Consider the following 72089-nt stretch of genomic DNA (forward strand, 5'->3'; position numbering starts at 1 on the left):
TTAGCAAAAGTCATCCTAAAATCTCCTTTAAGCCTCAGATGAAATTACTTTTGCACGGGGCAGAAGCAAGGGGTGGGTGGGAAGGGGTGCAGAAGAATCTGGGTGACAAGTGAAAACAACTTGCGTAAAGCTTTGTTTATCCTGCAGAGCTGAAGAGAATCTAATTTGTCAAGGTCCTGTGCAACAACAGAGAACCTATACAGCAATTTAAGTGAAGACTATGAGTAAAATGAATGTGGTAGCATATACTGTGGAAATTAACATGAAGGCATTCTTCAGACTTTCAAACAATAAAACATCCAGATCCCAAAATTCTATGTGAGAGAAGTTACTTAGTTTATATTTCCCATTTCAGTTTTGCAATTACAAGCTGATCTGAAATTATGGTTGCTTAATATATTATAACATACTGCTGTAACATGTAAATGTCTATATGTAAATATGTAATTTCATTTCTTTTACAAGAAATTAATCAGTAGGAAAAAAATTTACAAAAAAATCTGTCAGTGTTTGACAAAAAGCTCATCTGTAACTGAGACCACCTACATTTGTCAATTCAAGTTACTAAACCTTCAACAGAGAAGTATCTTAAACATTTTGATCTTGTAGCAACAAAACCAAAAAGTTGAAGTGTCAGAGTATTACAGTGCATTTTTCCTGTTCAGTTACCCAGACATTCTACAAAAACTAAATACAGTCTGCAAATGCAGTCAGAAGATCAGACTTAAGTGTATATTCTTTCACAAAAAGCCTTTCTCCTGTTGGGACTGCTAGGTTCTATAAGAACCTCTATGCTTGTCTTGGAAAAGTAACAACTTCAGGTTCTTCCCATCTGTACATAAGAATATCCCAAATAAACCAAGGCCACTGATTTCTTGCTAAACTGAATTTCTTATTCCTTAGGATCTTTAAATGACAAATGCTAACAAAGTAGAAATATAAAATGCAACCCACCTTCACACCTACATTCAAGTGGCAGAGCTCGCCACTTTTTATATTTTACACACCACCAGCAATCAAAATAATAATTTAGCAACAAACAGAACTGGAGCTGAAATGTATTTTGGAGTTGGCCTGGAAAGTATGCAAAGGGTGAAAACAAGAAACTTCCTGTTCATGTAACACATGAAAGTTTTTTCCAAGCAGAGCTCCAAGATCACCATTTCTAACCAATAAAACCCCCTGACTTTTACAATATAACTGTTTCTGTAATTATATATTACAGTATATAAACACATATAAAATAACTGCAAAGAGCATAATAAAAAAACCCTTTTATTGCAGATTTTTCCCTATCCTACTAGGAAAAAAAAAAAAAAATCACCAGTTACAGGAATTCCCTGAACAACTGGCACACTTTGAAGTTGCTATTGTTTTTATTTCAAAGACCACCACCTGTCACTGTAAAAATATTGGCTAATTGTAGCAAGAGAACATTGTACCAGCAGGTGTATTTACCTACTTCGATTCCAACTGTCAAGGGAAAAAAGAAGAGAATGAAAACACAGCAAATATTGTTAAATGCACAAACATCTAAAAATGTTTGCTGCCTGACGCAGCAGCTCCAACAATAATAACACTGGTCATAAAATCCTGAGATTCTGCCACACCTGCTCCACAGACATTTCAGTAATGTTCTTTTGCTGTAAATTTAATGGAACTTATGTGGAGGAATGACCAGACCCCGCCCCAGTGAGAACATTTCTAGTTCAGTGCTTAATATGTAACATACTACTTGTATATTGGAGCTAAAGTAAATTTAACTATCACTGATGTTACCTCACACAGACTACAGGTAACAGAACTGAAATCCTACATGTATTGTCTGTTTCAAAACAAGGATGAACAGAGTTTTTAATGAGTTACAACAGTCATGCAATAACCAAACCCAAACAACAAATGCTAAAAGAATTATTTCTAAGTTAAAAAGCTATCAGCACCACTGTTGTTTTCACCCTGCAAAGAGATAATAGATTCACTCCAGTTTATATAGTGTTACTTGTAGATTCCATCTGAAAGACCAACCTTGAATTCTCTGAAAATCTGAATTATTCCTGATTGAGGCAGTTACAGATGAAAGGACGTATGTCAGTGGCAACCTACAAATGTGAAATGACAGGGAAGTTTTCTTCAATAAGTACATACAAAACATTGTCAGGGTTCATATAGATTGTTTTATTAAAGAACAATTCAGTGGTATGCAAAAACATGGCATAGTTGGCTTTGTTAGTCAGACCACTGAGCTAAGATTCTTCTTCTGTCTACATTGGATGAAGTGATAATTTGGTAAGAAGTTTTAGAAATAGAAAAAAGCAGGCTAGCTAGAAGCTAATGAACTTAAACACAGTTGGACTTAAAAACCCCACAACTTACAGACAGGACGCATTCAACTGTACCACCAACTTGCAAATACTCATATTCTGTATTGGTTTTTGTTGCGTTTTTAGTAAAAAGGTTTTAGTAAAAGGTTGAGAGTAAAAACTTAAAAATACAAAATTCCCTGAAATCAGAAACAGTATTTTTTTTTTTTGCAACCGTAGCAGAGACTGTCATAGAATTTTTGCTTACTTTTGGCAAGGGTTTGTACTTGTGAAAAGCTTTCTTAAAAACACTCATGTGTCTGCTAAGCATAAGAGAACAGCACTACTACTAACAGCCATTAAAGAAATATTTCTAATACAGAATATTAAGCAAATATTTTTTAAATTCAGAATTCTGTCCATAACATTGGAATGGCACACGTATAAATATTATTATTTAATATACTGTCAAATTAACAATTTATTAAAATAGTTTACACAAACTAACCTTTTCATTTATGATAACTAATTCAGCATGACAAAGCAACCTACATTATTAAACCATATGTATTAGTGCATGTCTCTCATGGAGACAAGTTCACGTATAGATGAGCTGACTATGCAGTAAGTAACTTAAGGTACGCTGTTACAGAGTACTCATGATCTTTCAGCACGGGCACTCATAGCCTCTAGAGGCTTACACTAGCTAGCACAGTGTGGCATAAGCACACTAGAAGGCAAGCTATGGATGTTCCCAGCCTCTCTCAAAAATGAATCCTTGTGGATTCAGCTGCAGCAGTTTGAGACATTATCACTCAGCTGCCAGTACTGAACCATCCATGTTTACAATCCACTATGCTATCTCCAAAGCAACAATCATTAGGATTTTATTATCTATTTGTACTCGACTGCCTCAGTTATCTGAAGATACAGCAGCCATGGAAGAAGGGTTGTAGGCAGGACAGGTAGAAAAGTTTTCTTAAACTGCTGCAGATATATGCAGTAAGACCTTCTTTAATTGAAGCTTCTTGTGGCCTACAGTGAACTCTATGCTATGAGATGCTCTAAAGATCCAGTGACAGAAGTGAATCACCGACCAAATTATTTCACTGATGAAGTTCAACAGCGAGCCATTAAAGATGACTATTCTAGTTTGAAAGTTTTTCTCCAACTTTCAAAGATACCAACTCAGAACATAAGGCAACAATCATTCTAAAGCACAGTACACAAGCATCTAAACAACCTTACTTATAAATGACAGATTAAGGTGTGCTTTTATTACCCAATGATTTTATTCAAGCAGACAAAGAATAAAGTGTTTATGACAAGACATGCTCATTTTACTTGCTCGCCCCTTTTAACTTTTCCTAGCTCAAGTTTATCAAAGATTTGATCAAATGATCAGCAAGCCACCAAGTTAAGAAAATGATCAAACAGATCTTCAAATACCTCTGGAACAATCCTCAAGATGCTGAATTCTATTACAAACAAATCCTGGTATCTCTAGACACAGAAAGAGAAAGTGACAAACCCAGCTTTATCAGCTGTAGGTAACTGTCATGTTCTAGGTATGCGACTGCTCCTTTGCAGGGGTAGCTGTGCTACAGGAAAGGGCAAGTGCACAGCGTATTAGTGACAAGGAAATCACTGTGATTAAGATTCATAACTTAACTTCCACTACAAAAAAAGGTGACAGGAAGATTTCCACCTGTCTTCACATCCAGTTAGAGTCAACGCAATACTCCTTGAAGGCTTGTACTACCAGGGACATTTGGATGTCCTCTCTATTCAAATGTATTCCCAGCTGCTGTGAAACAAGTTAGAAAGGTCCGCAAGGAGATGGTCCTTAACTATGAAAGCTTTGAAATCTGCTCCGCTACTCTCCAAGCCCCTTTCCTTGCTTGTCAGCATTTGCATACAATTTTCCTTTCAAGAGAAAAGAAAACCTGGACTAAATCTGAGAAAGAGAATTAAATATTCTCAAAATAAGTCTCACATGTAGAGGCAGAGCCCCTCCTGCTCCCTGCCCTTTATTCCAGACTTCTGCCAAATATGTTTTTAAATAGCAAAGTGAAGCTTCAGCTCAATGTTTGCTATTCATCACTTCTGGCTACTTAGTTCTTATGAAAACAGACAGACTATAAGAGCCATTAAGACACTTGCTCTCTTCACATGCTTAAGACCACCTGTTCACTTTATGAGCTCTCTTTGAAAGGTTTTTTTCCAGTGACCAAAGCTCTACTTTTCACAAAAAGCAGGTGAGACTTGGCATTACTTGGAAGTAAATATACAACAGATAACTCTTTGTGGTATTTAGAACCACAGTTTGACTGTCAGGTTTGCAAAAGTTTAAAAATTGAGTTGGGATGTAAGGTAATGCCTACTAAATTCATGACTTAAGAGACCTCAGTAGTGAAGCACATCAATTTCAGCCATTTCACTTAGATGAAGATTTTTAAACAGAGATGAATTGCCTATGCTAACTGTGAAAGTGTCAGCACTAACTATAATTTTGCAACTATGTTCACTTCCCTCAAACTACAGAGAGTCAGTTTTTCAAACCTCGCTCTAGATTATAGTACCAGTCTACAATCATTTAGAAATAAGTTACCAAGATAATTACATTGGGAAACTACAGATTAAACTTAGCTGCACTACACAAAGCCATAATAAAGTAGAAGACATTAAAAATAGTGAAGTAGTAGCTGCACCATCAATATACCTTTTAATTGTTCACATGACAGTGAAAATAAACCACCATTTTAAAAAGTAACACCTGGGGAACCTCAACACTTCCCTCCTCTAAGTTTAGATGTTAACAGGACAACAAAAATTAAATGCAATCTACTACTTGCTCAGTTGGCTGACTTAGCAAAGGGCTAGAAACCATGAAGTGAAACTGAGTGAATCCTGGAATTTTATTACATGCAGCACCTAGGAAAGAAAGAAAAAGGAAAGTATAATTTGCTACATTTAGGATTAGTGTCTTTGTCATTGTACTTTACCATCTAAAGACCCAGTTACTAATTCTACTACAATGCTGTAATTATTCTTTTACAATCTGTTTAACCCAAGACATCTTGAAAGTATTTAATTTTTAAGTAAAAATACAGTGCTACTGACTGCTGTAGTGCAATTAATGCCCTGATAATACAATTCAAAACAGTAACGTAAGTTAGGAAAATATCTCTCTCTCTCAATCCTGATTAACTTAATGAGTTCCTCCAACACTAATCTCTTAAACACAGAACTATGGGAAATAAGAGTTCAAAGAACAGCAATAAGCAGTCTAACTAAATAAGCCATGTTGATTAGCAAATCGTATTTCTTACTGATCTAAGAGTTCACTAATGAGATGCCTGGCACAATGACTGATCTTGCATTGCTTTGAAGTTATGCTTAACGTTCACATTCTCCCTGCTTTATGCCATATCTAGGGTAGGCATAAGCTTTCTTTTTTAAAACCTTCAAATTAATCATACACAATCCAGGAAAACACATGAAGGTTGTAAATATTTTTGATTTTTACTAGGACTTGCATAAATTTTGTGAAAGTCTAAGACATCAAAATGCAGAGGAAAAATTAAAATATCTCAAGTCCACACTAGGACACAGTTGCCCTGCTAACCAGCATTTGATATTATGAATGGGCTGTATTGCTGCAGCGTTCAAAGAATAATTAAAGACTTCTGCTTTAAAAACCACCTTCTGTTTTGTACTTCTGTGACCTACTTAGGGTCAGCAAGCTTTGTTAAGCAAAATACATACCATAACTTCCAGTTGTATTGGCACATATAACAGCACCGAAGAAGTTTGGAGCATACTTCTGGATTCTGGAAATAACTTTCTGACAGGCTACTGTTGGATCTATTCCCATCCTCATATACTCCACAGCTTGATAACTAAGAAAAAAACAACCCCACACCCAGACAGTTAGCCATACTCAGGTTATACATTCTAAAATACCATTGAGAGACCTTGATTTCTTTGAATAATGGGAACACTTGATAAATAATCTTTAGCCAAACTTCATATGGGCAATTATTAGTCAAGTTCTATGTGAAAATTAGAAACAGGACCAGGACTGCAAGATGTCATCTATGCCACCTATCACTCTAAGGCAGAACCAAGTCTGGGATAATTCTCTGAGTAAGAAGGTAAGAAACAGATCAGTTAAAGAACTGCAAAGCAGCAATTAAACAGTTAGTGGCTTTTATTTTTCATTGCATGCTTAAGTTTGATATTAAAAGTTATTACTAGTTTTCAAAGAGGCCAACGTCAAGATAATTTTTTGAAGAAAATTGACCTCCAATATTCATTACTGATAAATTACTGATTTCAGTAGGGATTAAAAATCTTTTCAGCAAAAACTAAGCTTCTGAAAACCTCAAAATTGACACATTTTCTTTATTCCATGAATACGAAGGTACAATGGTTTGATCAAGACTTCGAGCCACTTTCAAATTTTTTGTATGCCAATTTAAAAAAAATTTCTCACTCTAAACGAAAGAGTAATCAAAATCAACTTCCTTTGTATCTACAGTATCATTAGACAAATGACTATATGGGCATTGCTTGAAATGAATCAGTTGCATTTCCAAAATGTCTTCAGAGGCAAAAAAACTCCAACTTTTGTTGTTGTGAAGATTAAAAAATAATACATAACACATAATACAACTTAGAGCAAACACTAGATTGTTTTGATGAAAGATGCATATACCGAGACCAACTCTTGTTACACTAAGACTCATCTACAGATAGCATTAACTACAGATGTTATCAAAGTACCACAGGAGAGAACTCTCCTTGCATTTTGAGACTCCCTATTATCTTTGATTTATTCTAACAATCAAATAGGTTCAAGTTATCTAAAGGTAACTATCTGACTATAAAGCTGTACTTCACAGAGGTCTCTTCACTAGTCAAAAAAATCAGTAAGATGTTACTATCTCAAAGAAGGAGGACAGAAAATATTAGCAATTTTGCCCTTTATTTGACACTTCCTTCACTTCTGGCAGGTCAATTCTATTATTTGTTTTCATGTGGGAGTATCTAAATAACGTGGAATTAGGAAAGATCTGTATCTACAAGGAACCTGTGATTAACCATCTAGTCCAAGTTGTTTTCTAAAACCCATTGGTGTCAACACAAAATGTTTTAAGCATTACAGCCAAATCCTTCAGGCTGCTGAAATGTAATGTAAGCATTTATTGATTAACATCATAGAGGAGCTCAACTTACTACTACTGTTGGTAGGATAATTCATGAAGTTGTCAATTGCCTTTTATTTCAAGACCGGCTTGGAACAGCTTGCAACTCATCGAGGACATTTGTAAATATGCAACAGCTAGCAGACATTCATAACTGCCAGAGTTTCAAAAAAGCACCTGAGTAATATGAAGGCCACTGCTATATACTCCTTCAAGTGTCAGTGCCCATTATGTTCAGCACGGACTTCCATAACTCATTCCTGCTGAGACCAACCCACAAGAATGACTGTCAAGACTCAGGCATGAAAACAGCCATATTTTACACAGGTTATGCAGCCATGATGACAGCACTAAAACACCTCTTCCAGTTTCAAATTAGATGCAATTACATAGGATTGTTACAGTGACACCTCCCCACCCTCCTGAGTAATCTGAGGCTCACCTCTCATCCTTTCTACAATTTATAACACTTATTTCCCACACAACAAAACACTTTGGAGGAGAAAGCTAATCAGTTCTGTTAAAAAGCATGCAGGTTGGGAATATACTCATTACCGGCTGCCTGTTTGCCCACAGCTTGGCAGTATTAAGGGATCTGTCATCAAGATATTTAAGAAGTCACTTCTTTTAAGACAGATCATAAGGATGACTTGATTCTGTTGTTCTTTCCCCTTCCTTTCCTTCCTTTACTCCCATTTGGGCAGCCAGTAAGTCATGCTGTCTTTTTAATCAATTACTTCATTTGCTGAGCTCACATTTTGCTAGAGAAAGCTAGCAAAGTCTGCCCTAAGGACAAACCTGGGTAAGAAGCGCATCATGATGTCACCATCCCCAGTAGCTGCAGCTCCTCCGGCCGTACTATCTGCATAGGATCCTGCTCCAGCTATCGGAGAATCTCCTACACGGCTGTAGTGAACAATGGAAAAAAACCCAAAAACTGGAAACTATAGAAAAATATAATTTATTACTTCCAGTGGGATTGTATTAATGTAATAGCTCTTGGCCTGATATTGGCAATTTCTTATGACTTGGGCACACTTTTAACTTTGCCAACCTTACTGCCTCCAGCTGTGTTAAGTGTTAAACCCACAGGAAAACAGAACAGGTAAAGAGGTCACTCCATTGCAGTCAGAAGTCTTGTCTTAAAACTACTGATAAAAGTGATCTGTGATAACCTGACTGACCTGAGGCTTAACCCACCTCCAATCACAACTGTTTGTTCTTATACTGAGTATAGTTAGGGCAGTAAGACTTAGCCAGTGGGCAACAGTAAGCAGCTGGGGACATTAGTATGTTAAATAACTTGTTGCTAAATCCAGAAGTTGTCTGACTCGGTTGACAGACAAGATTCCTAACAGGGCAGAAAAAAAATCTTAAAGACAAAATACAGGCCTGGGCCTCTGATTCAATGTACATTTCTTTGGAGACTGTGCACCTCTCCAAAATTTGTCTTATTTGTCTCTGGTGCCTTGCCTTACAAGTTGCCTCACAACTGTGCCAGTTATTTGTGTCTCTGTATAGTGAATTAAGCAAGCTGAAAAACAAGCATTCCCTCAAACAAACACAAATCATCTTGCAACTGAACCAGTTTCTCAGTATTAGGATTTATGGCAGTGCCCAGAAATAAGCAAGGCCATTCTGTGATCATCGCAGTCTAAAACATATAACCTTTAGATAAGCTTAACACAGGAAATGAGGTGGGGAAAAAAGCTTTTTTGTAAAACCAGAGATACTAACCCTGGAATTTTGTGGACTGCACCATTAGTAGATGTCCCAGAAGCAACGGTTCCGCTGCCACCAATTACAACCATACCTAAAATTTTCAACAGGGATGAAACATTCAGAAACACTCCTAACAAATTTATTAAATTGGTACTATGGTTATCAAACAGAACCACAATACCCAGACTATTCAAATTAATGATAGCCTGAAATACGGAAAAGCTGTTCACTGAAGTTATTTTTAAAACACATTTGGAAACTTTTTGCATGTATTATAGGAGCTCAAAAAGGAATCTAAAACTGTGAGTGCCACACTGTCCAGAGCTGTACGTTACTGCCGCACAAGCAGCCACTGTCTCCTGATATACACTTATGTTAACCAGTAGAGAACAAGTACCAGGTGTCACCACATCCTCCACCAGTACCATCAGAACAACAAAGTTTGCAAATTATAAATGGTGCTTGAGGGAGATGAAAAAAAAAGTCAGAATGATGAGCTTAAATTCCACAGAAGGTGAAATACTGCCTACCAAAGTAACAAGAATTACATGACAGGAAATCAAATGTGTGGATGAGCCTACCCCTTGCTAATTTTGTGCTGATAAGGAAGCCGCTGCCTCATACTAGAGAAGCTTAGATTGCCACTTGGAACAGGATTTGGGATCAGCTGCTTCTCCATAGAGCAAGACTTCACTTTAAGAGGGGGCAGAACTTGCTGCTGACATCAAACTCCAGTACAAAGTGAGAGCCAAGAAGCAGAATTCAAAGAGCTGAATTCTGGTTCTCTGACCTCACTAAGCAGTACCTCCTCTTCTCATAGAAAAGTCCCCTGACCAGTAGAAGCTAAAAGCATAGAGGCACTGACTCCACGGCCACCATTAGCCTCTGCAAAAAGACTGGAAGGGCATCAGTTCCTACCAACTTCCTAAATGCTTTCTGAATGATAACTCTTCTCAAAATGTTAGTCAAGGAAACACTTCATATATAAAGCAATGGGGTGGGAGAACTTGAAGTACAAATATAAGCACTATCATTTATTACAGAACAGCTTAGGACTACTTAATGATACATCAATTCCTGAATTGTATTTAGGAGATTCCCCTCTCATCCTGACACTCCACAATTTCTGAGTTTTCTAGCACATACAGAAGACTGTATACCCGAGTAAAGAAAGCTACCTACCAACTTAAGAATTTGGTAGGTTGCCCGACTTCTGTAGAACATTAATTGGTTATTAGTAGGGTGGACTGGAAGCAAAGAAGAAAGATTCACACTTGAAAGAACTTGTTAATTCTTGGTATTGCAAATACTGTCAGCCAAAAAGTTCCGAATTGCTAAACTGAAAAAAATCCAGACTAAACCAAAAAGTTTAAGTTTCAAGACTACAAAGTATAAAGCTTTGAAAGACATGAATCTGTAAGTGCTCCAGTCCTTTGTCTAATCTGCTCATTCATCAGCTTATAGGCTTAGCAATTAACAGTCCTCAATCAGTAAACTCTTAGAAGTTTTTGCGACTACTACTGCTAACCTGTTTTAAGCATAGTAGTCTGTAGAAGTTTATTGATTTAGTCAAAAGCCAGAATAGAAGAAAAATGAAAGCAGGCTTTATTTTGGAAGGTTAAGGACTGTTTGACAAACATTGCTTTTGGTTGGCAACGGGACTAATTGTTTACTCATTTCTTCCACCACTGCAAAGCCTTTTAAGTTGGTCTGATAGCTATAGGGGACACTTAACTTAGGTTAACCATAATCAAGATAAAAATAATTATTTTTAATCTTGATTAGTTTTCTAAGCATCCATAGCTGCCCAAGCAATTACGCCAAGGTATGAAGGAAAAGCAGTAGGGCAATGAACAAATAGCTAAGGGCAAAAAATGAAGCAAGTGGTTGTGCAGCCAGTGCACTGAAAAAAAACCCCCACCAAACCAAATCCTACTTTTGGGCACTCCATCCTAACACACAAGGAACAGAATCTTGAAACTATTATAAATAGGAAACAATGCCTATATGAAATACTTTTCTTTAAACTCAGCATAATTTAATCTGTACGGGAATGAGGGGAAAAAAACCAGATCAGTATCAAGAGTTACCAAAAGTTGTTACCAATAGTATCGTGATTTTGAACACTTCTTTGTGAGATGGTCTGCTCTTCTTTATAAGTTACTTTTTCAGGCTGTTTGTATGGTCCACAGGATTTTGAAGAGTCTGGTACCACATTCTGTAATAAGTTTGCGATTTTCATGAATAATATATTATGCTTTATTACAGACAGATTTAAAAATACTACAATCAATACCTATAATCTACTACACAGGTATCAGATGCCCAATACTTAAATTATACAGCTGTACTGAAATCCCACAAGTTGTTATGCTTAAAGAATAAAGACTAACTTCTGGTATTATATGGTAAAAAGTTTACCCTACTAGAAAGTTATGCTGTTCAAATTAAAGATTCTTCTTTGCTCAACTGAGTGGTTAAAAAAAAAAAAAAAAGCTCATTCTTCAGCAAAATTAAGAAAATTTTCAAGTTAAAAACGCAACCAGATGAACTGAGCTTGTTTTATTCATGTCAAGTCAAGATATTATTGTTGTCAGTATCATAGTCAAGATATCTTCCCAACTGAAAAACAGAATATGTATTGAATTAAAATGTTTCAGCAATGCAGCAGTTCATATCCAAGAAACAATGAAGACAGTGTACAAACATGTGGAAATCTGCAACACCAATCCCAAAACAAACAAACAAAAAAAACCCACAAATGAACCTCATCACAATAGGCAAGTTTAACAGACAGCTGCACTCATCTGATGCATTCACAGGTCTGCATAAAGCCTCTCAACTATTTAAGGACCTTAATTGCTACTGTAAGATTTTCTTTCAGAAATTTATACATGCATCAAAAAATGCACGCACTGCTTTGTTTAGTTGGAGAAGTCCTGTCCAAATTTAGAGCTAAAAAAAAGAATTCTCACTCCAAAATGCTACTGCAGCAAGGTCAAAACCAGCAGGATCTGAGGCAGACACATACCCCTCCCAAGTCTACCAAATGCTTGGTAATTCCAAGTTTGTTCTGTTTAATAAGCAGAACTTTTTTTCTCTTCATATGTAAAGCACAACTTCAATGTAAGCTGAAAGGAAGAGGCAATGCTGCATTACTGACTTTCTAAACCCACCCTTCACCACCACCACTGCACTGTACCTTCCAGTAGTTTGGCTGACAGTTTTGATTAAGCCACTCTGAATACACCGAAAGAGATTTTTGGGTAGTTAAATCTTCATATGGAAACCCCATTCTTACAGCAAACAGGGAGGCTTGAAAAGCAAAAACAAAACCAAAAATGTTAATTTATTCACATTTATATATATTTTATGGTAATACGTTCATGTAATGTTATCTAGAAATCAAGAAATTCTACATTCTCTATGGAGATGAGAAATATGTCTTCACGGAGCAGTATCAGCCATTATAATCATGTACAACTGCAGTAACAAGCTTTCCCTTTACTGGCAATATCAAATTTCCTCAATTCACTATAACTATGTTAACACATGTATGTTTTACCATTGGAAGAGAAACAAATTTAACTCTTTTAATCAGCTGGACACAAATAACCTGGAGCAAAAGTGGCCTGGGCTGTGTGTGTCACAGCAATATTTAAATAAATGATACAAATAATAGTATATTTTCCTTAAAAAGCTAATCTTTCATGAAATATAAGTAACATAGCGGCACAACATTTGCCACTAAAACACTGATACTTGGAGAAATCAATCCACCAGCTTACATCATATTACACTTCTTCCTTGCAGCTTTAAAAGTGACTGCTTCCCTGTTTTGAAAATTAATATAGTATGTGTCAAGGGAGCAAAAAAAATACCAACATAAGCAATGAAAGAATACTGCACTTCTAAGAATGACTTTATAGTTAGGGAAAGGGAAAAGAAAAAAGATCTTTCATCTTTTAGTTGTAGCTACCTTTGATATTACCTAGTAACAGACACTGTTGCTAGATTCAGATGCTTGAACAATTTATATTACCAATCCTTGATAATAATGTCACTATAATACACAGCTGAACGCGCTTCTCCAGTCCAAGAATTAAGAAAAGCCTTCAATTATTTCTGGACAGCTTTTCTGTGTTTTTCTTAAAAACTGACACAGTTAAAGTCTCATTGCACTCTGAACAAAAGAAAACTGACAGTTTCAATTAAACAGATATTTATTTTCCCATTTCTAGAACAAACAGGCAGTTTGGGTATTTTTATAATAAAATTGTGCTTGTGCATGTTTGTCGGTCATTCTTTCATGACTTTTGAAGTCTTATTTCTATTCCAGGAAGTAGAGTTGGTCATTTTTACTCTGAACTTTTCACTTGGATTATTGGTCTAAGTATTGCCAGGACAAAAAGGGGAAAGGTCAGGCACACTGTGATTATGAAACTTTCCTATCTATTGAAGACAAATCTGAAAATTTCTTGGTAGATGTTAACCAAAATTATTCTTCTTTTCCTCACTTGTAATCATTCTGCACAGAATGTCCCTCAACAGACTCAGTTCTACATTGGTATAATGGCCTTTATTGCCAGTTTTCTATGACTTTTGCTAAAGAAATTAGGCAATGAATGAAGAAAGTAGCTCTTTTAACACTGCAAGAACTGATCAGTGTTGTTATCTGTATCTATTCAACAGAAGCTACACCAACTCATTTTCATGTACACCACTGGCATTATAAACCTTAGCTGTAAAAACACACCAGCTTTGGTTATAGTCTGGCTTACATCTACAACAGCAAGAGTAAAAGAAGACAACAGGTTTGACTTGCATGAATTTTTTTTGTTCAAGACAGATTTTATGACCACCACACTGTCATCCTCTTCACTGAGTATGGCTCAAGCTTTCATCATAGCTTGTGATTTTAGCTAAAAACTGTTCACATATAAGTCACAGGATCAGCTTCCTCATGCAATACGATACAATGATTTCTTCACTTCCCCAATGTGAATTATTCTCAAAGCCTTTTTGCATGGGTTTTTTGGGGCAAAATAATGCAATTTACTGGGTGAAAATGATGCAACAATATGACTTCAGACTTTAAAGGTTATCATATTTTGTTCACTGGATAATTGTTTCAGTGTTCACAGCCTCTTACTCAGCTTTTCAGTTCCTGACCTAGAACCTGCTGATTCACACTATCAGACATTTTTATTTTTTATTTAGTAGTTTAGTTTGGTTTTTCTTTTCCCACACTGAAAATACTGAAAGGGAAATAATTTCAAAAAGAGATAAAAACCCAGGTACAGACATTCTTGAAAGTTGAAAGACTAGCAATTCTTTTAGTTTTATCAATAATCAGAGGCATGACTAATTTAAACATGTGCTGAAGGGACAACACAGCAGGGCATAAGCAACCCAGGATGCTTCTGGAGAGCATTGATGACAACTTCCTGACACAACTGACAGAAGTGCCAACAAGGAGAGCTGATCTGCTGGACCTCATACTTACAAAGAAAGGCTTGCTGGGGATGTGAACGTTGGAGGCAGCCTTCACCACACCATGATATGGTGCGGCTCAGGATCCTGAGAGGAGGGAGCAGAGCACAAAGCAAGATCACAAGCCTGGACTTCAGGAGAACAGAATTTGGCCTCTACAGGGATCTGCTTGAAAGAGTCCCATGAGACCTGGAGGGAAGAGGGGTCCGAGAAAGCTGGCTGATTATTCAAGGATCACCTTCTCCAAGATCAACAGCAGTCTATCCCAATGAGCATGAAGTCAGGCAGAAATCATGGTGACTGGGCGAAGTGCCCGAAGACCAGAGAAAAGCAACTGCCAGTCATGTCTTCAAAAAGGGCAAGAAGGAGGACCCAGGGAACTACAGGCCAGTCAGCCTCACATCGATCACTGAGAAGATGATGGAACAACTAATCCTGGAAACCATTTCCAAGCACATGAAGGACAACAAGGTGATTGGGAGTAGTCAGCATGGCTTCGCAAAAGAAAGTCATGCTTCATCTTCCTGCTAACCATCTATGATGAAACAACTGGCTCGGTAGGTGAGGGGAAAGCAATGGATATGGTCTACCTTGACTTCCATAAGCCTTCTGACATTGTCTCCCACAAGATCCTCATACAGAAGTTGATGAATTATTGGCTGGATGAGCAGTGATGTGGACTGAAAACTGGCTGAAGGGCTTAGCTCAGTGGGTGGTGATCAGTGGCATCAAGTCTAGTTGGAGCCAGTAATTAGCGGTGTACCACTGGGGTCAATACAGGGTCCAGTACTGTTCAATATCTGCATTAATGATCTGGATGATGGGGCAGAGTGTACGTACCCTCAGCAAATTTTGCAGATGATACAAAACTGGGAGGAGCGGTTGAAGTACCAGGAGGTTATGCTGGCATCCAGAGTGATCTCAACAGGCTGGAGAAATAGGCTGATAGGAACCTCATGCAGTTCAAGAAAGAGAATTGCAAAGTACTGCACCTGGGGAGAAACAATCCCATCCACCAGTACATGCTGGGGCCACCCAGTGGTAAAGCAGCTTGGCAGGAGAAGACCTGAGTCTGAGGGGCAGCAAGCTGAATGTCAGCCAACGATGCACCCTTGCAGCAAAGGTGGCCAACAGTGCAGGCGTGGATGCAGCACCGGGAGAAGTATTGCCAGCAGGTTAAGGGGAGGCAATCCTTCCCCTCTGCTCAGCACTGGGGAGGCCATACCTGGAGTACTGTGTCCAGTTCTGGGCTCCCCAGTACAAGAAAGACATAGACATACTGGAGCAAAGGGCCACAAAAATGATTAAAGGACTGGAGCATCTCTTTGATGAAGAAAGGCTGAGAGAGCTGGGACTGTTCAGCCTGGAGAAGAAAAGACTCAGGGGGATCTCATCAGTGTATAAAAATATCTGAAGAGAGGGTGCAAAGAAGATCAAGCCAGGCCCTTTTCAGTGGTGCTTAGTGACAGGACAGGAGGCAATGGGCACAAACAGAAACGCAGGAGGTTCCCTCTGACTGGCAGGAAACACTTCTACACTTTGAGGGTGATGGAGTTGCCCAGAGGTTGTGGAGTCTCCTTCCTCAGAGATATTCAAAAGCCATCTGGACATGGTCCTGGGCAACCAGCTCTATGTGGCCCTACTTGAGCTGAAGCATTGAACCAGAAGACCTCAAGTCCCTGCCAAGCTCAACCATTCCGTGATTCTGTAATACATCCTCTTCCTCAAGTTCTCTATGTACCAAAGGTTTTAAAATACCTAAACTTCAATTTTTGAGTCAAAGTAAACAGAACTGTGAAGACTATTCAGATGTCATGGTACTAACAGATTCCATCAATGTTTTTAACACTGAAAATGAAAATTTCATGTTACTTTCATTAAAACTTTATTGCCAGGAACAATGGACTGCTCACACATTTAAAAATGATCAACTAAACAAAATTAATGTGTGCCACAGCTTGCCTCCTCATTGGCATTGTCAACCACTCATAGAAATGAAATTTTAGGAGACAGGCAGACTTTTCTGGATTATATCACTAAATATATTCAAATAAAAGTGCAGTTTCATTACTGGGGCAAAAATAAGGAATAACCTCAGCAATTTGGCATCTTGAATAAAAAAAGCCTGCAGAGATTATATACATTTATATGAAAAGGTTTTACTATTCTAGCTAGCTTTGCTGGTGAAAATGTAAGTATTTTTATTTAGAAAATAAACTGTAATTTCTCTCACATGCTGATTTGAAGGTTCAAATGTGTTCTTCTGGAACTACAGCTGTATTTTCTCTTTATCAGTCTTCACCTGCTAAACACAACTATAGTTTCCTTTATCCACATTCCTATTTCCACAGAAAATACATTCCTTCACAAGAAATACTATTCTTTCTCAATTTCTCCACTGCTCTGATTCATTCACTAACATTTATCACCATATCCAATTTTTCACTCAGATATATCTTCAGCTTTCCTGTCTTTCTTTTGCCACTGCTGCTAGACACCTTCTGCTGAGAAAGTTCTCACTGACAGCAAGGACTCAGCATAACAGCCTTGTCCGCACAACTCCATTATGCAAAGAGCTATCTTCTTAGTCTGGGAAATATATTTTAAATCAGCACTTTAATTCTTCTGTTTCTCTATCTTCCTTATCTTTTCTGCTCATTTTACCAATCAAAAATTAAAAATATTTTGATAACTACCAATGATGGGGAAAGGAGTAGTATAAGCATTTCTTCCTCCTCTGTTTAACACCTGACCAATTTCTTTTTCAGCATCACCTGAGAAATCTCTTATCAAAGCCACCTGTAACCTAATCATGGCCAACTGCCCAAGTTAAATAGAATATGCAAATCTCTCTTCAGACCTTCTGTCAAACACTGTCTTCACCTCCCTCTATTGCCCTATTTTACTCCATCAGAAAACTGCTGTTGCACTTATTTCTCTATCATTCTGTACACATTAATTCCTTCAAGAATCTTTTATCTTTTCTTATCAATTTCAAAGCACTTGACTCACCCTTAATGCTCAGATGTCAATTTCCACCCTTATCTCCACATTTCTTTCTAAGCAGGCACATATATTTTAAAAGTCCTTAACTGTGAGCCAACTAACCTTCCACTCACTACTCGTATACCTCCCTGGAACGTACATCTCTTTTGAAACCAGTATTATTCTAACAGCAGTAGGTCATATTGTAAAAGCTCCACTATTCCTCCAGTTTGCTATTGCTCTTTTGTTGTGCCTAGGAATACAGCCCCTAATGTAATTTTTTTACATTCAAGTTCTCACTAATATTTTTAAACTATGAAACACAGTAATCATGCTCATAAAATAGTAACGGTAACTGTAGTGTTTACTAATCCTTTCATTCTTGAGAAAAAGTTACTCCATGGTTTTAAATGACATGTTTACATCTAACAGCTTCTACAGTGTCTTGTACCAAGTCCTCTTTGATACCTTTGATATCAGTGATATTAGCAAAGCCTTGGGATCACAAGTTAATATTTGCAGTTAAATTGGTGGAAAGACCATAAAAGTATTTTTCTTTTCATGTCCAAATAATGGACTAAAACCTAATTCACAGACACTTTTAGTAAGAGAGTAGACACTTCTGAATTATTTGACTAGATTCATTTGATTGTCAGGGAATCCTTCCACCTATATTACCAAGATTAATATATAGCAATTTTAACAGGAAGTTTTTTAAGAAGAGGGTATTACTTGGAAACAGTTAAAGGAATAATTACCTGACTCTCCCACTAATAATGTATGCTTAGTGTATTCAATGACCTTTCGTGCTACGCCAACTGCATTTTTTACATGTCTGAGATCCGCAACTGCCCCAACTTCCATAGTGTTGCTGGAAACAAGAAATATTTAAAACTTATTAAAAAATAAAAGAATAATTGTACATTTTTTTTAGCCAAAATCTGTTTTCATCTAAATTAGAAAGCTTGCTCCTTTAGCATATTGCTTTAGTTGTCCTATGCCATAGACAGATGGCATCACACTAGCAAGGAAAAGCTTCCTACATATATTGTTTCCTGCCACATGCATGGGGATGTTGCTCAAGTGACAGTAACTCCATCCACAGTAATATTTTCAGTAGAGTAACTATTTTGCTACATAAACTCGCAACATGAACTACACACTTGCAACTACTTTTTAATCAGGACAGCTTTAAATGGCAAATCAAATACAGAAGACAATTGCTCCAGAAGTGAAATATTTATGGAATGAATGTAACGGGAAAGCTTACAATGCTACAAGCTATGTATCTTGCAACTGCTATATCTAGAGCTGGATTACTACACTATATATATATAAAGATTCAATAACAAACATACTTAGCTACTCTTCCACCAATTAGGTAAGTATTTTTCCTAGTTCCACAAGTTAGCACATAAGCTGTCCCACAGTCAGCCCTAAACCAACAAGATCTCAGTAACAACGCTTACATTAAAGTGTGCTAAAAATTACAGGGATCATTCTTTTCTCCATGCAGTTTTCTTACCCATCCATAATCATTGCGTCCAGTGTTGTTTCGCCACTTTCATCTGGGCTTCCTCCATATCCCACACTCCCATCGCATTGGTCAATCTCACACTGACCACATCCTCTCTCAACCGCATCCAGCTCAGAACCTCCTGACTGTAATACTCTCCAAGCTGTAATCAACACAAATAAATAAATGTCACCAGTGAAAACTGTCTCCACTACTGCTTTAAAAAAATGTTTTAAAGATGGACATGATGAAGATACACTATATAAGTGAATTAAAAACAGTAAACTACAACTTAAAGCGAAATAAAGTCAAAATATATAAATATTCAAAAGAATATAAAGCATTACTTTTCCAAATACTGTTTAACTTGCACATCTGATTAGAATTTCTAACTCAGAAATGAAGCTTTTTTGCTGACTGGCAAGGTGTTATACTAACAATCATCACAACTTCTATATATTAAATAACCTCCTCTGCCCAGAACCAACCACTACTTTATCGCTGTTTATTTAAAGCCTTTGGGGGGGGGGGGGAGCAAAACTTTTATCTCAAAAAAAAAAAAAAAGTTAACAAGCAGTCCTCAAAAGCTTCATATGACACCACTAAGTGTCCAGCTGCAGAATAAAAAGATCTAAATCATACAGTAATCTAAAAGATGTAAACCTACATCAGTAACTACATAAGAACAAAAAGAAAGTGGAAACAGTGTACAAGAAATTAGTCTCCACATTCTCCTGTTCAATCCCTAGTCTTCCATTCTTTAGGACCTAGCTCACGGTGCAGTTTCGTAAGACAGTACAGACGTGCCAAATGACATGACTTGAATAAAGCGGGCCTGAAGGCTTTGCACATACGACATTGCACAAGGCTGAACCTCAGGCAAGATTTTCCAAGATGTCTGAGCTTGTTGCCATCGACAGTTGCAATCCTGCTTCTTCCTCCTTGTGCTGGCTCTGGTGCTCCATCATCTGCCAGACCCAGCACTGGGGAGGCAGCAGAAGCATACAGCCCAGCTCATTTTGGCAGAAGTAAACTATTACACTGTCTCAGCCATCTCAAGAAGCCTCACCTTCACAAATGCTGCATGTAACTGCATGAAACCGCCTGCAGCAAGGGAAAAATAAGACTTAATACCTAGCATCCAACTCCACATATGTGTGTCTTTATTATTAGCTTCAGTGTGAGTACTGCTCCAATTCCTATTACCTTTATTGCTGTGAGTAGCCTTAACACAAGCTTTCAAAAGCTGCAAAGCAAGGGCCTTGCAGTTTTCATGACTATATTTCACTCCCGAAACTATGCTAAAATAGCTTATGAGTCCTTTAAAATCAGTGCCCACAACTAATTTATGTTGCTACAGGAAAACCCGCTTTGACTGTCAATATCACATCACAAAACAACACAGAGCTCTAAAAATATTCAGAACTATCTAAATCTTTGGGGGCAAGAATGAATCTCAGAAGGGCACCATTAAAAACAAGTCACCGTTGCAAACAGCCACAAGAGTGTAAACCACATTACTGGTGAAAGAATATTTTTAATCTAGCTTTTCCACAACTCATAACCCCTCCTTTTTTTTTTTTTTTTTTTTTGTTTTTTTAAATGCATTTTTCCCAATCTTTAAAGTTAAACCATTTGTTTGCAGTCTCTCGGGCAACACCAGAGCTCAGTGACAGAGCACCATCAATGCAAGCGCAAGTTCAGGGGCTTGGCCCCTTCCCATGCAAGGCACCCTGGCACCCCGGGGCCCGGCCCGGGGCCGAGCTCCTCCAAAACCCGACGCAGGCTCCTTCCAAGCCCGCACTGAGGGCCTCCACAGGGCCTCCACGGAGCCTCCCGGCCGGCACCGGGGCTCGCCCTGACCCGTGAGGGGGGCAGAGCGGGCGGGAGGGAGCCCGAGCCCGAGCCCGAGCCCGGGCCCGCTCCCGCCAGAGCTGCTTAACCGAAGCAGGCTCACCGCCCGCTGCTTCCTGCCACGCATAAGCGCAGCCACACCTAAGAGACTTTTTTTTAAGCCAACACGAACACGCAGAGCCCCCCGCCAGCTCCGCAGCAGGAGGACGCAGCAGGAAGAGCACCGAGCGATCAGCGCCGCCCTGCCCCACCCGGCCCCCCGCCGGGGCACCTGTCTCTGCGGCCTTCCTAAACGCCCAGGTGTTGATGACTACAGGGAGGGCTGCGGCTGCGGCTGAGGCGGGGCCCGCCAGCTGCAGCACGACGAGCAAGAGAGGCGCGACCTGGCCCCGCCGCCAGCCCCCGCCGCGTCCCGCCGCCGCTGCCATCACCGCCCGGCCCGGCCCGGCCCGGCCCCCACCGCGCCGCCACCAACCAGGCGGCTGCGGCGGCGCATGCGCACGCGGCCCGGCCGCGGCGGAGCGATACGGCCGCTGGCGGGGGTAGAGCGGTGCGGAGGGTGCTGCTCACCCCTGTGGAGTGAGGCGGCCGGCTCTGGCGCGGCAGTTACAGTTGGCGTGGCGGTTACGCCGTCGCCAGAGCGCGGGGGCAGCCGTAGGCCTCTTGAGGAAGGTTTTTGTGGCGAGGAAAAGCCTAAGCGCCTCCCAGTAAACGCCAAGGCCCAGTGCATATTAAGATACAATTTATATTTGCTGTGTGGGTGTTAAAGCCAGCCTCCTTGCGTGGAGGTCCCAATCCCTCGGTGAAATTACCGCTGCTGGAGAGTCCGAGATGAGCTGTGGCGGTGGGGCCGTGGGGTGGGGGCCAGCCGAGCCCCTCAGCCCGGCTGGCCCGTGGGGGCACGCCGGGTGAAGCGTGTGCAGTCGCCATCTGTGCTCAGGAGATTGACATGCAGCATCTTTACGCGCCGCCTTGTTAACATGTATGTTTTTGTCCAAAGTGTCTTAATGGCACAAGGGAGTTCTGCGAAGGGTGCATTTTGGGATCTACTATAGCGAATAGCTTACGGATGAATTTGTAAAAAGCCTTGATTTATAGAAATCATAAAACACATAACAAGTAATTTCCTAATTCTGCCCCTGCCGTTCAAGCTTTTCATTATAAACCATTAGCAATAGTTTAAAGCCATTTGACATGTTGCCACAGTAGTCTGACTGTTTTCGGGTCTGTAGGCTGGCCTGCTGTCAGCGTAATGCACTGATTTGTGTTCAGGGTTTGTTACGTTCAAGCCGTCGCTGATCATCAACCAGCTATTATTTCTGAACAACATGAAAAAAGGTGGCTTCCGCTTCTGCCAGAAGTGGATATAAAATATACTTTTTTTTTTTTTTTTTTTTTTTTACTTTTTCCACTCATTCTCATTACTCCTTTTCAATATATGATGGGCCAAACTCAATTATACTTTACCAGCAATGTTGCTGGTCTTCTATTTGTAGTAAGAGGAGATATAAGAGGAGATACTTGGACCTCACGTGATAAGCTGAAGCCTGTAGGCATGCATAAATTGTAAGTGTACCCAAGCTGATTTAAAAAGTCTGAAGCAATATTATTTTTATTATAACAAAACGATCCACAGACTTTGGAATTAAATGGTTGTTACAAAAGAAACATATTATCGTTTATTACAGAAGTCACAAAATAATAAAATACAGTATTGGGTTTGCCTTTAGTAATAGCATGGCCTTGGTTTCAGCCAGTTCCCAAAAGCAAAACTACAAGTAGTCTAGAGAAACCTTTAGTCAGGTAAATACTGTTAGCTGGTTTATTTCTGATATTACTGTTCTTATTTCTGTCACGTATTTCTGTGTAAAGCTGTTAGGGAAGGGAGAAGGGCCAAAATATAGATCTGAATTAACGCTAGCTGGAGAAAAACAGAGGAAAATATTTTCAGGAAAGTAATTTAGTAATAAGTGAAAAGTAAAATATAATCAAACATGTTCCTAAAATTGATACACTGATGATATTTTTGAAATATTATTTTCTTTTAGCCAGATAAAATGGACCATTATGAAAGAAAAACACTTCGATATGGGTGTCATTCAAATAAAAGTATTGACTGTGATGGTTGCATTTGTAGGCTGAGCGTGCACAGCTGTGGAGAGAATATTTTGTATGACTTGAAACAGCATAACATTATGCTTTGAGGCCCATGTAGAAACTCGGTTGGTTTGATTTCTGTGGTATGCTTTCTAACTGGCATTCAAATGTGAATGACTTCCTGCTAGAAAAAAATGCAATAATGAATCCATGCTTTATTGTATACAATGTTATTTAGTATCATATATTTTTATGCTAAGTGTGAAAAAAACTCACAAAGCAAACGCTGCTCTCAGATACAGTGTGTAAAATCAACAGCAAGGTCGATAAAACTCTGATTTTACATGCTGAAAGCTGAGGAGAATTTGAGCAGTACCTGTCCAAGACTACTCTGCAAGACAGTTCTGCTACATCCATCCAGGCTTCTGATTTGCCTTTTATCACTGATATATTAAAACTGGTCTTTGAATTTAAATCTTGTTTGCATTTTCATAAAAATCAGCTGTTGTTTCATATCAGTTCTTCCCACATCAGCAGTGAAAATGCACCTTAATCTGTTTGTCCCCCAATACTTACTGTTATCTTAGAGACCGTAGGTAAGATAAATGGTGGACTTTTGTCTTTGCAGCTAAAAAGCAAATCCGTGTTTCCACAAATGGAATTTTTCTTCAAATGCATAATATTAAGAGAATATTCTGGAGAAAGACTTGTATGGACAAGGGATTACTGAGAGGATCTACAACAGACAACACTGTGACTGAATGGCACTGAGTAATTAATGAAAAACACAGGAGGAAATTCACCTCTTTCTCTGAGAGTGTCTATTCCTACAGTGGCCAAATTCTGACCTCAATTATATCTGTGTGACCTTGTCTAGCACCATCTGTTCAAAAATGCATGCCTAGCTCCTTTTTGCTGTCCCAAATTTTCTGAAAGTGTGCTTTGAAATCTAATTAAGTATTGTAGTTATATCTGTAATTTGTTTACATTTCTGTCTTTATTTCACTTACACTTTCTGATATTAACATACACAAACACACAAAAAGCAAATCTGAGAATAATTTTCTTAATAAAAATAATCAGCTGTTTGATTAGCATTTGCTATATAGGGAAACTTACTTCAGTGTGATTTTTTCTATGACACCTAGGATTTTAAATCCATCATGTTTCTAATTAAAATGCATTTTTAAATGACCCTGTGTTGTGGTTTTCAATTTTGAGTAGACTTGTGGAAGCACTGTACTCACAGTTTTTAAAATTCTTTTTTTTTTCTCTTTCCATCCCTTTCGTGGCTTCTTACGATACATGTGTTCTCTCATTCACTGAACAACACTGGAAAGGATAAAAAGATTTATTCATGGTGAATGTCTCCATCACCTTCCTCTTATATCTTCTAGGAAAGACCCTTATGCTCGCTCTCATGCTTGAGAAGAGCTATATATAAACATTTTCAAAGCTGCTTAGTTTTCCTGACCTGAATCCTCCATAAAACTCGGCATCAGTGTGAGGTCTGTCAAAATGTGTAGTGTTTAAATCACATGATTATCCAGACCTCTGCTTCCCATACCGTTCCCATTTTTTCATGTCTTCCCCAACAATCTTTTTTCATGTGTTACGTGTTCTCTTTTACTTGTACAGTAAGGTCTTTTGGGTATGGGCAGTCATTTCAGTTTAAGTTTGTACAGCATATAGCAACAGTGTGTCCTAGCTTAGCACTCCTTGATCCTTGACAATACGTTGATAAGCATTTATATATATTTAAGAAAAAATACAGATGCTAATTATAATAACCAAGCAGCTTTCAATAATAACTAAACAATAATAAATATTCATGTTTCCATTGCTAAAATTGCTTTTGTTACCACTTTTTTTAATCAGATTGCTGTTAGAGTAGCTTGCTTTCTTACTTTGTAACCTCAAAATAATTATTACATGTCACAGAATAATATGTTCTTACAGCATGTTGTAGCATTCTGTCTCAAAACAAGTTATGTGTAATGTGTTTCCTATTCGTAATTGCTATACTGGTCCACTGCAGTAATAAAGTTGTCATATGGAACATGTAATGGACCACTTTACATTGTTGGAACTGCTTTTTTTGCTACAACTCCTTGTAACTTTATGCTGTCTTCATAAATGTGATCCATGGCAATAATAAAGTTGTTGGAGAAATACAGCACGTTACTCTTTGCTTCCCCCAAGTCTGAAAGTTATCTTGACATTGTTAAATGAACATACTTAAAGTTTTCAATGTTGAAATGAAGGTAACTAGAAACTTGTATTATACAGATGTTACTTTAGAAATATGGCAACTTACAGCGTCAAATCTACTTCATGTGGTTTGGGTATGCCTACCAAGACTTTTAAACAGGATCCTCACTGAGTTATGATTATCTAAAACTAGAGGGCATATCGATACATGCAGCACTGTGATGTTTTCATGGTTAGAACATCCCAAAGCAATGAATAATTGCTTTGGGAGGTAATTTACAGTGTGTAAGCCCTGACTTTGAAAAGAAAATTGTGTGATGTCTGTGATAGTGCTCTGCCCAAATTGTTTTCTCTGCAGTCTTTGTTAGGACACACAAATGCCATTCTGTGTTTCTCCATGTGTAGTTAGTCTGTGCAAACCAAGCCCCTTGTTTTATTTTGGCTTCTGCGTCTTGAACTCAAGTCCTTCCACATAAAGCTTGCTGAGGTATCACAACCCCATAATGTTCAGTGTAGAGATGGTTGAAAAACTTTGAAAACAAGTATTAAGAATAGGGCTGAGAAGTGGTAAAGAGCTAGTTCCTACTCCATGATGTCTAAACTGGATGTATCCACAGCTCTGCAGCATTTCTAAACCACTGAAGAAGTGTACAAATCGGGTCAAAGTCATCTTGAGAATCTGTTTCAGCAACATACCAACCGTTCAATTACTGTTCTTTGCAAGTTCCACTGGACTCTGATACTAACCACAGGGGTTATTAAGTGGGAAATACATCTTTGTTGGCTTCAGACTGACAAACTAGAATCTCGAACAAAAACCCTCTTGATAGCATTTTACCAACTATATTTTAAGATGAAATGGCTGAGATACAAAGCACAGAAATACAAAGTTATGAGCTACCACTACATTTTTAAGTTCATTTTTGTGCCAGAAATTGACCTTCTGTACGGATTAAATCATAGGATATGATGCTTAGAGACAAGGGGGCAAGCCAACTGTTAAGCAGCAGGTGTGAGTCTGAATTTACTTACTTTGTGAGGATTTAGTCAGATTATTTGAGTCTCAGCCTTTCCTGGTCACACCAGTGCAACACCACAGAATGCAAAGGAGACTGTGTAGATTGAAACAACAGCAGAATTTTGCTTCAGATTTTGTGTTTTCATTCTATATGAATGTCTCGATTCTAGAAGCTTTTACTTGAGAGAAAGGAGTTGTTTCAGGCATTTGCTGTCATCTTTGATATTCACTTTTAGAATAATGTCATGAGTTAGACTCATCACATGCCCTAGATAAGTCTCAATAAAATATATCGCTTCCTATGTTTTCTTCTCTCCAGGGTTGTGATTTTACTGTTACTTTTTAGACAGACTTTAGAGTCACATTGAAAGGGGGGACTACATTGCTTTTGTAGCATAAATATGAATTCAGGTTGTGAATAAATAGTAGTTAAACTGATCTTCCAGGCACTTACTGCTGTGGATGGTCCCATTAGCTTCATTGGAGAAGTATCTAGTAAATGACTACTCCCTCGTCAGCAGAACTAGTTCACCTATGAGGCAATTGCCTGAAGCTCTGTGCCATGCAGGGACACAGCTAGCTAACTTAGGTAGTCATTTGAGAAAAAAGGCACACATATCTAACTTTCTGACCTGGGGTTCCCTTAGTCTGTAACAGCACATATAATGGTGTGCAAGACAGCAATTACTGAGTTCATTTACGATAGTCTGTGGTCATCTTTACATTGTCTTGACTTTCATAAAAACATTCATATACACCGTTCCAGAAAATCATTTTCTAAAATGTTAAACAAAACCACCACAGAGCTAAAATTGCTAAAATTGGTCCAATGTCTTTACTGTCTGTTCATTTTCCCAATAGCCTTCTAGCTACTCTTTATTAGAAGCAAATCTAGTTTTGCTCCAGAATTTGAAATTTGACAACCTTGTCAATCACTATAGCAATAACATCACTTAGACTTTACTTGAAGGAGCTGTAAGGCTTGATGAAAAGCTGAATAATGTCATACTAAAACTATGGTGTTACTGTACACACCTCCATCCAAACAGGTCTTAATTTTGAGCTACTCTGGTACCAGATGACTTTATTGTGACTCAATAAAAATGATTAAGCTTCTAAATAGAAATAATGCTTGTTGGATTGGGGTGTAAAGAGAATCTGCCAGAATTTTCACTTAAAATATATATGTGTGTAAATACGACACATTTCTTATTGAAGGGAACTATGTTAACAGCTTTCCCCCTATTTACCCAAACATATTTGTTGTATTATATATTCAACCATGTGTTCTTTGAGTTCATATGTATTAAGGACAGCTGTGTAGCTTGGGGGATATCTGTTGAGCTATAGTACAGATAACCATATGGTACCTGGTTCTGGAGAGTCAAATTCGTAATCACAAGCAATACAAATATGGGGGTGTCTCTTACTCTACTGGAATTACTCCATTAGCTTGTTTTAGTGAAATCTGTTTTAAGACTAATAGATGCTGCTTGGATTAACCCTTGTACTGTGTGGTGGGTTGACCCTGGCTGGACGCCAGGTGCCCACCAAAGCTGCTCTATCACTCCCCTCCTCAGCTGGACAGGGGAGAGAAAATATAATGAAAAGCTCGTGGGTCGAGATAAGGAGAGGGAGAGATCATTCATCAACTATCATGGGCAAAACAGACTTGACTTGGGGAAATTAATTTACTACCAATCAAATCAGAGTAGGATAATGAGAAATAAACCCAAATTGTTATAAAAACACCTTTCCCCCACCCATCTCTTCTTCCTGGGCTTAACTTTACTTCCCATTTTCTCTACCTCCTCCCCCTCAGTGGTGCAGGGGGACGGGGAATGGGGGCTGCGGTCAGTTCATCACACATCTCTGCTGCTTCTTCCTCCCCAGGGGGAGGACTCATCACACTCTTCCCCTGCTCCAGCATGGGGTCCCTCCCACAGGAGACAGTCATCCATGAACTTCTCCAACATGAGTCCTTCCCATGGGCTGCAGTTCTTTATGAACTGCTCCAGTGTGGGTCCTTCCCAGATACGTTATCCCAGAGGCACTGCCACTGTCACTGATGGCTCGGCCTTGCCCAGCAGTGGGTCTGACCTGGAGCTGGCTGACATTGGCTCTATCGGACACAGGGGAAGCCTCTAGAAGCTTCTCACAGAAGCCACCCCTGTAGCCCTCCCACCAAAACCTTGCCATGCAAACCCAATACATACTGATAATTCACTCACCAGAAAACACCCAGGATTTGCATGCTTATGTGGCTTCACATAATAGGACTAGTTTATCATGTCTGACTCCCCTATAAGCAGAATTACCAGAGATGTAGTGTGAAAAAACATAGTTTATGTTTACAAATGTATATTTAGAGGGTTTACCATATAACATTTCAAATACATGACAGTTTGCAGTAGAGTCATGGACCTAGCCTAGATCCACGAAACTATTTTAAGCTCCTGACTCATGCTTAGGTTCCCAAATGACCAACTCTGTGAAACTACAGATACAATAGGAGGTAGGAATCCAAAACCCTTTGCAAGTGTGGCCTGGCCTGTGGCTGGTTTCTGAACAACTGACTTAAATCTGATTTAAAATCTCAAGATGTTTCTTTGAAATATAATCCCCTGAACAGACAGCAGTGAAGTAATTGACATGGAGTTTAGGGACATGGTTTAGTGGTGGATAAGTAGAATCATTTAGTTTGGAAAAGACCTTTTCAGATCATTCAGTCCAACCATTAACCTAACACTACCAAATCTGCCACTAAACCAATTAAGGGTAGAGTAGCAATTTCATGTTTCCTGGCTTGGTGGCTGGGTTATTTTTAATGAAAGTAAAAACTAGGAATCCTTAAGGTTGGAAAGGACCTCTAAGATTGTCAGTCCAACCATCAACCCAGCACCACCATGCCTACTAAACCATGTCCCAAAGTGCCACATCTACTGGTTTTTTGAACACTTCCAGGGATGGTGACTCCACCACCTCTCTGAGCAGCCTGTTCCAATGCCTGACCGCTCTTTCCATGAAGAATTTTTTCCTAATATCCAACCTAAACCTCCCCTGGTGCAGCTTGAGCCCATTTCCTCTTGTCCTATCGCTAACTACTTGGGAGAAGAGACCAACACCCACCTCACTACAACCTCCTTTCAGGTAGTTGTAGAGAGTGATAAGGTCTCCCCTCAGCCTCCTCTTCTCCAGGCTAAACAACCACAGTTCCCTCAGCCACTCCTCATAAGGCCTGTGCTCCAGACCCTTCACCACCCTTGTTGCCCTTTTCTGAACACGAGCACCTCAATGTCTTTCTTGTAGTGAGGGGCCCAAAACTGGACACAGTATTCCAGGTGCGGCCTCACCAGTGCCGAGTACAGGGGGACAATCACCTCCCTGCTCCTGCTGGCCACACTATTCCTGATACAAGCCAGGATGCTGTTGGTCGTCTTGGCCACCTGGGCACACTGCTGGCTCATGTTCAGCCAGCTGTCTACCAACACTCCCAGGTCCTTTTCGGCCAGGCAGCTTTCCAGCCACTCTTCCCCAAGCCTGTAGCGTCGCATGGGGTTGTTGTGACCCAAGTGCAGGACCCGGCACTTGGCTTTGTTGAACCTCATACAATTGGCCTCAGCCCATCAGTCCAGCCTGTCCAGATCCCTCTGCAGGGCCATCCTACCCTCCAGCAGATCAACACTCCCACCCAATTTGGTAGTGTTAGGTTAACGGTTGGACTCAATGACCTTAAGGGTCTTTTCAAACCTGAATGATTCTATGATTCTAAACTGAAAAACCTCGACTTAAATCTAGAGCTATCTGGACAGACTGGCTCTACATCTGCATCTTCTGCTTTTGAGAGATGTGCAAAATGACCTGCAGCCCATGCCTCTTTCATGTCAGTAAGACCCACATGTAGGAATATTCACAGGACTCTATCCCCTGGTATCCACCAGTGCCTGCAGAGCTACAGAGCATCTCCAGGGAATACAAATGAAGACTTGAGATTTAGTGTGGCTGTGAGAGTCACTAAGGAAGAGCAGCACACATTAGACAAGACAGAGAGAATGAACAGAGCTATATAGAATGGGGCGTGGATGACTGAAGTACCTCCACCCTGCTTCTTAGGAGCCTAGTATTCTTCATTTCTACCTACCAAAGTCATCTTAAATGAACTTCTTTGAAATATTTTTTCTTTTCTATTATGCATATATATATTTCTTTTCTATGTCTATTTTAGACAATATAATCTCTTAAAAAATGTGTGTAACAATATTTTGTACACCATTAAAGAATTGCACGCAATGCTATTGAAAAAATAATAATGATAAAAGGGCATAATTAACTGATAAAGCATAGTTTCTTCAGAAAAAAAACACACATGACAACTAAAATGGTTTTGAAAATGTACCCATTTAATGTGTTATCATTAAAACACAAGTGACTGGGAATATGGCAGCAGGGAGGAGGGACAGGGAATCCTGAGGAGTTGCCCTTGCCCTGTGTTGTAGCAAACTGGACAAAATGTGACTGATTTTTCCATATAATTTATGTTGTTAATTTCTTTCTCAAATTGTAAGAATTTCCCATATACAGTGAATTTGAAATTTTGACTTAATCCATAAGTGACACATTATTTAATGATATTTTGTCCAAAAGGCCTATCACAGCAGATAGTATTTAAGATGAAAGTACTTACAGACTTTGAGAGAAAATATACCTTATTATTTGTTTAGAAATCTTTTCTAATATTTGTTAATTTCAGTAATCCTTGAATTGGAAATATGTTCATGGCTAAGTAATGTACCGCCTGGGAGCTACTTTAATCAGTAAAACCATTCTGGGAACAAAAACGGTTGCTGTCATCTGAGCTATGACTGAAACAGTGCCATCACTTTTTTCTAAAGCAATTTCTAAAATTGTGTATTATGTTTTATTCATTGTTCTTATCAGAGTTTGCTCCAATCAAACATGCATTCTAATAGTGTATAATTTCCTATCAGATGTATGAATTGGGTTTACTCTGAAAAAAAAAAAAGTGTACCGAATCAAGGATTGCATTATTTTCTAATACCAAAAATACCACCCAGAATACCATCCAGTGCTTTGTTAAAAATGGCTCCATCAATGTACAATAGTGATGGGCCTTTCCTTCAGGTGCTTACTCTGGCAAAGGATTCACCTCCTTTGAACAATGGCTGGTGTCAGTTCAGTTTATGATGTTTATCACCTCAGCAGTTCCAGCTTTCTTTCTTGTAATGTATGTATTCAAAGTTGAACTGTTACTATATTTATCATTCCATTTTTTCTATAATTTCTCCATAGTGATATGTGTACTGTGATACTGTTGTATGGTCCGTGACACATCTATTTCTACATAAGTATATAAAAATACATAGAAACTAGGTCTGTTCAGTGCTTTAAAATAAAATCTAGAATAGTAATCTGGTATTAAATAGATCAGATAATGTGAAATGAGTAAGTGTGTAGTTTTAAAAGTTTGGCATTTTTTTCTGCAATTTATTTTTTGTTCATTAAAAGATACTCCAACAAAAGTGTCTTCTTTGACTAGTATTCACTTCCAGAATTATACAAGCGTTAGTTATAAGCAATGCCTCTGCTTGTGTTTAAAGAACTTACATTCATTAACTTTGCACATATTAGGCTTTGAAGTAGCCAATACAGAGTCCTGCTAGTCTACAGACAGTATCAAACTATGACTCTGTCTACAGTGTATAAGAACTAGCAGATGAAAAAGCATGTTATTTTAGTGTCTCACTCATAAAAACAGGTTTTAGTCAAGGAGAAAACCAGATTACAAATAAATCCATGTAATAAACATAATACCCAGAAGCTGAAAAATATATCTAAAATTCCCTTGAAAAGCAGATGGGACATGGAACTTCCTCTCCATTCGACATTGTAAGATATGTGTGTGGACTTTCAAGCAGCATTTTTCATTGTTTAACTTGTGAAACATAAACAGCATCTGGTTTCATACACTGTATCTATTTGACTGCATTCTGATTATTTTATACTAACAAGAATGAACCCAACTGAGGAATTATACCGCTGAGAATGACCCTTGATCAGCAAATGACTTGGTAATTAGGTACACAGCTGGATCAGCTGCATTTGGCTCTGTTGTCCACTACTGTTCTAGAGAGCAATAAAGATTGTAAATATATATATGCATGCAAGCAAACAGACTTTGAAGCCAAAAAATTATAAAGTACAGGTTACCACTTAATTACACCCTAATGCCTGTATGTCTGCAGTTAAAATGAAGGACATCATTGCAAGGGGCTTCTACTTCCAGCTGATATTGAAGTATACTTTGCTTTTTACTGCTCCAGAAATGTGAAATCCTAGTTACAAACTCAACAATACTAGAAAAAAAAATGTGGGCTGACATATATACCATGAATAATTTACACTTGTTGTATGTTTATTAAGAATTGTATTTTTGTGTGGATGTATCCTTCTATATAGACACACGCACAAAATACGCCAACAGCTGTAGCTTTAAATTAGTCTGTCCATATAATGATCCAGAGTTTTCCAAACAGGCAATCCCTGTCATGTAATTAATTTTGTCATCTTTTGCTTAGGAACTGGATGTTTCCTGCAGGAAAAAACAGTGACAAACTGGTCCTTAAACTTCTCAGATCTTGACCTTTCCTGCTTGGTGGAAAGTGTTGGTGAGGAAGATGTCGTCTGAAACAACTCTGTTGACAGTCAGAGTGATTGAGTACATTCAAAAGTTTTCAGTACAGCACTGTCTTACATCTTCATAATCTCTGATCAACACATTTTCATCTTGTCTACTCTTGTCTGGCATTGCCATGTCCCATGTCAGTCCTTAAACTGCCTTGAGCATGACATAAAAGCTCATATGGTGGTTGTCAAGATATCACTTGCAATTTGTCACTCCAGGAGCTCCACCACAGATCTCTTATCCCCATACTCTATCTTAGAAACCATGGCAAATCTTTTGGTAGGCCAGCTTGTTGGGAGCAGAGTCCAAGTAAACAAGCACAGTCTGATGAGTGCTACATTTTTATCTAAGCAGAATTTGGACTGCCTCATCACTCTGAACAAATCAGATTTAATGTCACCTAGGCATAGGTGGTTTGACCACAAGCATGACAGACAGCACCAGATAAGGTTTCTATTCTTCCATGACATTGGTGGCAGCATATATGTATTTTACAGGGTAAAACTTAGGTCCATCAAAGTAGATATATTGCAAATAGGCTCATAATTATGCATATGTGCATTGTGGTTAGGCAGGGCAATGTACATATGGACAAACATGCATACAGGCACAAGGATTAAGATGGTCAGTGAACACCTGCTTACACACCACATGACTATCACAAGGGAATCAGAGATGTGAATTTTCAGGATACATGTATCATAAAAATACTGCTGTATGCTCCTTTTTATTTTAGTTGAATTTCCAACTTTATTCACTAGGTGGCAATGTGGTATGTAATTTGTAGTAAATTTGCATCAGAGCTGTACTAATCAGAAATAACTGCACTAGATAAATGTTTTACACTGGATTGCAATAAAGAAATGTTGATTAATTCATAGTCCTACTTTTTTATTTTATGCTGGTAAGAATTCATATTCTATCTACAATTTAAGTAGAAAATACATAAGGTTGTGGTAGATTGCAAAGCCTGCAAGAGTCACATGAGGTATTTAGAGGGAGCTCAGGAGAACCAGCAGATCCCATCACCACTAGTACTTATGCCAGAAGTGTCAGGAATGGAGTGGGGTGCCAAAAGGAGCACATGCAGCTCAGTCACCTCAGTGGGAAGAGTTAATTTCAGTCAGTGAGAAAAGCCTGATTACAGCCAGGAATTAGAAATACTTTATTAGAATGAGTTTCTGAAGTATATCTGCTCTGGTTGTATCAGAGCTCTAAGCACTGATGTGAAGACTGGTTCAGAACAGAAGAAGAATGTGAGTAGCTTTGTCTATGAGTTCCTTGGTTTTTCTCTCTTTTCTCACAACGCTGAAGCTTTAGAAAGTGCCCAGAGGAGTCTCTGAGACGTGGGCTAGAGGTAGCAGGAGCACCAGCCCAGTGGAGCTGGTGAGACCTGGCAGCTCTCTCCTGGAGACCTGCAGGAGAAGAAGATCTGCACTGCAGGGCCAGAAGAAGACACTGTGGAGGTGGAGACCACCAGCAGGATCAGTTGCAATTCCCCTTTTAAGATTAACTGTGCATGCAATGGATAGGCTGCCTGTATGATTTGATTGCTTCAATATTAAATCTTCCTTTTGTAGACATAAAATGTGAGGTGTTACAATACAGATGCTCTATGATATAGAGTATCTAAAGATGTTATTTTTCTCATTTGCCTTGTGAATTAATGAAATACTTTCTATGAGGCAGATTCAATCTTTGCTGTTTTTCAGAATGACCTCATGCGAGGCTAACTGTCTGCCCAATTCTCTATAGGCAGTGTTTTGCTTTCTCAGATTTCATTCTGTGACTTGACTGGTTAATTTGTTGTCTTTTAAGATGCTCATACTTTTTACTCTAGGGCAATGGGCAATGTTTATATTTAGAAGTTTTTGCTGCCGTGGTGCTTTATAACACTGATGGTTTAGTCTGTCTGACCCAGCACTCTTTTGTCCTAAGCACTTTCTCTCAAATTGTCTCAATTATCCCTCCATTCCTTTCATAGATTGTACTGCTGCTGTAATTGTCAAGTGGACAATAATTATTTGGGACATTTAATTATTTTTGGACTGGGCCTGTTCTATATCTCTGAGCTTCTGATGCTTATGATTTGTTTTGTTAGGGGACCGGGTAAAAAGTAGCTATTGGCTATTATTAAAATGTATGCTGCAGTTCAGGAGAATTTGTACTATATTTTATGTTTCTTTTTGCTGTCCATATTAAAAGTAAACAAATCCCCAAAACATCAGAAGTCTTTTGCAACCAGAGGTGACTCTCACTTTGGGGATAGTGGGGTCCAACGCCACCAGAATAATTACAAAACCTGCTAAAACCTTTCTTTGCTGTTCTGTTTTAATAGGGATGTTCAGTGGCAACATAATGCAACAGAAGTTTAAGAGCAATATAGGTTGTTTATTATCAGGGTAAGACTAATAAAACAAGAATATTTACCTATTAAATACTGGAAAACAGAAAAAAGTGACCAGTCACCTGTAAAAACTCTGCAAAACTTTTACAACTCTTTCTGTTACAACTCTGAACAGCCTTTTTTTCTTGTCTGAGTTGCTACAGGCTCTGCAAATATGGAGATGACCAGTGAAGTTCCTAACATGTTATGGCTTGTTAAATATGTGAAAAATTTCCATCTTTATCTACTTATATATGATAAAGTGTGAATGCACAAGTTTAGTACACTCCTGAGCCTGCCCAGTAGCCCCGAGTGAGGTCTCCATTGCTATATGCATGCAAACACAGATACACACGCGGTTGCACGCAAGCCTACTAGAAGTTTTTCTGTTGAGATTCCCACCAGCCAACAAGCTTTAAAGCTGCCACAACTTGCAGCATCTGAGAAATATGTTTTTGACTTAGGAGGTCTTGTTCTTATCCCACACTGTCTTCTCCAGCTTCCTTCAGGACCAGTAACACAAGGAAGAACCTGTTGTTACAAAATGCCAGCTTACAGCACAGCAGTTACTACAACAGCGTTTCTATCCAGAATGTTGTATAGTGTGAAATTTTTCTGGTTTTAACATCTGTGTAGGCTAGCTAATAGTTTCTATGTATCACCCAGTTAAATAACTCATACAGATGGCCGAAACCAAACCCAGAATATCATGGAACTGTTGCCTGTAGCATTTTTGCTCACTTTCATGTAAAAATTCAGTCACATAACCAGTAACTTCCTTTGGAAAGCCAAGCAGAAACCTGGATTATTTACCTGAGTTAAGTCTGAATCCTTAAGATGTATTTGTTCTGAAGTCAGCTCTACTTTGACCACAAAATGAGTAATTAGAAGTAATTTAATTACACGGGAACTGATTATTAACCCTTTATCTCTGAGCAATTGACCTGGTATATTGCACTGAAGAATAGGAAAGGATTTCCTGATATGGCTTGATCCAAGTTTCTTTTTTTTTCAGCAAGGCATTTCTTCCCATAGTTTTTAGGTACATACATGAATTAGTCTTTTCTAGATTGAATTCACAAAGTTTTTAACTGGATATGTGGAGAGTAGGGTTTTATTAGCTTTATATTGGCCAACAGAAGTGCAATACTTTTTTTACGGGAGGAACATAAATGCAAAACATTTTTTTTACAGGAAGAACATACATTTCTCAAATCTGCTCCTGATTTGACTTTTTTGATTTTTTTTCCCTGTAGTCACTTGTTTTCAATTAGAAGGCTAGTGTGCCTACTAATAAGTTTACTGTCTGTTTTCAGCTTCCTTTTCATTCCTTCTGTACATGGATGAAGTGGAGACACCAAACTGTAGTGACTGTGGCCCTGGTTCTGCAACAACATATATATATATATATGTAGAGAGAGAGACTTAATTTAAAGCCTACACCATGACACCATCCATCATTATTGCACGGTGAGCCTTGCAGTATTTGTTGTTTCTCTTAAAAGCTCGCTTTGTGAATCATGGCATCCAGAAAGAATCTCAGCTTTCAGCTAAACAAAAATATAAATTTTTATCTTCCTAATAGGAGAGGGAAGTTTGAAAATATGACTTGAATATACCAAAAAGCTTTTAAAGACAGAAGCTAAAAGAGAAAGATAAATTTATTTAAAAATTATTATGATGTTTAAGAAAAGGTTCTGTTTTGGGTTGGAGGTGATTGCTGAATCCTGGACATTCAGGAGACAGCCAAAAGAGCTTTTAAATGGAGGAAAAGCATTCAAAAATACTAGCAGGCAAAATTGCCCTGTGCATTGTAGATTTCAATGAAGCTGACTTTCCAACTTGCTGATAAGAAAACAACTGCTTTCTGGTAATGATAGAATTAGTGCCCTGTACAATCTGTACGAAGATGATGTATGCCCTAAGAACGACTGGCACTCCTAGAATGTGGCAGCAATGGTATTTACATTATGCATACTGGGGAATGAAACTGGTTAGAGGCTACTGCCAGGATTCTCACAGCTTTTGAACATTGATAACAGAAGTTCTTGATGAAGCATGTGTACTGGTAATAACAAACAATAACCGCCGCTTGTTTTTTATACATTTGGATCCATATTTATTGAGCTGAGCAGAGCTGTTGGTAACATTTTGCCAGCTTTATGACTTTGCAGAAGATGAAGTAGAATGGAAAAAAAAGCTGTCTTGAGTCAAAGATACAGAAGATAAAGGGAAGCTGCACAATTAATAGTTCTGAATTTATCTTAACTGGTTCTGTTAGAGGAAAACATATCATGCTTGCATCTGACAGCCCAAGGGAGGTGAAGCTACTGCAGTGCCCCCAAGTCCAACAAGCAGTGAGTCTGAAAATGTCTTTCCAGTATGCACAAGCACACAGAGCACCTGGATACACCACATACCTGCGTATATACATGGTCAGCCACTCAGGCCACAGACAGACACAGACAGCACCAACGGCTTCATCCTGCTCCCCTCTCTGACTGAGCAGGGTAGAGGTCCATTAGTTGGAATATATATACATATATATGTATGTATATAAAAGCAGTACGGATCCCTCCAGTAGTGAAGCTCAGATGGTCTGTCCACCCAGTAGCTGCTCCTGGATCCCAGTCTCTCCAGCTGCAAGGACCTGGACATAGAAACTCCCAAGGCTGCAGCCCCACTCCAGTTCACAGAATCACAGAATGGTTGAGTTTGGGAGGGACCTCTGGAGGTCATCTGGTCCAACCCCCTTGCTCGAGCAGGGCCACCTAGAGCTGGTAGCCCAGGACCATGCCCAGATGGCTTTTGAATATCTCCAGGGATGGAGACTCCACAACGTCTCTGTGCACAACCTGTGCCTGTGCTTGATCACCCTCAGAGTGGAAAAGTGTTTCCTGCTGTTCAGAGGGAACCTCATGTGTTTTAGTTTGTGCCCATTGCCTCTTGTCCTGTCACTAAGCACCACTGAAAAGGGTCTGGCTCTCTCTTCTTTACACCCTCCCTTCAGGTATTTATATACAGTGATGAGGTCCCCCTGAGCCTTTCTTCTCCAGGCTGAACAGTCCCAGCTCCCAGCCTTTCCTCATCGGAGAGATGCTCCAGTCCCTTACACATCTTTGTGGCCTTTCACTAGTCTCCCTTCAGTATGTCCATGTCTCTCTTGTGCTGGGAAGCTCAGAAGTGGACACACTACTCCAGGTATGACCTCCCCAGTGCTGAGTGGAGGGGATCACCTCCCTTGACCTGCTGGCAGCACTCCCCGTAATGCTGGATGCCAGCATGTGCTGTTAGCCACCTTTGATGCAAGGGCACATTGCTGGCTCATGTTCAGCTTGCTGCCCACTGGAACCAAGTCTTTTCCTGCAAAGCTCTTTCCAAAATGTTCTTCCCGGCATCCCGTAGTGTGTCCCGCACCTCTACACAGCAACCCCCCTTAGTCTGAAAGGTGATCCAGAGAGCTGCTCATGATGACTCACTTCGATGGGTTTCATGCCTGGACACTGGGGCTGGGGCTTTCTTGGGAGTGAGAAACCTCAGCCCTTCTTCTTGGGATATGGTGATGAAGAGAAATAAAAGGTGTGTGCTCATTTTTAGCTTTGTCAGCAAAGCCTGTTGACTGGTGACTGTAGCTCTGAATTTATGGGTTTTTTTGATACTGTAAGCACCACCAAGCTTATTTGCAAAGCATAGCCCTTGTAAAATTACAAGATGCATTAGAGGTATTTCAGTATTAACCCTGTCTCTTCTAACCAAAGTAATTTGTGAAGCTAAAGTTTTTGATTATTTTATTGGCAAACTTGAAGTGCTATTATATAGCATATTGGATTTATTTGGAAAATTGTTGGAAAATACCCCAATAATGTAGGTACAGAACTGTAGTGTTTTATAAAATAACAGAAGGGACTTTCAATCTTCTGAATGCTTTTGAAAACATGGCCCAATATGCTTGCAAGAAATTCTAAGTAGAAGGTCAAAGAGGGCCAAATCTTGAGGTCCCTATTCTGCTTATATTCGGGTTTGACTCTGATAAAGCTTTTACTCCTGTGTGGGTTTTGCCTGAGCAAGCACTGTAGAAGACTTACAATGCCAGGACTTAGCCCACAAAAATTATTAGCTCAGGTCACAGTCTAGGCTTTCTTATACAATTTATCTGTCACTTACTTATGTTATAAAAGTGCAGAGGTGATAAAGAAGTCACCTCTCAGGTCATATAGCAGTTTAAACTGCTGTGTCTCTGATTAAGCATCGTAGACAAAAGGGGATAATAAGATCCAGGGGAAGATGAGAAGAGTAGAAGTAAAAAGCTTGCACAGCTATTGGAAAGAAGTCTTACATTATTTTGCTACAGACTCAATAGGAGCATCTGATCCCCATTTCTTATGAAGTGTAGTTCTGACTGCCCCAAAATTGCTTTAAACATGAAAAAGATGAGACCACTGTGCTTAATAATGCTGTTAACACTGTCTGAAGATTTGTTCCTTCACTGTACCGCACATAAATACTGCTTGGTCTTCATCTGTGCAAAATGTAGAGGTAAACTTTAATTGAGGGCTTTTCTTTGGGGATCATGTGCATTCAGGGGGAACAAAACTCCTATTATCAGCCTAGAAATATAACAAGTTTGAGAGCGTTGTCGCATAGAGATACTGAAACGTTAATTCATGCTTCTGTGACATCTTGTCTGGATTACTGTAATTCCCTGCTTGCGGGTCTCACTCAGCCCTCCTTTCACAAAAGAAGAACTTGTATAATAATGCAACCACTGAGATTTTAAACATGCACAATAGCTGGTCATCATACGTCTCTGTGCTGAGATCTCAGTGCTGCCTGCCATTAGGTACTGGATCGATTTGAAGATCCTGGTGATGTGTTTTAAAAATCTTGGTGATGTGTTTTAAAACACCACATGTATCCAAATGAGTTTGTGGTTCCCTATTGTCCAGGCCCAATTTTACTCAAGTGTAAAAATGTTGGGCTTTCATTTGTTCGGAGCAAGAATTACAAATCACTGTGTTCCATAGCGTTTTCATGCAGCTATGGGATGCACTTTACCGGAACAGATTTGGAGTGTCAGTCTTGTCATTGACTTGAGGTCAAGACTGTGGTGGGTGGCTTAACTTTTCTTTGTGTCACCAGCATCTCTGTTTGTGTCAGGATATATTTAATAGAACATTCTAAGGCTTCCTTTTTTTTAACTGTTTCAGAGTTGCAGCATCCTTGTACTTTACAAGAGGGCTTTTCAAATGCCAGCAATAGCATTGGCATTTATGATTTTTTGAGTCACGAGAAGATTTTTATACAAAGAAGTTTAACAAGATAACATAAGTGTTTCTAATACAGATGTTGCTCTCTGTCAAAAGGATACGCCTACTTTCCCTACACTTCTTGTGTATCACAGATAGGATATGAAAGACATCTTTAGTTATGCAGTTGTGCTCTTTCTTCTTTCTATATTTTGGAATAGGATACAAACCAATTTGTTTATATTGTTTGTGTACTTCACACAAATGCCTATAGAATTTGCTGTGCAAACAAGACCTTTTTATCTAAAACAGCTTATAAAAATACTTTTGCTTTGAAAAGTATTCCACAGGTTTATTGGCTGCTATAGTTCTGTCTTTTTTCTGTACCTATCCTTCCCTCTTTTGACCATTATATGCTGCTCATGCTATGTATATATTTGCATCTTTAGTACTGAGCCTACATTTTGAAACATAATGTTTCTACTGCTAAGCATGATTAGTGGAAAACATCATCTGCACATTTAGGCTCCATTAAAAAAGGCATGATCAAAAGAAAAAGAAAAAAAAAGAAAAGAAAAAAACTCCTGTATCTACACTGGCTTCTAGTTACTTAAAACCTATTTAGTATCTTACTTTCCATTGAAATGAATGAATATAGGCAGCTTGACACCTAAATAACCTTACAGATTGGTCCCTAAGTGCTTTATCATTCTGTCATCCTTGCTCATGGACAGGATGCTGTATATTACTTTTCTGTTATTTTCTAGCATTTAACTTTCAATATAGGTATTCTATTACATGCATATGTAATATTCCTTTCAAAGCCAGGATGATACATACCCTTTTTATTTAGCCCACCCTCTAGTTTCTTCTTGTCAGTTGCAGTTTTGATGATTGTGACAATATAAAAAATGTTATCCTCCAGCATAGCGTATATCATCTACAGTAGGTAAAGAAAGGCCAGAGTATTAAACTTTCTCACAAATTCAATATACTGTTATTAGCAGACCTGCTGAAGTCTGCAGCTTCCAAGTCTAAAGCGCTTAGTTTCTCAGTTAAGAAACAAGGTTGTCTTAAAAGGCTGGGCCATACATTATGTCCCCAAAGACTCACAAGCTTATACTTCTGTGGAAGTTTTTTTGATAAAAAAATCCTTATCACCATTCTAGACTTGAAGGTTTCCTGTGTCATGTCGCCTTCATGAATTCTTGTGCTTTACATCTCCAGTGGTACTAAGCAGGGTTGGATTTCACAAGGTGTTAGGTCTTGCTGTCATTTGGAGACATTCTACTGCTAACAGTCCTGTTGGATCTTAAGCAGTTTGATGAAACTGTCTTTTCCACATAAAGTGTAATGTCTTTCTTTACTGATATTCTTGTTTGACCCTGAATGTAAGGAAGGATGTATCATCTTCCTTGCTGTGCCTGTTCATTTCTGCACTGCCTATAGACACATTCAGAGTTTCTCCAGCAGTTAAATTTTCCTTTCTGTGTCTGTATTCAAGGCCAAATTCAGATGTGGTGCACGTTGCTTAGAACAATTCAAAAGGTCCCCTTAGATTCTGCCAGATCTATTTATACCATCTCTATCAGTGTCTAACATAATCTGTAATTTACATACCAAGGAATTGCAATAGGATTTCAGTTTAAATAACAGAGACTCTTCTTTCATTTACACCTACTCGTGAGTCCTTATTATGAAAGCTGTAGCAAGTTAGATTGACATTTGATGAACAAAGGGCAATTGTCTTCAACGGAAAAGAGCAATAGTGCTCCAGTAGTTTTTTGAAGCATATTTTCACTCTTATCATTGTCATTTTCATCTTCCTGGGTTTGGTGAATCCAACGTTTCATCCAGTGAATTGGTATTGATCCCTGCCAGTCAGTATTTTGCAGCTGTGTGGAGAAGAAGAAAAAACGTTTTATTTCTTTTACTCTTGTGGCGTTGCCTGAATATATTTCTGTCTGGTTGGTGTGTGGATTTTGAATGGGTTTTAGACTGTCTCTACTTTAGTCTGTTCCAGCTTTTTCTCCTGCTAGTCTGCTTTGCCTAGTGTAATGCTATGGTGAATACAGAAATACCCCTGGTCAGGGAGACTCTGGGAGCCCAGGAGTTCAGGTGTGCAGACATCCAACGATCATGGTGTTGAGCCAGCTTGTCAGAATCATGACCTGGATTTTTAGTTTTTATTTTAAAGGTATCATAAAACCTAGCTAAATTCCTAAGTCTTTGTGTGCTAAACATCTTTCATACTTCCTTTCCTTTTGGTTCAGACCTAATTACAGTGTGAGACAGTAGTTAGAATAGCCATGTATTGGGCTGTTTTTCCTATGTTTTTTGCCATCCAGTCCAAGCACATATCCCTTCTGAGAGGCAGAGTATGAGGCAGTAAGTTTACAGGCTGGGGGGGACATAGGGGATGGGGAAAGGAAGGGTAAACTCAGATGATCTTATTTCCCCTTATCAACAACGCTGGAAATCAGTAGTAATGCTACATTCTGTCCGTACCTCACCTCCCAGACTATGCGTGTGTGTTTGAAGAATTGTTTGAAGAGCGAGGCCACCTGGCATTAGGTCCTGTCAATTAGAGAGGAAAGGATTTCCACTCATTTCCCTCTGCTTTGTGGTATTCTGTCCTTCTTGGTGTATGTTATACCGTATTGTCTCTGTACATTAGGTGAGTTAGAAAAGTATTAGAGATTACAAATATTGTCCTACTCAAATTGGATGTTAACTGGAGCTGTTCTTCTCATGTTTGACTTAGCAATTTTCAGCTCTGCTCTGCTGACTCTGTAGTGACCTGAGAACAGATTTGTATTATGGCTGCTGAGAGTATTAAGGCTTCTCAGTAATGCAGGTAAGGCTCTGACTAACCAAAACATTTCCTTCACATTTGCAGACTTCAGAGTGTCTGTAAAGAAAATAATTCTCAATAATCTTTTGGTTTGGTTTTTTTTTCCCCCTAGAATCCTTTGTGCAGCTTCAAACTGTCAGTTTGTCTCAGAAAAGTTAGAGTCCATTTTTGGTAGTTTATCTTTTAAAAACAAGTATCTTGCAAAATTTTTTCTTTTTTTTTTCTGAGACAACCCTATCTTTGTATCATATTGATATTTCATGGCAAAAAGTTGCATCCTGGATTTGAATGATATACTTTGGCTTCTCTGCTAGCTGTCTGAGTTTGTAGATAGCTCTTTGCAATCTACGTGCCCTCTATTATGCAAAACTGACAAAGATTCCTATGAAATACTGTATGAAAAGCCCTAATCATAACAACAAACATCCAGAAAAGGTACATATTTTTTCCAAACTTAGTACTGGATGCTGAAGCAAAGAAGTAATCTCAAACATCTGTATTTCTGATGTTAAAAACAATTGCGTTTCTTCAAGTTCAGGCAAGCTTGTGGTAGTAGTAAGGTTTATCCCCCACATCTCCTTGTTGTAATTAACATGGTTTCTTACTACGTAGAATAAATGGGCTGGCACTGCAGTGGCCATCTTGCTGCAGCAAACAACGTATCTTCTGAGTTTATTACATCTATGGTTTCATATGCCACAGGAAAGAAGGTGAACACCTGATTTGTCTTTCAGTCATGTCAAAATAAATCTCTTGTGCAGAAATATGGTTTGAATGGGACTCGAAACACATACTGTCTTTTTAAATCACTGAGCCCATATTTGCATCCTGCTGGGTATCTTCTGTGGTACATGGAACAAAGTTGCTGCCTGTTAGCTTCGAAGGGAGCTAAAAGCACCCATTACCATGCAGGATCAGGCCCTTTATGTTTAGAAATAAAAAAGTATGTATCTTACCATTAAGGAATGCCTTACAAAATGAAAGGGATAAACTCACTGTGAAGCTACTTTTGTGCTTCTAATGACTGTGTGAAAAAAACTACAGGGATAAAAGGAAAATGAAGTAAATACAGCAGTGCCCCCCCACCTTTCAAAGGCAATATCAAATCATCCGTAAAATTCTGTGAAAACAAATGTCCAACTAATCCACAAATGAAAGAGCTCAGATTATCTGTTTAAAAAAATAATGAATAGACCTGTTCTTATTTAGATCATAAGCATTAAAGATTATCTCCAATAATTAAGGGTTTGGGGTGTTGCTGTACTCTTGGAACTAAACCTTTTAAATAACTTCCCAGTTTCCAGACCACTGAATCTTTGAAAAGTTAATTTTTGTTATCTCCAAATACAGGAAGCTTAGCACAACAATGGCAGTTCAAAGCCTTCCAGGTAAAGAGCCTTCAAAGAGTAATTCGCAATACAAATTCATAAACGTCAACAGTTTAGACTACTCAATTGCTTTTAAGATTTTCATCAAATACATCTCAGCAGTTGAAACTTACCACTGATGCCTCCCAACTGAGTTAAAGTCAGAAAACACTGACAATGTTACCTTTCTTTTTCTGTGTTTTTTAGGCAGTGAGAGATAGCAACTGAACTTTGCCTCAATTTACTTTGTATCTTACCTTTACAGATCTGACTGAAAGTAAGTGCACAAGTTAAATACTCTGTTTGGTACAAAAAATATTACATTTCATGCTATTATTGAGGTTTTAAAATACTAATTATTAGCAAGTGAATTGCTCAAATCAGAGTATATAAATGTTGGCTGCTCTGTGTAATTAAAATTCTTTTAAATACAGATAGGTGCTCCCAAGGTCCTTTCTGATGTAATAAAGATACCTATTCTAAGATCAAGATTATTTTAGAAGACATTCAGCATTTTTTGGACATTCTAGGCTCTCATAAAAAGATGAACAAGCTCCTCATCAATGTGACAATAGTGTGATTTTTCCGTAAACTGTAGTAGAAATTTTCCTTTAAATGCTATGGAATTGCAGCCCAGTTTTACTGCTTCATTGTGTTATCCTGGCAGAATCAGAAATTAACTGTATTATCAGAGAAGTGAAATTAACTACTCTATGTCTGGGCTCCCTTCTCTATCTGTTGGGCAAGATTTTCGAAACAGAGGTTGGTGAATCGAGACATACTTTTAAAGATTTTTTTTTCTTATCTTGAAAAGTTAAAAATATTATGATTTAACTCTGATGCTGTTCCTTATCCTCACAATAACAATGTGATTGTCTCCTCCTGTGTTAAGAATTTTGTGCTCTTTTTAAAAGCTTCTGTGTCCAAATACGTTTATATGTGTGTCTGTGTCTGTTTATATGCATGTGTACATATGACTGAAGAAACCTATAGCTGTGATCATCTGGAATAAAAAGGTTCTGTATTAATTTAAAGCCTTCATTATTATTGTCTCAACATTCTCCGGTACTGCTGTCTCAAACAGATCCCAGTAACTCAGTAACTGATACAACGGTATAATCTGTTCCTGCGAGATACTTAGATCTGCTTAATAACTAGTAGGTCTGTGACTTAGAATATCAGTATAATAATATGTATTAATTATAATAGCAGCAGGGTGGTCATGAAATGAAAATAAGATAGCTTTTTTAAAATTTCTGATTACAAAAGAGTAAAAATGTCAGTCTTTATCCAAACCTTTGAACCCCTTGGTTATAGAAGATTGCAGTATGAGAAGAGGCTTTCTCATGAGCTCTTATTTTCTCTTTCTCTTTCCCACAGAAAAAAAACCCACCATAGACCTTTAAAATACTTATTTTTTTAATTATTATTTTGTAACTCCTTCTGGGCAAGTCAGAAGCATAAGGATATAATTAAAGGACAATTTTTTCCTTTTGCTTAACAATCAATCATGAGTTCAACTTGGGTTCAGACCCTCTTCTCTTTATCCTTGAAGAGACAGAGGATTTTCTAATCCTCTAATCCATGGCAAAAATTCCCAAACATTCTCCTTCTGATGATGCAGAGGGGATCATTTACATCTGGAGCTTTCTTCCCCTTGTAGAAATGGCAATGCAGGTTTCTTTTCAGGTGTGGCTCTTCCTAACACTTTTCTAAAAGGCTGACACTCCAGGGATGCCTTGGTGGATTGGGTGGAAAAAACTGATTTCCCCATTTGGTAAAAACAGGGAGGGTATTTACTGTTTTGTTGTTGTTATTGTTGGGTTGTTTCGGTTTTTTGGGGGGAGGGGCTTGATAGAAAGAGCTCTCATTATTATGCTTTGCTGGCCACACTGGCATCTGCTTTCTTCCTGTACAACCAAACCTTTCTTTTGCTGGCTTACTACAATTCCTTTGTCAAGTGAACTGTGTAGCTGTTGAATCGCCTCTAACAATATCCCAGCCATATCCTGATGACTTTCATTGCTCAGCCATTTAATCATGGGATTTATACTAGAAATAAATGTAGGTCCTTGTAGTTATATCATTCAACCCTCTGCCAGTTAAAAACCAGTTTCTTTAATATTTCAACCTGAATAATTTACCAACCGAAAGTCCAATCCTGCAAACACGCAGAAAGGAGTCTTTGCTGCTTGTATAGTTGGCCCCATAAAACTCATCAGAGTATTTGCATTAGCATGGACAAGGTGAGACCCAGAGCTGGTCAAGTAGTCATTAAAAGATAGAAATCATAATGAAACCGCTTGAGGTTTGAGTGAGAGAAAGAAAGATTTAGAAAATAAATAAATAAACATAAGATTTCAGTTAGGATTTCAGCCATCAGGAGTGAAAAGAACAATGTGCTAGGATATACTAGGGATTTGCTCTTGGGGATTCATGCTGAACCTGTGTAACACTGTAGTAATGAAAAGCTGTATATCAGAACATGAACCGACTTCCTGTCAGTCAAAGCATTTCTTCTAGCAATCAGTGCCAATAAGAGAGGAATTTGGACTTCATATATGTTGTATTAAATTGTTATCAGGATGTGTCTATGCAAAGTCAATATTGTTTCAGGTTTTTTCTTCTGGTTTTTTTTTCCTTTCTTCCCCTGCCTGTGTCCCCCCACCCCACCTCCGCCCCGCCCCTTACTTGCAGTATATAGCCACCATATACTCAGTTTGATTTGGCCTCTGGCTTTATCAGCCTGGTTAAGAAACAGAGGTTTTAAAACTCTAAAATGAATAGAGTATGTAGTAGAAATTTTTCAGAATCACCTGATTCTTTTAGTGCTTGTTGGGATTTTGTTGGAAAAACAGGTGAAATTCTACCGCACCCTCCTCCAAATCGTTAGATACGCAGATACTTTCACAGATGTGCCCCTTTCTGAAGCTGATGTTCAAAACTGACTCGGGAACAAATGTGCCACGGAAAGACAGTGGAAAAACAACCCAATTGTACTGTAAATGGGGAAGAGTAGTGAGGCATAGTGAGCTACCGTGAATTCAGATAGAAACTGAGGAAACTTTGGATTAAGCACGAGAGGAAAAGAAAAACCCAAACCCAAACCCCTTCTTTATGTAATTTCTCTGCAGCCTGCCTTGCTTTTGCTATCAACGGTAAAAACATTCTCTTCCCTAAGGTGATTACTTTGGAGAAACTGATCTCTTATTCCACGCAATTACCTCTGAACATACCTGGGCTCTTTTACTCCGTTTTTGAAATCCACATCTCAGACAATTGCTCCGTTTATCCTGAGTACTTCTTTCCTCCCCATTTCCTCAAAGCCTGTTCCAATGCTACCTCTGCTTCAGCTACCTGCCTCTCTGTTTCTCTGGAGTGCTGGCTAGCCAGGAAAGGCGGAAAAGGAGACAATTATACCCTCTTTAGTCGCAACTACAAAATAAGCTCCACCTACATAAAATGATGCTCTCAGTAGACTGTATGGGTATTTCAAATATGATGGCATATAAATTCTCTGTGCTCCTTGATTTACATCTTACTGGCTTCATCCAGTGAAGCTGGATTCAAATTCTGCTCTAAAATCGCTGTAAACCGCTCTGATGGAAAGTTTGAAACTTAGATTGCAACCCAGAATAGATAATAATAATACTAAAAAAAATTATTGAATTGGGAAGTGATTATGCAATCAGTTCAGAAGCTCCAGTTCAGCCACTACAATACTGCTTCTTTTATGTATTTTTGTCCTACCTTTCCCATTCTTTTTGTGTGTCACTTAGTGTTATCTTGATGTTTCCATCAACAGACCCTTCATAAATACAACTGATAATGTTTCATATTACAAAGGCACTTATGCAGACATAATTTGTATCACTTTTTGCCCAATTCATGTGTTCAAGCTTTCTTTTATAGCAATGAGGCCTAGAAACACTCAAGGCAATTTTACTGAGAATTGTTTCAATACCTTTCACCACAGAATCAACTGTGCAGGAGAGTATCCATGTATGTGTGCAAGCCCACTTGTTTTAAAGGAAAATTGTGGATCAGGATGCATTGTGTGAAGATGAAACAGATAGGGAAAAGAGGACTGTGGTTTCTTGGTAGCAGCCATGTATCTCAGAAAAAGTCAGGTGGGACATGAAAATAACTTTCTTCATGTAAAATTATCAGAAGGTAAGAAATATATAATGAAAAAAGATTTTGTCTGAGAGCTTAGATGAATGAAATAGGATTTCAAAATAATTCTAAATGAAAAAACAGAAAATAAAATGTGTGAAAGATATGGAATTCAGAATGCTGTTTTACTTTCCCATGTACTCGAAAAAACATTTCGAGCCGGGCCCATGGCATTAATTGTAAGTTGAGATATTATTACAATTGATGATGTGTTTTCATAACAAGGTTTAGATTTCCAAACTTTCATTAGAAAACCCCAGCTTGTGTGCTTAATGCACACTATTTTATATTTTTAAATGCATATATATATATAGGAATATATGTATATGCTATTTTTCTTGGAAAGTATGCACGTTTTCCCGATACCACAGCTTTGTTGCTATTCTAGGTAGTGTCACTAAATAATGCATTTGGAGATATCAGCGTTCTTGTCCTTGAGAGCCAAATGTTTTGTGTGTTCTAGTCAAGTGCATCCTTCTAAGACTGACAAGGTCATGGACATTGTCAGAAGCAGAGACCCAAAACAAGGAATACAAGATTAACAATAGACAGTTTTAAATGATAGGAGATTAATTTCTTTAGCCTGAATAACATTGTCACTTGCAATTAATTTTAACTCTGAGCTCAGAAGGGTATGTAACAGATACTTTGAAAATGAAAAACCGAATCAAGCAGTGAGTAGGGGCTATTTCTACTTTTATATTCTATTACTACTTTATATTATTATATTAGATTCTGATTTTTCTAAATACTATACATGTCATGGAAGCTAGATAGATTAGGATGCTAGAGGGATCTCTCATAGATGTACCTTGATATCACTGTTATTACTTTGCTTTCACTATCATAAATATTTTGCTTTGGTACCTATTATGTTAATAACTGTAGAAAAATTACTATGTGTGGTTCTTCAGCATTCATTTTTTTCTTAGCTTCTTTTTCTGAGTCCTTTCATTGGAGGGATTTTCCTTGCTATACTGCTAATATAAGGAGCATGCTATCGTCTTCCTAAATTCCTCCTTTTAGTAATTTCTACCTTCCTCAGTGGTTGTTCTCATTGAAGAATCTTCTCAATTGCCAATTTCTTGAAGGCCGAAGACTATTAAAACAGCCATATTTGTGTTTTCAGATGAACTGAAGTCCTTAGGTGTATCTGTCTCTTCTATATGCACATATATCCTTCAGAATAGTCTCCGTCTATTGCATTAAGGGCAGGTGGACACATTTTTCTCTTTTGCCACCTGGTAAGCAAAGGTTAGAGTTCAACTTGTCCCAAATCAACTTATCCTTCTATGGGGTAGTCAAAGCCCACTTACAAACACTCTGCCGCAGTTTTACATTTTTGCCTCCCACCAGCATTCAAACCTGGGTGAATGTCTTTCTCTGTCAAAGCAGCAGTGGGAGGTGAAAATGAAAGTCCTTTTTTTCTATCCCTGAGAAATGGGACTGTAAAAAGCTGTCAGTTTAAAAATGACATAGTGGCACAGCATTTCTATAAGGTGGCTCCTTTCATTTTTGACTCCTGCTGTCTCTCTGACAGTTGAAGTTGCAGCAGGAGGTAAAAACTAAAATGAGCACTGCTGGCATTTGCCCTCAAGCACAAAATTAATAATGGAAGAAACAGGACGACATCCAAAACCACCTCGTATCAGATGTCAGCCAATGAGGTTTCAACACTTCTACAATAAGGTGACTAGAACGATGCCCATTATTCCAAATATGATCTTAATATCTATTGCTTGCCTAGTGCTGAATTTATTTTCTCCATTTTATATTTGATTCCTTGCTTTGTGGGTTATAGAATTTTTAAAATTGTATTAAGCTGTATGCTATGACTTTGTTTTCCCCCTCTGCACCCTAGATCTGGTCAAAATTCTATGGATGTTGTCTTTTCTCAAGCTTTATACCTCTCAACCTTTCTACATAAAGATTTCACTTCCAAATAACTGTTTGAAATATCCTATTATGTCCTATCCGTATACATGAACAAAACTTAGAACCCATTAAATTGATAGCTTTTAGAGTAAACAGCCACAGGATCAAAAAAGCTGAGATGGGGTTTATACTTGAAAACGCAAGAGCTGAACATTTCCTGCCATCATTAAGAAAAAAAAAAAGTCATTATTAGGTGGCTGAGAGAAAGAAGACTCAAAATCCTTCAAGCAGGATAGGGGTCTTTCTTCTTTCTTAAAAGACTCAGTGGTGTGTGCAAATCTTATCAAAATTAACATAAGTAGGCACAAACAAGTCTGTTAGAAATAGAGTACAAGTGTAGTTCCTTCTGAGATAATTCAGTCATTTTCTGATTTCAGCAGCATTTTGGTGCTATTTACTGTCCTACTTTTGACTATTCAGAGGAGCTAATGTTTCAGGGTTGCGCCTGTTGACTTACTGGGATATGACATTCCTACACCACACGAAGTCATGCTATGTCGTTAAGTTCTTCTGCAGAGCTTAGCTTTGAGTGCAACCTGTGTTTGCAGCATGCCTAACTTTTCTTAACATAAACTATTTACACTTTTCTGTATTATATACCTTTGCTGCTACCTTTTCACTTCCAGCTTTGCTACTGCTTTTATTGGCATACACTTTTGTTTTGCAGAGATGAAGAAAGGGGGCAAACTTTCACCAAACCAGTGATGTGGATAATTCTCAAGTGCTGACAAATACACAAAATAAACACATTGTAAAGAAAACTTTTTATTTCTTCATGTGCTGTTGCTTTCAGGCATTACACCAGTCATCTAGCCCACAGCTTAAAACAGCTTTCATCTATTATTGGAGAATAAGAATGACTCAAATGCTTCAGCTGAACCCCTTGATCTCATTGATTTCAACATCTGTTAATGACAAAAAGAAGCTGGACTGGATAAACACTTCTAGTTTGTTACAATTACCTTTAGTGTTTCCTTCTTCAATTTCTAAAAATCTTTTATTGTATGTTTTAAACTCTTGTGCAATTTAACTTTCATTCTTGTCCTCTGATTTTTTCCTTGAGGCTTGTTTGCAAGCTTAATTCTATAATCCTTCTTTAATCTTTTTTTTTATTCTCAGTTACTTTTTGTGCTTGCTTGCTCATCAGTCTAGTTTTCTCTAAAAGTTCATTCATTGTGGGAAGAGCCACAGAGCAGTTGGGCATATATTAATTATTTTGCATTCTCCATGTCCTCCCTGTACCCTTCCACTCTATCCCATCCACTTCCCCCTGTGTTTTCTGTGTCCCTCCAAGATTTATTCTGATTAGTTGTAGTCTCTTTCTGTCCACCTATGTATGTTCACCATCCTACGTACAAACATAAATTGTTTATGATTACTGTTGTCTAACTACTTCTCCACCTTCACTGTACATCCCTAAGCATGTCTCTGCTCTTCAAAATATAACCATGCATTACTCCCTTCCCAATTTCCTCCTGCACATTTTGTGTGCATTATATTACTCTTTCAGTATTTTATCCCAGTTTGTTTCCCCTGATTTTCCCTTCTTCTTAATGTTCTCCCCTTTATGGTTTGGGTAGCTACTTGCAATCTGCATTGCCTGTAGGGGTTTTACCTTCAAAAACAACCCTTTTACAGGTATTTTATACTGTCATATCTTGTTACTTGTCTATTAATATAGCTTCCTTTTGTAAAACTGAATTTCAGGACCTGATTTTGCACACAGATATACTCTTTTTCTCTCTTAAATGCTTTGCAACACCACTCACTTGAATTACTCATGTCAGATCTCAACTTGCTTCCATCAGTGGGAGGAGAGTAGGTCTGCTGTCTTAGACCACATTTTTCTGGTTTTGCTCATACAAAGTTTCCTTTATCTTGATATTGAACCTGAGTAAAGTAAGAAGGATTTGGTTCTCTGTCATTATGTACAATCACTCTCTGCTTTATTTCCTTTCATCAAACTGGTCATGAACCTTACAATACTTCTGTCACATTTTGAACTAACCCACTACCTAAATATCCCCTTTTCATACACTCATCCATAGTTCTAACTTTTGAGATCTTAAGATATGCCTCCTCTGGACTTCTTATTCCAATCTGGGGGTTTGTTTTATCTGTAGAAGTAGGAGACATTTCCAAAGTTTCTGCTGTTAGCCTTCATAGAGTTTGTGGAAATATTTTACCAGTATGTAAAGGAATTAATTTTCCTGAATTCAGTGTAAAAGAAATATGCTAGTTAGAGAAAATTTTCCCTTTTCCTTTTTCTCTCTGGACTCCCCCCCCCCCCCCCCCCCCATTTTTTTGTCTTAACTAGTACAATATTCATGTGTACAGGGATCTATTGTCTTCTTTACTGTTTTGATTAATTTTAGCATTACTTTATATAGCACGATAGGCATATGGAGTGCAGTAAAGGAGGATGATCCCAGGTAAGCTAAGATGGATGATAACACAGCTGAGCCTTCTTAGACCATGTATTGTCAGGGGTCTGCTGATAACAAATCTACTTTTTTCTTTGATCTGCAGGGTTGGCTTCCAGCACAAATATTTTTTATTTTTCACCATATGGCATAGGACAGGAAAAGAATTTGGTACTAAGGGAGCTGAGAGTTGAGCTCCTTGCTGTGGTTCAAAGTCCATGATTTCTTGAACACCGTCTGCACCGTTTCCCAACTGGTATGTCACTGGTAGACACAACAGTTCCTTGTGGACAAGAGACTTGACAAGATGGTGTTCCTCTCTCATCGTCGTGGTGCTCTGAAGGGCACAGAACACTGCTCTCCACCAGGAACCTGTGGGTCTCCTGAAACTGCAGAGCTCCCTGACCTGCATAATCCTGCTCATCAGGCTCCTGCTGGATGAGATGCTGGTGCCTTGTACTCAAGAGCAAATAGACAGGAGTTTAGCAAAAGATGAGAAAAAAAACCCCAACAATACTCAGAGATGCTTAGTTCATAGGTCTGCAAAGTGCAGAACATCTGTGGAAGGAACGGGTTCTCTTCCCCTCGAAAATATGTTTCCCTGACAACTCTGCAGAGGCACAGACACCATGAAATCAGCTGGTTACTTATTTCTCTGAAAAAGCAGCTCAAATCCTGTGAGTTATGCTTCAGAGTCTGACACCCAAATATCCAGTTTACAGGAGAGGAAACCAATGCCCATCAACACTGAAATATACTGATTTAATTTAATTGGATTTTAATGCCTGCCCTGCATTACGTTTCCCTATTGTACCTTGTTTGCTTGCCTGTAACTCATGTACACACTTTAAAAATCCCTAATGTACAGTTACTCTTGCTCACCTCAACAGGCATGAAACACACAAACAGCAGGGCACCCACTGCATTTATAGCACATGACCGACTAGCCAAGGTTTTCCCCAAGTGATTAATAACACTGGAGTCTGAAAGTGCCTGCCCAGCAATACTTTAAGAAATGCCTTTTTTTTTTTTAAATAAAAAAATGCCATCCTCTGCCTTTCCTGAATATCTGAAAAAATGAAGTGCCTAGAATCATGAGGTATTTCTGAAAAATCCTGCCCAGTTGCAACACTAGGTACACAAAATACGCTGTAAATCCCAACTCTGTTTTTAATGAGGGAAAGTAACATGGTTAGAATAAACACCTGATAGTTGAGTAGAAAATTGATGATAGCCGTTTCTCTTCAACAATCCCATTCACAATAAAGGTTAAATGACTTACTTGTAAATTTTAAAATTTTCTGTATATATATATGTATTTTTAGATATTATTGTATTCTAAAAACAAATTGGCATGTAAGAACTCTTCTGTGGAGAGAATAATGTACTGTGGTACATCGTAAAAACTGATGCTCTGTCAGTTCCCCTTTACATGAACAGACTGCCTTGCTTCTTGAGCTGTCTTGTTGAACTAATGAGCCTGATCACGTTAGAAGTTAGGTGTTAGTCTCATAATTCTGAATATACTAAAATGCTGATTAAATATCTCTATTGCCAGTATCTTTCAAAATTACTGTCACAAAATCCCAAATACATTAATGGTCCATAACCAATCCTCTGGTTTGAGATTATTGTTATTGCTGGTCGATAACATGTTTTTCCCTGAGGGATATACTGAAACTAACACCAGTTGAGCATAATTAGTACCTGATAAGCTTTAATAAATTAGTGTGCTTTAATAGGGTACTGTATAGCATTAATTGTATTTACAAGTGAAGATTTTATTGCATATGTCAAATTTTCTGTAGTAGAAAATTATGGGAGGATAACAACGTCTAAAATAAGTGGTTTTTTTTTTAACTAGTAGACTGTTTTTTACTTAGGAAAGGGTGAAAGGGGAGATTAGAGATTTAAAAAAAGGACAAAGATTCAGATTTCTGAATTTTAAAAAATTAGTATTACATTTGTACTTACTGAATCAGTCACTTTGCAGGGCATCAATGTGTTCACACTGAAGGAAGCGTACCTTATGAAGTGGCTGTTACATTTCACCTTAAGAGACATGTGCTTTCTTTTTGGTAATTATAATACATGTGTTCAGATGGCAACTCTTGTCCTTCCTAATGCAGCTAAAAGAATATTTCAGAATAAACCTCACACTGAACTGAACAGCTGGAGTAACCCCATTCTTGAGGACTTTGTAAATACACTACTTTTTCCTATCTTGTAATGAATTGCACTTTTTTTCAGCTGTGCTGAAAGACAAAGAGTCTCATTTCTTTGTCGTATATATAATTTCACCTCATACACTTTTTTTTTTTTCATTCTTTCTGTTTGAAGTCTGGAAGTCTTTTTTTTTCCCCCTTCAAGCTTTACAATGCTAAAGTCCTTGGGGATAATTTAAGCGCTCTGCCACTAGTTTCAATTTTAGCACCTTGTCACAAAAAACCGCAGGTTCTGTAGGCAAATAGAGCTCACAAGAAGTACTTACCCAGTAAAGTCACAAGCATTAGCCATGCCAAAGCTCTGCCAGGCCACCTTTTGTCTTGCCACCAGAAGGCAGCATAGCCCAGTGCTCCGGCTCTTCCTGCTCTGGACAGGCCACTCGCCTCCACCTAAAAGGCCAAAATATGCTTCAGGAAAGAGACGGCCATGGGAAAAGAAGTCGCCATGAAGGAGCTGCATTTGACAGATTCTTTAATACGTGTTGAAGCAATATTATTTTAGCTGCCGGTCATAGTTACTGAGAGGAGGGGAGCGAAGGGACAAAGTGAAAAGGCACGAGTGTGGTACAAGCGGAGGGAAAGGGGGTGCGCCACAGTGAGGGCTGGTTGTCTCTCCATCCCCTTTCCTCCTCAAATTGCTGAAACTAGTGTACGGCCCAGGACTTGGGGGAGATTTGTATCTTGTGACTTCCTATCCCCTGCCAGCAGCTGGAGAGAGCTGCAGTGATCTGGAAGCTTAACATATTGGGGACTCTTAACGTAGCCTTCTGAGATGCATACTTTCAGATCCTGATATCTAGGGTTTAAACTCGGAACGAGCTCTTGAAGACACCCTGATAGGTGTTGCAGCTGGCAAAATGCCATGGTGCAGAACATAACCTGCAGCAGAGAGGCTGATTTCACCTAGCCAAGCTGTGGCAATAGCAGCTGTGATGGAGCAGGCTGCTACAGACTCGCAGCTGAGTTTGAGGTGGAGAGGACTAGGATGAAAAGACACAAAAGTGACCAGGCTTTGGTTTTAGCTGAATCATGAAGAAATTGGAATGAGTCAGGAATGTCTTGAGAACGCCAGATCTGGTCCTTAGCAAGCTGGACAATCAATTATTGCCCAGAGCAGTCATTCATCCGTTCTGCTCAGGTACGGTAACTTCATTTCATTATCTCAAGAGGTCTTTCTCTCTTCTCACATAAAAAGTGTTTGTGGTATAGACACTAAAACTCTGCAGAGCCTTGGTGTCAGTCAGAATAGATTGAGGTTGCTGTGCCAAGCTGTCATGGGCTATGTAAAATGAACTTAAAAAGTAGGTCACCATAAGCAATTCAGCTGCTGGTAGGTAGATTCTCTGTAGATCCTCTGAAGCATATGTTGGAAAAGAGTCTACCTGTTGGTATTATGAATAATGGAACTGAAAGAAGTTATTTCAAGAAAAATGCACCAGGAATAACTTTTTTTATTTTTTTGGTTAAATGTAGCATATGCCTTAGATCAATGAGTTCTGTCATGATGTAGGAGTTACTTGGTGAAATTCTATGGCTTGTGCAATAAAGGAGGCTGAGGTGACTAGATGGTGATAATAGCCCATTCTGACCTTAAGACTTACGCATTTAGGAAGCATCTTTTCCAGTCTGAGAGATACAAGGCTAGATTTTAAAAAAGAATCTGCGAGGCTGTGTATGCCTTTCTGAAAGCATCTTGCCATTTTTCATTTTCTCCCTATTAGAAAGGCTGATTGTCATTCCATTATAATTTCTACTTTGTTGCTATTAATGTTAAGAGCCTGATTTTGGTATATTAGATACATTCATTTATTATGTTTTATATATAGCTATATGCCTGTCAAACACTGAATATAACAGGCAAACGAGTAGAGAAAGTAAAGCAAAAGTCGTGTCCTTTCTTTTGCTATTCCTGTTAACACTGACAGATATTTTGGAGACCCAGAAACCTAAAATAGACCTTCTTTACAGATTGTGCTACCCACCTTTTTTGCTTGATTCCCCTGAACCTTGGTTCAGTAGTCTTTCTTCCACTGATTCACTGCTCTTTGGGTCAGCCCCATATTGCATTTTATGACTGCCAGCTAGGTAATGTTGGGGTACGCTGGGGTCCAAGAGAACAGTGAAGTATTCAGGTACGTCTTACAAATGAGGTCAAAGCAAAGGAAGCAAAGTAAAAGCTGGCTTCAGAGGAGAAAGGCAGTAAGACTGCCTCCCTTTTGGGGACTGGTACCTAGATGTCTAAAATTGGCTTGCATCAGCCAAGTACAGCACAAAATGTACTGCACAGAAGAGCAGCTATTATGTACAGTAGCCACTTCACTGATTGCAATCAATGTCACAAATTCGAGTGATTTCCTGGCTTGAGATGTGTCAGAGCTAAAGTTTGTGTTGTGAGTCATGCTGTATGGACACCCATCTCTCGGCATTCTGTCTTACCCTCACCAATTTTCACTTTTTGTCTTTCATTTTTTGCAAATGGATCTGTGCTCGCTTTTACTATGTAAGTGTGGACTGCTCATAATTGCATCCAAGTGGTATTCGATATTAAAAAGAAGTTCCCATCATTGCTTCTTTAGCTTATATTGAAATACATTTTTTTTTTTTTTTTTTCAGAAGCAGACTTTCTGTTCAGAAGTGGCAGATCTTTGTCAACATTATCCAGGAGTTTGAGTTGAAATTTTAATACTCCCTTGTGCTTGCCTTTTGTTGCATGAATCCTTTTCCAAATGCCTGATGATGTCTTTTCCATTCCAGTCAAATGTTGGCCTAATATTCATGCCATGCTCTGAACACCCCTTCTGCTGCATACATTTGATTAAATCCAATTGTAAAGGCAATGCTTCACACACTGTTTCACTTATAGTTTTTATATTTTGCCAGGTGGGACTTCAGCATTCGCACAAGGACAAACACACAGCTTCTCTCTGCACTGAAGTAGTATGGTGTAATTAGAAACATTTGGGCTATGTAGGGAGATTAGTGAGGAGCCACTTTCTTGTACCTTGCAGCAATGCACTGTTTCAGTGGATCAAGAGCATCCACATCCATATCATTAATGAAGAGTAGCTGGTACACAGTAAATTCATGCTTCAGCTTAACTGTGACTCAATCATTTGTGTAAGAGATCCCTGACATTTCTTAATGGAGACAAGTAAATGAATGGTAACTAAACCTTCACATCAAAAGGCAACAAAGGGAAGTTAAACACAGTTATGTCTTTGAATAAAAGAGTCAGCACTTTGGTGTTGGATTAACTGCTATTGAAGTAAGTGGAGATTGGCGAGATAGGTAAATGACATAATTAATTTCCTAATAATTTAGGAATTGTTAGGTGTGGTTCTGTCTGCACTGCAGAGTTAACTTGAGTGCTTGCTTGCCTTAGCTTTTCTCCTGGAGTCACTTCTTCCACTTTTAAGGATACTTACAGTAGGTGGAGGTCTACTCTAGAGCTTTGAGCTCATTTTCACTAGATCTCAATGTGCCCACTTGGAATGAGAATGCGTAAATCATTCTCCTGATGGCAGATTTTCCACTGCTCTTCCATAGTAATTAATATCTCCTGAAAGTGAAGCAACTTCCCCTGCAATTCACTGCAGAGGTTTCTAGAGGGGTCACCTCATTGCAGAGCAAAGAGCCACGAGGGACAGCCTAGAACATGTAGTGATGCACATGGAGGAGGGTTGTACCGATAGAAAAAGGTTATCTCCTTGGTATTATAGCAACTGTTGCTCTAATGAAAGGCATGTCTGTAGTATGCTTCCCAGACTAGCTCCAGAGCTGCTGGTATATCTTCTTAACGGCTGGCAGCACCTTCTCAAGATCCTATCCTTGGTAGCAGATGTCTAGCTGGCTTCAATGCCATGTTCATGCAATGCTTTCACTTCTTGTTCTGAACATGGCTGGGCTGGGCAGGGAGATGGCTGGGCACCCTCCCTGCTCCAGCAGAGTGTGTGCTAAGCTGCACTGAGCATTCAGAGAATTTAAATGGTATGGTGATGTGGATCAAAATCCAGAAGACCATTCTGCAACCTGTCAAAAATAGAGGAGGGTGGAAAAAGGGTGAGATGAGATGCAGAATGCAGCCCCAAATAAAAATTGTAATGAGAGGTATGTGAGGAGCATCTCCTTTATTTCTTCCTTGCAAGGTTTAGAACTGTCTTCCTCTCTACTAAAGGCTTGTCTACCTTATTATCAACAGACAATAGCTAGCAATAGTGCAATTCTTCAGCCTTACATGAATTTTCGGGGTCACTCTTATCTGAATAAAAGTGTCCATGGAGGAACACACTTGTTCTGGAGCAGGTTTTGACAATTTCCAAACAGAGGCAAGATCCAAATTCCAGTCTGTGGCTTGATCACATTGTTCTTGCCTCTGTTTCCTGGTGTACAGGGGAGATTATTAGGCACCAGATAATCATATTCAGAAATGAAGAGATAAAATAACAATATCACTGCTTTTAAATAGGTACTTTGGAGCTTGCGGATAAGGCTGTAATTGCATAGGGAAGTTTCCTTAGCATCTTCTGTCATTCTTTTTTGTTAGATTAGTTTATCAAGAACTGTAATCAAATATAATGAGAGATACAATCATTGTGGCTCCTAGGAGGTGGAGTTACCCAGTCATCCACATAATTTCCAGCTTGAACACTGTGCTAGGAAATCAGAGGCCAAACAGGGAAGAATATTTCAATATGGGAGCAGTAGCCAAGCAGGGGAAAGGATTTAAACTAGGAGGGTGTGTGCCCTGATTCCAAGGGATGTCACAGTTTTATGCAAAAAGGTGGGAGACTATGGTGGAATGGGAAAATATTTTTAATTTACTTTCTGATGACAGATGAAAGCAATGTTATATGATACAAGACTATAAAGATAGCATGACTTTGCTATGTCAACTCCACTCCCAGTGGAGTTCGTAGACAGTTCTGTGCTTTAAAATATGTAGCTTGGGTCTGCCTATCTTATTTCTGACTGCAGTGTGATAACTTTGATCTCTTTTGTATTACCATTTTAGTTTGCTTTCCCTTTTTGTTTCAGTCACCCTCTAGCATATTGTCTGACCTTTTTTCCCACATTGTGACACATACTGTCTGGTATTTAAATTACTGCTGAAAGATATTCTGGCATAAAATCTCCATTTATTTAGTTTGGGCAGGCATATTCATTTCTCTAAGAGGTCTCAGGAATCCAAGCCCCACTTTGATTTTGATCTTTGCCTCATTCCCTCTGCTTAATATTTGTGTGTGTATATATATATATATGTTCTTTTTTCCCTGATCCACTTAGTGAATAAAGTGAGCATTCTCTTGTATCAGAGGAACATTTTTGACCTTTAGAAATGCAAAATTAGAAGAAGCTAGAGATCATGACTGAAAAGTTCACAAACACAGAATCTGCAGTGCACATGGGGTTTTAAATACCTGCTTCAGCTCTCTGCCATGTGGTTGATTTAGACACATAATGGGATTTATTTAAAGGGACACAATCAACATGAAAATAGCAGTGCTGTCTGAAAAATTGTTACTAAGTGTAATTATAAGTAACAACTAAGATTACTATAATTGAAAAAAGTTAATGAAAAAAATGTCTACTTTTTTGATTGGTTTACTTTGTGCATTTGACAGCGCTCTGTAATAATACCTACCTTTTATACAGCACTTTTCATCAGTAGACCACAGAAGCTTTACAAAAATATGGTCCATTTCCCTCTATGTATAGACAGTTTCTCTGTTTCCTCCACAGTCAGTCAATTTCTTCCTGTCTGAAAGACTTCTATAAACATCAGCTCAGAATCAAGAAAAAAATCCAAAGCATTTTATGAAATGACAGATGTACTATTTAAAAAAAGATCACTATCAGCTGGGTTTAATTAGCCACATTATAAAGAAAAGGTTGAAAATATCTTTGAGATTGTAAAATTGGAACAAGAAGTTGATCATTTAGTATCTTAATAATTTAGAATCTGTCTGAGATTTCTGACGTTCTTAAGTTATTTTCTGAATTCCATTAAACTCATTTAGCGTTGTATTAGGTATTCAAGAAGAGAATGTCATAAAGTACTTCCAAAATTATCATATGCATGTTAGAAATGAATTGACTGGGCATCCTTTATGCTCATAAAGACAAAGACACCTAGAAACAAAGGCTTTTCTTTCCTAGTCTCATGAAAACCAATGTTTTCTTTCTCCTTTATCTCCATATTTCCTAATTTAGAATCCTGAGTTCTTAATTGTTTGCTGCTATTGTGTTCAAAACCTTGCATTTCCAACTTGCAGTGAGAAAATGTCTTGGCTGTTGAATGTGAAGTTTGTGAAGATTGTTGCCTTTGTGGAAGAATGCACATTAAATGCTTCTGAGCTGTTCAAGTGGTGAAATAAATATATGGAACAATGTTTGGTACCTTTTGCTTTTCAAAAGACTTTAGATCTTGTAACTATATTCTCTTAAAAGCTTTTGCCATACGCTCAGCAGCATGTTCTGCTTTTTTTGTTAGATTCATCTTTTTGGCCTACTTTTCAAACTATATTTTAACTGGAACTCAAACTCTTTTCCCTTTCCTTCTATTTGCTGAAGCTAGCAATCTCATGCTGAGTAAATAATCTATAGTCCATGATCTACTATCCTATCAGCCTTGTTATCCTGGCTCCAAACCCCAAAATGTTGGATATCTAGCTGGTAAGTATTCCCAGGAAGGCTTCCTAATGACCTTCCCCACTGGTTACTATCATCATTGCTTATACACAGATAGAACTACCTTGTAATACACTGACTATATTTGGAAAAATTAATTGGGATTTCTTATGGTGTTTTTGTTAGGAAAAGTGACATTTTTGAAGTTAAGAAAAATATCCCAATTCACTGTCTTTCATTAGATATAACAAAACATTGCTAGAGAAAATATATTCCCAGATGTAATGGTACTTCATTCTCTTGCAATAAAAGCAGCTTGGGATCCAAATCAATCAGCAGATGAGATTATTGCAGTCATTTGGCTGCCCTGCCATTTTTAAAATGTTTTTGACTGCATTTATAAAGCATTTAATATATGCTTAAGTGTAGTGCAAACATACCGTTCCTTATTAAATTATAGAACATAATGAAAAAAAGGTTTATAAATACATTAAATATCAAGAGGATGGAAATGACTCTCTACAATTGATAAAATGTTATTTTAGCTCTGCTGGGAAACCTACATATAGACCTTACACCTTAGTAATCTAATTTTAAAAAATTGTGAACTTCTGAAGGAAAGAACCTTTACCTGGGCTAGATAGAAGAGTTTATAACTTGGCCACTAAGGGTTTAGGAAAATGCCTTTCTTCAAGTATAAGAATGGGTGGTGCGGTCCTTTTAGTATTTTATGTTGTCTCTGGATAAATGCAGAACCAACAAGACCCTTAATATGCAGGAGGAATTAAAGAAAACCGAATTGTTCTGCATTGCTGACTGACCAGGCATGCAGGTACAGACAGTGTCCTTCCATTTATATGTCTGTGACACTGAGTTTTCCAAAATGAGTGCACACTTATGTCTAGGTCAGCCATAAGGCTAGAGCTTAGGTGTGTCTTTAATGATGCACAAGACACGGGTGTGGATTCTGGCTTTTATGAATAGCTCCTATTTTCTGAGCCTTCTGCAAATAAAAGTTTCAGCTTCCTCTGTTGCCATTTATGAGGTTCCCCTTTCCTATTAGTCAGGAGGCTAGAAAACACTAGAAAAGGTCTTTTACACACAAATTGCCTAACTAATTACACTGCCAACTATGCAGCTATGGCAACTGATAGACTGATTTCACCTGAGAGTTATGAATTCCATGTTTAAAGCTGGAAACTGTGATAGGTGATAAACTTAAGGAAAGGTAAACATCTCAGTAGAATTTCCTGAAATGAGTCCCCCAAAGGGCTACTCTGGTACACTGAGGTGCCACCTGGCACACTCCATTTGCAATGTGGATGTGGGGTCCTGCAGCAGCGAGCTCTTTACACATGCATGGTGGATGCCTTGGACCATGAACACCTGCAAATCTAGTAGTGACCAAAATGTAATGTGGGTGTATGGTTGTAGAATAATAATGTCACTGCAAATTAGATGGCTGCCCTTCCCTCTTTGCACTGCCTCTTTCCATAATGTGACAACTCCTTGTTCTGATGGGGGAGAATGGCAAAAAATCCTGACCATACCAACATCCACCTGTCTCTGACTCTTTCAGACATATATCATCTATGGAAGCATGAGAAAGGAGCAAGAACTGAGGCTCCAATAAAATTGGAGAGACTTTCTTTGTGCAAAACAATTATGGTAAGAACTCATTAATTCCTCATATACAGGAAAGCTGATCAGGATCTGACCATAACCTTGACCTCACCTGTGAGAAGTGCAGCACAGAGGACAATACATGAGAGTAAGCAATCAGCTAGGTCAGAGTCGACCTATAAACATAAATGTTATATTCAATAGGGAAATGTGTCCTTGTGAAATTCTATTTTTGTAATGCTGGACTGAAATGAGCTGCAATTATTTTGGCAGGATGTTCAGAGAAATCCTTTCAAAGAAATCATTTGCTGAATGTGATGAGATTATTTGAAGAGAGGTTTTAATTTTTTTTTTACATTGCTGAAAAGACACACTGAAGCAAATGAATAATTGTCAGAACATGGAATATGTAACATGCAGAGTGAGAACTGGATTCATTCAAATCATCAGTTGTCAGAAATTAGTTCCTATACCAGGGACCTTAAAATTGAGAATGTAATGACATAAATTAACCTGATTAACTTGTGTTCTCTGTGCTGTGTAAGTGAGGAGAGATGGCACATTTTAAGTTATTCAGTTGCTCAGCTTAGCTTTCATTTGTTCTGATTTAAGTGTTCTTAAGTAGCAGTCATGTACTGAGGTTGTAAACATGATTTGGGGTACTGTGTGTTTTGAGGGCTAGTCTCCAAGGTTAGCATCTCTTAGACTCCTTGTGTTTAAGAATTCAAGGAACTCAGAATGATAACTTACAGAAAATTGCTAGCCTCTTCTGGAAAAAAAAAATGAGCTAGGGAAAAGTAGCTATATACCCTTAAAATGAAAATAATTGCAAAAGTATAATCATGCTTAATGGAAGGTTTTCAGACAGTTCTTAAAAGAAATTATGCCTGATCACACTTTTCTAAGAGCTACTGCAAAACTTATTATTTAAAACTGAGAAAACTGATTTCCAAAGTAAGTTCACTGATAAAAGAGTTGGTGTTGCAGATGAGAACAAAACTCAGAGTGTGAAGGCTCTATTGCCTTGCAGTTGCCAAGTGAGTACAAAAGGCAGATGAAACGCTACAGCTCAGGCTAGTATCAATTCACAATCTCTTTGCACAGGATTTTGTTATTTTACTGGGTTAAAGGCATCAGAAAAACTGCTTTTCTCTTTCTCTTAGAGTTTTCATTCTTTGTTTTTGTTTCGTGAAGGTTTTTATTTTCAGCCCTGAATGCAAAGCCCAGATAAGGACTTACTTTCATTTTTTTTCTGGGATTGCTTTCATCTGACAGAATATTGGTTCCAATTTATGATTTCCTTGGCAAAGAACCATGCCATGACATCTTTGCCTTTCCAACATTCCACCTTGTCAATAAATACTCTGCATCCTGATTCTCAAAAGAGGGGATATGGCTTTAATGTTATCTTTATATGTCTGAAGTGGACAGCATCAGAAGATCCCAAACTTGGATAAACACATATTTGGAAAATAGAACTGTGAGCAATTTTTTTTACCTCAAACACACTGCTAAATAGAAGAAAAACAATTTTTCATCTCTGAGAAATAAGTAAATTATCTACTTGGTCTCACTGCTTTGTAGAGACATTTACACAATCTGAGGCTTGGTATTAATATGCACTTTTCATTTCTGCCCTATACTTACACTTGCAAAGCCTTTCATAATGTTTAATTATTACTTCATGTGTAAGATATAATTCTACTATTGATGCTATCATGATTACCATTAATATTGACTTGAATTTTCAAAGCATCTGGAGATAACAGTTCTGTACCAGATTGTCATTTTATTTAGGTAAAAATAAAAATAAATTTCGATTTGAAAGAACTATAACTATTCATTTGAAAACTATAAAAGCCTGATGAAAATTAGCAAAATTAGATTAGTGTTTCCTGACATTCACTAACAATTCCAAATGTGAGACTGCAACTTAATGATATATTTTAGTAAGATAGTTTTGATCTCCAAAAAAGGAAATAAGAATGTAGTCTCTTATCCCAAAGTACCATTCTTTCACATTCACCATTTAGTATTCAAGTTTGTAGCTTCAGGGTCACCCATTTAAAAAGAAGGCTTTCCTAGCCTAGTTTCTGATAGGCAAACCTTTAAATTTGAAAGAGATGACTAGAAGCAGTCTTATAGCAGTCATCTACTATACAACTTCATACTTTATTTTATTGCTTTCTAGGGTGTAAATTCCTCCAAGATTTTCCTTTCTCTTACTGGTCAGAAAGTAACATACCTATGAACAGTATGTGTGTTTATATGCAAGGGGAAAGTATGACAACAGAAAGGGAAGTGCTGGTTGCAAAAGTTTATTAATTTAAGTAAAAGTAGTTAATAGAGTAAGATTTTTCCTATGTTTTTTAGTGTCTGTCAGAGAGGCAAGCAGACCTGGATGTAATGTACATGAAACAAAGTTCTGTGGGAGTTCTGCTGGTGTCAGTGTGTGTAAGCTGTCAATGTTCTCAGAGTTAAGAAAAACAAATCAGTATAATAAATCAAAAAACAGTGGTTGGTGAATGATGACAGTGACTAATGTGTGGATATTTTGATTAATAGAATCTCAGTCTATGTACACATGCTCTTACACACACTCATGCACTTTTCTGGCATGAGAAATGCATTCCCTTCTTTGCTCTCAGTCTGAAACATTGTGCATATGTTATACAGTCATCTATTTTTACGCTCACATCTATGGAGTTCATGAACATTATGAATGTGGGTAATAAAGTGAAGACTCCTTGTTTTAAGGTAAGAGTTGATGAGGTGTTTTAGCTGTTCCTGATTGCATCCATCATGCAGATGAAGATGTCCGTTATAAATGCAGATAATCAAATCTTACAGTAGGAAATCTAAACTGTTTGACTAGGTAGAAGGTAGACAACTGTTTTTACAAAGCTTTTTTTTTAACAGATGGGATAAGTAATAAATATTATGGCCAGTGTATGATCAGATAATTTCATACTTTTAGTGAATAGTGAGATTCATTGAAGTTAAACAGTTAAAACAGATATTATGTTTTCTGCAAGGAAGATGACTATAAGGAACAATGAAGTGCCGATTGCTTTCAACAAAAGGTGGTCTGCTTTTGAGATATGTAGAATTCATGGGTGATAATAAGAATGCTCATATTGTACACACAAAAAAGATAGAAGTTAAATGTCCCTATTGAAAATTTCCCCATTTACTTGTTTGTTTACAATAATATCTTTTCAAGTATTACTGTATTCTCTCTTTACAGAAAAACTGAGATTTAAGATTCACTACAACAATTGGGTTCTGATTCTTTTTTTCTTTAGTTTTGTACTTTTATAGTTTAGGTATTTGTAGTGGACTTGTTCCAGATTTACTTTAGTGTGACTGGAGAATAAAGTCCACTACATTTCATTATGAGCTTCAGGAAACCGGGTTAAGCAGAGTAGGGAGATAATCCCCTGCATTTTCTGGATGAGATAGGAAGATGATTTGAAAGATTCTCCATTTCATCAAACTAGTTTCCCAGAATCTCTTAAGACTTTGAAACCCTACCTCTATGTATCTATTTCTGGACTGCTTGAAATATAACACCAGATATATTAGTAAAATCCAATTTAGAAGACCTGCATGTTTGGGACGTGGTAAGTTTTTCCTTCTCATGAACTTTAAAGCACTATCACTTGTTTGGTATGAAAAGGATGATAAAACTGGTAGAATCATAGAATCATTTAGGTTGGAAAAGACCTTGACTCTGCCGGATGATACGCTGTTCCCAGTGCATCCCATGCAAAGTAATCAGCAGCCTATAGAGTCACATGTGAGTTCAGAGAATCACTCAGGTCTTCACAGACAAACCAATTCTCAAGCAAATCCACAATGGATACTGTAAATTATGGAAATATTTCAGAGGAAGGCAAACAGTGAGTAGGGACATAAGATGGACACTCTGGCTTATTTTTGTGTAAATGATCTAGAGTGCTCTTCTCTGCACTGTGAAGATAATAATCTGCTGAAAGCAGATTTAGTAGCGGGGTGGGGAAGAATAGAAAGGAAGGCCGAAAGACCTCTGATGCCCTCTATTTGGGAATGAACAATACTATTTCTTCTGTCTGTCTTTCCCTACTCTTTTTTGCTCATTTGACTGAAACAGCTAGGAAGGTCAATGTAGCTTGACTACTTTATCTTCCATGTTTTGAAACAAAGCTGTGGTTTGGCAGTATGGCCACAAATCAAATGAACAAAATTGGTCTGTGGTGCCTGACTATCCATGCTCCTGAGCACATCCATTTTCAGTTGAACTGGTTTCATGTCTAATATAAAGCTTTTCTTCTCAGAAGGCATGCTGGGTTTTGTTCAGCAAAAGTGTGAAGACATGGTTTAACTCATAGGTAGAAAAGGGTGGCATGTTTTCGTTTGGTCATAGAACTGGTTTATGATCATCTCAGAAGACCTCGTATTTTGCTGTATCTTAGGAGATGTTACATAGAAGTTCCAAGTGTGACCATTATCTGCTGTATTAATACTTAATAGACCTTTCCGACATGGGCTGGATTTCTTTTCTATTTATCTCCTTGAGCTGCATAAGGTGAAATTCGTGTAATGCCGTAGTTTTGTTGGCATGGCATAGCTCCTCTAACAACCTTGTAGTTCCTTCTGAGCTTGTTGCTTTATCAGTCTTTTATTAGGAAATCAACATTTTTTTTCTCCGTAAGCAGGTGTGAGGCTGCAAGTTGTAGAGACTACAGCCTCCTCATGAGGAATAGATTTCCTCTTGCAAGAAAAGAAACATTTGATTCATGTTGGCATGTGGGAGAGCCAGGCAAGTACAATGTCGGTGCGTTTAAATGCAGATGGTTGCAGCAGTTCATTAACAATACCAATTTGTTAGGGCAAAAATAACTGGGATTCTGTGCATTTCCTTTCTGTGGCGATTAGGCTCACCCTGATCTACAGCTACAGCTCACTAGATCCTGCTGTATTCATAACTCCCATTCATACAGAGGCTGTTAACTTAATTCACACCAGTTTGCACAGGATTGACAGGCAGTCCTATGTTGTCAGGGCTTGCAGGTCACGAGACCTGTGCTGAATCTTAAGGTACAGGCTGTTCATATTCCTTACTCCTACATGAGAGGAAAAACTCCCTGCTGTAGCCAAGGTGCCTTTAGAAATACAGTTTGTGGAAATTGCATTTTCTTCAGCCAAGACTTGGTGATGCTGGCATTAAAGAGTGAACACAAGTCAAAACCAGCAGATAGCAAGCTTCAGCTCAGTCCCAAACAATAATACACTGAAGAATCAGGCCATGATAAAATTGAAGCTATTCGCCAAAAGAGCGTGGTGCAACATTATTTTCCACCATGCTCAGTGCTGCATAATCAGAGAAGAATAAAAAACAAAAGAAAAAGTTGCAGCATAAGTCCCATGCAATACTTCATCTACTTCAGATCAGAAGACGGCACGGTGGATTTCCAACAGATAGATTCTGCTGGAACAGAGAAATACAACAGTCGAATCACCTTACCATGTTAGGGAACAGAATGAAAGTTCAACTAACAAAGTAGTGGCCTGAGGCCATTTTTCCCAGGATGAAGAAAAAGAAGCTGTTTTGTGTTGTGGTAAAACCATTTTTTTTTTTCTTTTTCTAAACTTCCCTAATTGAACTTCTTAGTTCTGACTTGGGTCATGCAAGTCTCCTCCTTTAGTTTAGAAAGACTGAAAAATCCAGGATAAATTTATTCCAAAAATATCCTGAAGATGGCACAATAGGCACACGCTGCTGTATGTTTTCCTTAAGGTCATACTGTAACATGAGAGAATTTTTGCTAAAATATGAATCCTTTGGAGGAGCTCTTTAAAAAATAGAAGCAAAAGAGAAATTTAAACCTTTTAAAGCACAGTCTATCAATAAAATTATTTTAAAAGTGGAACACAGGCTGTTAATTTCATGCTGCCTAAAAGATTAATATAAACAGGTGGGCAGACAGATACCCATCATGGTCAGGTGTTATTGGCAAGAATCAGCTTAATTTGTGTTGTTTAGTTTTTATCAATACATTTCCTTTGTAATTGTAAAACAACAGATAACCTCATCTGTTATCTCCAGCATAACATATAATCTACATCTAAATGCCAATTTTTATGAGGCCCATTTTGACTTTGGGAGAGACAAGATTACTTGCACAATCTCTATTTTATTAAAATATAAGAAATATTATGGGACATTTTTATTAAAAAAGAAAATATTGAGTGTCAAGTTGTATTAGTGAATGAATAAATCTGTGTTATAGATGAATTAACCATAAATGCGCTCTCCACAACTCTCAGGCACCGTGATAATATGGAGTTTATAAAACATGGGAGTAATTTCACAGATGTACTATAGCTTAGGGTGATTCCACTTGCTATATCCAAGTATGTAGGCTATGCTTGGATTTTCAAAATGTGTTTAACAAAGGCCCTGTGCTGAAAGCTTGTATGGAATCAAAGCTGTCTCTATGGGAAGAGGGACAAGTCCTTTTGTGGATCGCTGCCTGGAAGACAGAGAAACAAGAGAGTAGGACTAAATGAGCTGTTCTACAGTGGTAAAAGGTTATCAGTGGAGACCCACAGGAACCTTTACCGATACCTTTGCTATTTCACATGTCCATAAACAATGAAGAAAAGGAGGAGGAAGTGAGCTGACAAAATTTAGTGGCAAGACTACAATATGTAAGGCAATAACAATGAAAGGCAGTGCCAGAGAGCTGCAGAGGGATCCCTCTGTGACTAAACAGTAAAAGGATAGTTGAAGTCCAATATGGGTAATTACGTGCAAAGTGATTTACATGGGGAAACCAACTGTAACTATATGTTCACAGTAATGTTGGATTTTACAGTAGCTGTTACCACTCAGAAAGGAGGTATAGTCAGTATCTCCAGTAGTGTACCAGTATTGCAAAACACTGATTTTTACAATCATCTTCATTAGAAGTTGACAACTAGCAAGACTAGGGCCACATACACAAAGGAAAAAGGCACCTGAAAGAAGAGTAACCATCCTGAAGACAAGCCTGGCATGTATGAAATGTTTTCTCAGCTGCCATCTACTGTGGCAGTTGCGTGAATTCCTAGGAGTGGAAGTCATCTAACTTCAGTTATACAAATATCAGGTGCCTAGTTTAAATATTTTTATTTTGTCTCCTTTTACAGCCAATGTAGACCGCCATGCTCTTCCAGAGTGTGATTCATTCCATCCTGAACAGATGTCTAAGGTAGATGAAATTAAATGCTCTTCATCTCTCCGTAGACTGTATAGGGAACCTAGATGTACTGTAACTTACTGCTACACTGAGTGTCTAACACTTACGCAGCTACAAATGAAATTAATCTCACTCAAGTGTCTAAGTTCCCTCTAAGAGTTTTCAGGTACCTAGGCTCAGAGCTGCCCAGGGGCAGCTCAGTCCCATTAAAGTGGAGACCCGTAAACACTTTTCTCTTTCTCTCTCTCCCTCCTGTCTACCTTTGTGCGAAAAGCTACTCCCCTTCTACTTGTTCCCATCTGTGCACTGCAGATCTCTAGGCCTTTCTTCATGTTCTCACAGCTGGTTGGGATTATGTTGTTTGTCATGTTAGTGAAATGATTCTGGTCAAAACAGCACCTTTGGGGTGGTGTTTTTTATTACTGTTGTTGTTCTTCTTCTTCTGTGGTAATAATTTAATTGTTTTATAGTGGTGTGGCCTCACAGTAACATTGCCCTATACCTGAGGATGTGTGAATGTGGGAGAGAATGAGAGAGGGAAGAAGAGAGCATGGGTTGGCTTCCTCTCTGAAGCCGACGTACTGTAGACTCTTGACAGCAATGAACAGTGTGTAAGTGCCTTTCTGGTGCTTAATCCCAAACAGGGCATTCTCAGTGGAGTCTCTTTTAATCTCTCCTCTAGGAGCTTTTTCTTTTTGTGTAAATATTCATGTGAGCACCGACTGAAATGCAGGTTTCCCAGGAGAAGGTAGTACCCACAAGACTCTCAAAGCCTTCTCACTCTGCAGGCTCATATATTTATTCCTGTGTTTTAAATGCAGTGAAACAGCTTCAGAAGGGGAAGTTGAGGGATCTCATTTACAGGACATCTTCTTGTCTCAGAAAAAGGGAAATG

The 72089-nt window shown here is 38.4% G+C and overlaps 1 protein-coding gene across 1 annotated transcript; it reads right to left on the minus strand.

The window, feature by feature from the left end:
• Positions 1–4409: 4409 nt before the first annotated feature.
• Positions 4410–21508, minus strand: AGA (aspartylglucosaminidase). The gene is made up of 9 exons (XM_075709861.1): positions 21352–21508; positions 19236–19389; positions 18469–18581; positions 12435–12547; positions 11336–11450; positions 9248–9323; positions 8309–8416; positions 6069–6202; positions 4410–5234 (listed from the first exon to the last, which is right to left on the minus strand). The coding sequence occupies exons 1-9, from the start codon at positions 21506–21508 to the stop codon at positions 5134–5136; spliced, it is 1071 nt and encodes a 356-aa protein (XP_075565976.1). The 3' UTR covers positions 4410–5133.
• Between the last annotated feature and the right edge of the window lie 50581 nt (positions 21509–72089).

Source organism: Pelecanus crispus, chromosome 4, assembly GCF_030463565.1.
Source record: "Pelecanus crispus isolate bPelCri1 chromosome 4, bPelCri1.pri, whole genome shotgun sequence".
Taxonomy (NCBI): domain Eukaryota; kingdom Metazoa; phylum Chordata; class Aves; order Pelecaniformes; family Pelecanidae; genus Pelecanus; species Pelecanus crispus.

Coding starts and splice junctions, on each gene's coding strand:
- AGA (XM_075709861.1), bottom strand. CDS start 21,508: ATGGCAGCGGCGGCGGGACGCGGCGGGGGCTGGCGGCGGGGCCAGGTC. Junction 11,451..12,434: donor GTCAGCCAAACTACTGGAAG/GTACAGTGCAGT, acceptor AACTTATTACAG/AATGTGGTACCAGACTCTTC. Junction 9,324..11,335: donor TCAAAATCACGATACTATTG/GTAACAACTTTT, acceptor TGAAAATTTTAG/GTATGGTTGTAATTGGTGGC.